The sequence below is a fragment of the Manis pentadactyla genome, chromosome 16 (genome assembly GCF_030020395.1).
Source record: "Manis pentadactyla isolate mManPen7 chromosome 16, mManPen7.hap1, whole genome shotgun sequence".
Lineage (NCBI taxonomy): Eukaryota > Metazoa > Chordata > Mammalia > Pholidota > Manidae > Manis > Manis pentadactyla.
This window is the reverse complement of record NC_080034.1, coordinates 32,236,237-32,308,325: the sequence shown is the minus strand read 5'-3', so window position 1 is coordinate 32,308,325 and position 72,089 is coordinate 32,236,237.

The window sequence follows — 72,089 nt, the reverse complement described above, 5'->3', positions numbered from 1 at the left end:
CCTACGAGGTGAGGGGCAGATCACTACCTCCCTCCCACGAACCATGCTGCCCAGTCCTAGAAGCCTTGATGGAAGGAAGGAAGCAAACAGGGAGTCAGAGTCCTCAGGAAAGGAGAGGCCCAGGTATTTCCACTTGTCTTCTCCACCTCTTTGTCCTGACTTGCTCTAGTGGCTAAATTGTAGTCCAGCACACATGGTCAGGCAGGCCAGCATCAAACCCTCAGCAAGATGAAAGGCATTTCAGGTGCATAATTCAGAGCAGCAGGCCCTGCACAGAGCATGATTAGAATAAATGTGTGTCCCTGAGGCTGCACGCTGCTCTGCAGCACAGTCAGCTCCCGTGCACTCCCCTCAGGATCCTTCTCATCTCTTGTCCCATCCCTCGGTTCCTTCCTCTGACAGCTCAGCAGCCCACCCTGCAGGCCCTCCCTTTCAAACAATACCTTCTTTTCCCTACAGTCAGCATGATGCATAAGAACAAGGATCCAGAGAAGCATGGTGAGAGTCTGGGAGTTTGGAGAACCTAGTGTAGGTCCTGGCTGTGTACCTAACTTGTGGTGTGGTCCTGAGTCCCGTTCCCCATTGCCTCAGTGTGGATAAAGTGAAGGTTCCCATGGTCAGGATCCTCACTTAAACCTAAACTACTTGATGATGTAATTGGCCTGCTGCTAGGCTACTGCTTCCACACCCTAGGCAATAAGCTATTATTGACTGAGTCACTATATAAAGAGCTCTGCCCAGTGCTCTTGGCAGAGGCAGAAACAAAGGATGATTACAGACCGGCAGACTGTTGGATGCAGAAGTAGTTCTAGTGCTCCACCGCTGGGAGAACAGGCCGGGTAATAAACCCTTTCACCCCAAGGACGTTCCATTGTCATTCCTAGGTCTCACTGAATCCACAGTGAACTTGCCCAGGGCTGAAACCCTTTGGCAAGACACTCAGTTTTTCCATTGAGTCAGTGAAGAGGTTGGATTAGATGACTTCCAAAGTCTCTTCCAGGTCTGAAATCCCATGGTTCTTACATTTTTCTAAACTGAGCAGGAACTTAGGGGTCCCCAGGTGAGGCAGGATGTGTTTGACTATAAGTAACAGAACCCCCAGAAACATTTATCCCCCTTAATCAGAAGCAGTGGTTCAACAATGTCACTTTCCCATCTTCACTCATTGCCCACAACAGTGAGAGGCGCCCCCCCTTCAGGGACTCAAGACGGCCGCCGCTCTCAGCATCGTATCTTCCCCAGATAGGGCTCAAACACAGGAGGCAAGCGGTGTGGTGAGCTCTCCTTGGTGTTGCTGCCTCATCAGGAAGAAAGGTCTCCCCAAAGACTCTCCTTCAGTCTTACAATGGGTTCAATTGTGTGCCCCCAAAGATATGCTGAAGTGCCTCTGAATGTGACCTCATGGGGAAATAACGCCATCGCAGATATAATGAATTAAGATGAGATCATACCAGAGTAGGGTGGCTCCTAATCTGATGTAACTAGTGTCCTTATAAGCGGAGAAAGGCACAGAGGAGAGGTGACCATGTGAAAACACACACACGGAGAACACCACGTGGTGCAGAACACCGCGCCGCAGTGACGTAGTGCCCAGCAAGGAGTCCCCAGAACTGCTGTGACACCAGGAACAAAGAGCAAGGCATGGAACAGATTCTCCCCTACAGCCTTCAAGAGTTCAGCCCTGTGGACACCTCACTTTTAGACTTCCTGCCTCCAGATCTGTGAAGCATACATTTCTGTTCTTTTCAGCCACCCAGTTGGTGGTAGTCTGTTATGGCAGCCCCAGAAAACTAAAGCATGCCCGCTGGCCAGAGCCGAGTCACATGCCCTCAACAACTGGCAAGTCACTCGGTGCAGTGAGCTTGGCACTGCCATGGCCACCCATGGCTCATCATGTGAGGCTGAGCTCACTGTTGTGGGGCCGGCCCTGGCCCCTGGAGACTACAAGAAGAGATGGTGACTGTTAGATCATCGAGTCTAACACACACACTTGAAATAGGAGAAAAATGAGGCCTAGAGAGGGGGAACGTCTTGCTCCAGGTTCTTCCATCCCCTGTGATGGCCTGTCTCCTCCCAGCAGGTGCGGGACTGCTCCACATGAGGGTCCTTACACTATTGGTCTCTGCTATGTGTTTCTGGCTTGTATGGATTTGAGCAAATTGCCAAGCAGTGGCTGACAAGAGGCAAAGTGAGAAAAGGATATGTTCAGGTACAATGGGACAGATTAGAAGAAAAGCCTGAATTATAGCTTCCTTAGAGGCCAGGGTCTTAGTAGATGCTATGGTTGGACAGTGGCTAAAAATGGGAAGGAGCAGAAAAAGAACATGACACGTTAGGGTGGAGACACGCTGGTCAGGTCCCTGGGAGGTGGTTCTTAGAGTCCTGAGCTGCAATGGAAGGTTTCCTCTTGGAGGTCCAGGTGAACACAGACACACCAGGAAAACACAATTCTACTGTGGCCACATCTGTTGGAAAGTCTCTAAGCATCTCACACCCAAATCAACTCCTATTTCCCCCAAATGCTCTTCATTCTGTGTTCTGTGTCAGCAAAAAGCATTTCCATTTGTTTAGTTGTCCAACCCACAGTCATGGCATTGCTCTTAACCCCTCGCCTCTCTCCTAATCAGTCACTCGCAAGGTCAGTCAGTCCTTCCCCTTAAAGATGCCCAAAAGCCTTCCATTTCTCCAGATCCCTCTATCCCCACCATCCTTGCTTGCCAAGATCAGCAGTGGTCTCCTTATCCACCTAACTGCCTCCAGTCTCCCCACCTCCTCCCCATTCCCTGCAGCTGGAATGATACTCCAGATGCAATCGTGTCCCTGCTCCAAACCATTCGGGGCACCCCATCACTTTTGCATTGATGTTCAATCTCCCGGACTTGCTCACAAGGCCCTTCAGGACCTTACTTCTAGTTACCCAGAAAACCTTCTCTTTGACCTCATTTCCCTGGGCCCCCAGCCCCCATTCCCCATGTACCACAAAGCCACTCTTCTCAATTCCTCCAGCCAATGCATTCTCTTGAGTCCCCAGAACTTAAGCCCTCAGACCTACAACCGAGTCTCCATATGACACGATCTTTCCCTTTTCTTCCTCTCTGATTAACATCTGCCCCTATTTTAGGCCCCACCTGAGATGATCACTTTTTGTGGGAAAAATTCCTTGCCTCTCCCCACCCCAGAAATCCGGGTTGAGCCCTGGAGCCCCTTTGACCCCATTTCCGTTTCCCACCTCCCCTGGCCTGCTGTGTTTTATAGAGCAGGGATGGGGGAGGGACCTCTGTAGGCCTCCCCTGTCACCTGGCTCCTCTAGCCGGGAAACAGAGGGCAGGAGACAGGGACAGCCTGGGCATTTCTTCCCTTCCTCTCTGCCTCGGGACCATTAGCAGCAGTGTCCCCGCAGGACTCTGGCTCCCACTGGGACACATCCACTGTGGCTTCACTTTCTGCTGGCCACCCTGGAGGGATCTCATTCCCCTGCCTTTTCTGCCTTAGCACCTCTAGCCCAGGAGTGAGAGCTGCTTCCTGCCATTGCTAATTTCCAGGTCAGCTGGCCCCTTCCACCACCTTGTCAACCAACTTTCTGCATTAAATCACTTGACTTAGAAATGCCTGAAGTGATTTTGGTCCTGGCTCTACTCAGCTCACAGGGACCTTCCTGATATTACAGCTGCACTTCCCCTTGCTTGTCCCCATTCATCCTGAACCTTAAGGGCCTGTTGGCTTGTGTCCACCCCCTCGAATGGGAGTGCTTCATGAGTACAGAGACTGTGTCTGCTGGCCTGTCCATCATAGCTCTCAACAGTGCCTGGACGCTGTAAGTACCAGTGAACTCCTGATGAGTGAGTAAACTTCACAGTTGAGTTTCTTCCCCCTTTTTCCAACTGTCCATAAGTGCACTTTCTCTTTCTAAGTCTTTCAAACTTCCTTTCTCCAAGAAAATAATCTTGCTGCTTGGACTTACCCTGTAGGTTTCCTATTTTTCTTTACTTCATTATGTAGCATAACTCCGGGGCTAGGGGGGAAATCTGTCTCCCAGGCTAGGGCAAATTACCTTTGAAACTGAAATCAGTCAAAGGGAGAAATAAAATAGGAGAAACCCACTAACTGCTTACAAGCAGTCGTCCACTTTCTGCTTGCCCTCTCATGACCCAGCTGCAAAAACGGACCCCACTCAACCTCTCAGGTCCAGATATGCCCTTGTTTCCCCTTGTAACCACCTATTGATATGGAGATGGACCACTTCTCTCCATCAAAATACCTATTGCTATGGAGATGCACTAAGGCCAGGTGAGAGATTCTGGAAATATTGCCATTTTACCCACATGTAGGTAGGTATGGGGCAAACCATCCAAAGATTCCTCCTCACCCAGGGGTCCCATTTCAATGGCACATCTCCTGGGAAGTGATAGCATGTCTCCAGGGCTGTTGGCCAGAAGAGACTAAAGAGATACAAAATACAAGGACCCGTACAAAGCCAAGTGATGGGATTCTAGCTGGGGTTCAGGGCTGTGGTTCTGACAGGGCGCTAGGGTGACATCTAGAGAGAGCCTTGTGTGTAGGATGGCCCTTGAGCTAGCTCCCCTCCCAGCAGGCTGGGCCCTGGATGCAGCCCTGCAGTCCAGCTTTGCAGGAGTGAGGTGGGGACACTGAGAGAGGAAGATGCCTGGCTTAGCTCCCAGATGTGGGCTGCATGGAAGGGTCATACCTGGTTTGGCAGCCTGGCGTGGGAGGGGTGTGGACTGCCAGGTGGAGGGAGGGACGCCAAGGCACTGACCCGGACAGCGCCTGTGGTCTAAGCTGCTCTGCTCCCTCTCTCCTTCCTAAGCCCACGCATCACATTTCAGTGGGCTCTGAGGATCTGTGCAGCAGCAGGAGAGCGCTGCCGGGTTGCAGAGCATCCAGACATGCCTTTCCAGCTCCACACACTGATTGGAATAAACACAAGAGTGACGCACAGCAGCGCTTTCTCACCATACGCAGCAGAATCTGTTTCTAGAACCAGCAGGCAAAAGAGGGGAGACCAGTGGAATACTTAGGCAAAGACTCTGGGTAGGAGGTCCTGGGGTCAATTTGTCTATCCCTCTGCCTCCAAGAAGAACTTCAAAGATTCCAACCCAGACAGAGAGCCTTTTGACTCCTCCCAGGTAATGAGACACCCTGAAGGGTAAAGTGCAGGTCACCAACATGTCTTGGGCAGAGGAGAGGGTTAAACAGAAGGGGAATCTGGACCGGTCCAGGGGAGGACAGAAACCTTTCCCCGAGCTGGTGAGAACTTCATCTCAAGCCTGGATCTCCACTAGTGTGGTGGGGAGCAGATCACTGCTGCCAGAGTATGATGGCAATGAACACGTCCTAGGCACAGGAGCATGGCCAGGGGTCCAGCTTCCCCTCTGGCCTCGCAGCCTCGAGGTAGCCAAGTGCTTGGCACCACCCCCCAAACTTGCCCATGATTCCCTGCACTGACTTAGCTCAAACCTTGCCATCTCTCACCTGGCAGCCCCTGCCGCTGACCCATCTGCCACACAGATGCCACCCCAGTCCTCAAAACCAAATCGGGTCATGTCACTCCTCTGTAACTGACTCCTTCAGGACCACTTCTGTCTGGGGAATAAAAGCCAAATTCCTCGATTTGGGATTCCAGCCTTTCCCAAGCTGATGCCTTCCAAGGGCCTCCTTCTCCCACATCCTCCAAGGAGCCTGGAGACCTGGCCATCTTTCCACAGGTACCCCGCCTTCCCACACTTCCCTGCCTTTGCTCCTGCTCCCTTTGCCTGGCTCAGCTTCCCTATGCCTCATTTTTTTCCCTTAGCAGAATGTCACCTTCCCTGCCCAGCTAAAATGTCATATGCTCTCTGAAGCTTTCGCCAGCAGCTTCTCCTTTAATGTAAACGCCACCCCTGCAGACTCCTTCTGAGTTTGGCATGAGGACGATGATAACCAAAATAATGCCAGCTAACACTATGGAAGGCTCGCTCTGTGCCATGCACTGTTTCACAGCTGTTTTCATGCATTAACTCATTTGATCCTTGTGGTGGCTCTAGGAGAAGCGTGCTGCTTTATCCCTGTTTCATAGGTGGAAAATGAAGGCCTAGAGAGGTTAAATGGCTTGCCCAAGGTCACATAGTGGTGAGTGGAGAGGAGTCAAGACCCAACCACAGCCATGTGGTTCCAGGGTCCATGCTTTTTAGCACCCCCTCCACACCAAGAACATCCCTGAAGTGAACATCTGAGGTACCTCTACAGGAGCAATGCTCACCTTATCGTAGACATTGTTACTCACCTGCTTCCCCTGATGGTCTGAGCTCTTTGAGGCTAGGGCCTGTCTTATGAGTCTAAGGATGTCTTGTGTGTATGTATGTGTCCTTGTGCAGAGCACCGCAGACAAGCATTACAAGACATTCATCAGAAGGAACAAATGAATGACATGTAGTCATAATTGTTTAAAGTGCCATTCCATCTGAGTCACCACAGGACAGTGAGAAAGCCCCCAGAATGATGACCCAGTTGTGAGATGACCCACTTCTCCACTGTCTCCCAGGTAGGTGAGAAATGAGGCTCGGAAAGTGTTCTTTGGAAGGGTCCTTAATGAGGCTCTGTCTACATGGTGGGGCGGGGAGGTGGTCACACATCCCTTCACTCTCCTTTGGGCCAGGGCTCCGGGCAGGTGCCAGGCACATCTTTTCTTTTTCCCAAGTACCTCAGTCCCTGGTAACGGGGACCACTTTTTGTGGGCATCCCAGGTTCCGGATGCACCCCCATCTGCCCCTTCTCTGGCCTCAGGGCTGGCTATAGAGAGGGAAGCAGAGCTGGGACATACAGAAGCTGGCAGAAAGAAGGTGATAGGTTCTGTAAGCCACTCAGATTCATCATGTCCCATGCTGAGCCTGTCATCTACACCCCATCCTGATCCCCACAGGGCCCCATCTCAGCCCTACCTATCATCTGGGCATCCATAAGGGCACCCACCCCCGCCCCCCAACAAACACCTTCCTCCCCCGCCTCTCCACACCCGTCTGGGCCTGGGTCCTGTGATTCATTTCCTAAACACCTCAGAACCTGCCCCCTCTCCATGCGCAGGATCCTGGCTCAGGGCACATCACTGCTGGACTAGGTGGGCAAGCCCCTGGCTGGTGCCCTTGCCCCAGTGCACCCCTCCCACCCCTTCCTTCAATTCCTCCAGTGCTACCACAGAGCACCTTATAACATATGAATGGATCGTGCCACTTCTCTGATTGACCTTCCGTGGTGCCCCGCTGCTCACGGGTGATGCTCAAGCCTGTAACTGTTCCTTGTCTCAGGTATCTTCTGCCTCCCCTGTCCCTGCATCATGCTGCTACTGTACCACAGGGGCTTTGCCATTCTATTCAGTCTCCCAGATGCCCCATCCCCACCCTACTGCTTCTCCACCTGGCTCACAGCCCCTCACTTCCAGGGGCTGGTCCCCCTCTTCTCCTCCCCTGCAATCTGGCCAGGTGCCCCAGCAAGCAACCACATACACTTACCAGAAACCTCTCATGGGACTCACTACTTTCACCAAAATCACCCATTGCATTGTTGCCCCACTGAGCTGTTTAAGGACAGGAAGCCTGTCTTATTAATGTTCCATTTCTTATCCCCAGTTGAGCACCTGGGATGAAACTTAGTGGACACTCAGTGAACGTGTCTTGAATTGAACTGAAAACAACTTCGAATCACCCATCTGTAACTAGGCAAACTCCTGAGCCTACCTCTCAGGGCTGCTGTGGAAGTAACACGGGCCTGGTGTGTGCTCAAGAGGCGTCCACTACTCTCATGATCAGTACTATGATCCAAGCAGTGTACTTGCAAATGCACGAGACCAGGCATTAGGAGACGTAGATTCTAGTCCCAGATCCGACATTAACTGTCAGGGTGACCTTGGGCAAGTCAATGATCCTTTCTGAATTAGTTCTCAATAAATGTTATTTTCCTTCCTTGCTCCACTGCCATTGCTGAATGATTCCCTATATTATCCCCTTCTCTCCCTTTCTTCAGCACAGACAACAAAGAATTTGCAGATAACTAGCACATATCTTGACTTATGAACACTGCATTTATGAATATCCCCAATACATAAGCAACCACTTTGAGACCCACTGCAGGGGAGACCTCTTCCCCACTGAGCCCCCACCCATGTCCCTGATGTCCCCACATATTTCTACATCAAAAAGTAGAAAAACTAAAGCCAAAGGACAATCCTTTAAATACCTTTAACTTTATGATGAACAAGTTACATATTTCTTGTTTTCTCTTTCCCTTGTGAGCTGGTAAAACTTCACTGTGAATGAATGAGCGTCAGCCTGGACCAGTATGTGTGCACCGAGCCCTGTGGTGTACCACCGCGGTGTGTCTCCAGGGAAGGAACAGGCAGCTTCTTGATTATCAAATCCCACTCGCCACCCAGTCCCAGCCCCAGCCCCACCTAACGGGGAAGCACAACTTCCACCAGCAGACAGGGGACAGAATCTTATCAGAAACGGCATTGCAGGTCGGTATCAAAGCAACCTGCTCTTTCGGAAAATCACTCAACTGTGCCAGGCTATAAAGAAAAATTGTTCCTATTACTCCAGTGATACTATCATTCTCGTTAGTTCTGAAGAAAAGACTAGGATCCCCCTCACAAAAGCTACTTTGAGGTTTGAAGCCATTTCCTTCTTTGGGGCCAGGGAGCAGCAGGGAACTACATCACCCAGAATCCCTACATTGAACCTGGGCTGACGCACGGCTTCCATTCCAACTTGGCAGTAGCCTGGGCTAGCCGACCAACAGAGCCTGAGAATGAGATGGTATCCCTATCGGTCCTGCCAAGAAATTCAGGGTGGGAAATAGGAAGGGAAGATGAAAACGCTGAATTTTTCTAAGACTGTTTTTAGGAAAGAAGACTTAAGCAAAAAAACAGTCTGCTGGCAACTAATCCCTTAAGCCAGAGCATAATAGAGGCAGTGCAGAGCCCAAACTGACAAGAGCACCCTGCCCACCACAGAGGGTACTGTTCGTCCTTCTCCACACCTAAGGCTGGGAGGGAAAAGGATCTCTGTGCTTCGAGAATCCTTGACCTGATGCAGTGACACAGCCACTGCTGCCAGGGAGCCCTCAGCCTGATGGTGGAGACAGCTCCAAAGGGCTGGGGGAGCTCAGAATCTAGCCCCATTCCCTGCCCCTGCCCAGCTCTCTGCACTCCCTCCAAGGTGTCCTTCCATCGCCAGCTGGAGCTGGCCACGCAGCTGTGACGGACACCGGTGGCCGGCGTCAGTCTTGTCTTGTCCTCGCTCCGCTGAGCGTGAGGTTGAGCTGGCTGTGGAGTCGAAAGGACAGCTCTCACACCAGGGAGAAGAGCTGTGAGGAGACAGGCCCAAAGGTAGCAGAACTTTGCGACCTGAGCAGGTGGCCTGCGGGGGGCAAACTTCTTCATAACTCTTCTCAGGCAGAAATCTATTCTTAGCTGCCCCCTTAATGCCATTCTCTATTTTCTCTCCTCTTTCAAAACCTGGCCTGGCCAGCTTGTTTAGGAAGCCATCAGGGTGACGGTCCCCCCTCTTCCTCCGCACTCTGTTTAGGGCAGGCAGTTGCGTAGGGCTGGCACAGACAAAACTTGTCCCCCACGGGAGAGCCTTTCCTCTCTTGGGGACTTTCTGGTCCCTTTGGTCGTTTTAGAAGTCCCTGGACTCCAATAAAGTAGCGCTTGAGTCTCCCCCTTTCAGATCTTTCCTCTCCCTCCAACCAGGTGCTCCCTAAGTTCTGAACCTCTATCTCCACCATAGCTTAGGTTCTCCAAAAGGGCAAGCCATCACCTCCAGCGGATTTGGAACAGACCTTCATTTGAACACCATCCCTTCCACTTGAAAGCTGTTACTTTGGCTAAGACAGCTCACTTTTATGAGCCTCAGTTTCCTCAAAAATGGGGAGAATAGGCATACTGCCCCCAACTCAAAAGGTAGTGGAATTGCTGGTAACATACAGTTCAGAGCCCTGCAAGTGTTAGTTGCCGTTACTGTTTAGCTGACATTTCCCTGGGTGCAGCCAACATCCGGGAACCTCTTCCTAATGTATAAAAACACGTAAAGGTGGAACAAACCAATGTACAGCCAGAATGGGGTTCCTGAAAGCTTCTCCTTCACAGTTTCCCTCACTTCCCTCCCCACTAAAGACCCCAGAGTCACCAAAGAGCATGTTTATAGGTTAGAACATCAGCACACAATAAAGCCCAGCTCTGAAGCTCTGCTCAGCACCCATGATTTGCCAGCTTGGGTCCAGGTAAGGTCTTCACCCACAGAATGAAATCAATAACCCTTCTTCAGAGATTGGCTGGGAAGATGTGAGTTGCTGGTAAACGTGAGAAATTGTTATTACAGATCATGCACCAATATTCCTCTCTCTTGGGGGTCTTGCTAATTTATTTTGGGTTTTCCTTACACACTATATGGTGGCCTGAGTATGTGTTTAATATTTCCAGGAATGATCTGAAAAGAAGGGATGGGATGCTGAGGAAAGATGGAAAATAATGCAGAGATGTTAAGGGTGGAAACTAGGGGAGTGATCTTTCCTGTCCTTTTCCATCTGGGAAACTCAACCGCTGAGTCTAGGGCAGTGTTAGGGAAGATGGGATTAAAATAGCAAGAATCTAAGAATACTCTGCTTGGACCACCTCCCACCCCACAAAGAGGAATGGACAGGGAAACAAGTCCTGCTTAAACACCATATGTTTGAAGCCACTTCCATCCACTCCAATTACCAAGCAGGTAGAGAACCCCTCAAGATGCGACGGCACTTATAGGCTGATCTTTAGAGACAGCCTGTTTGAGTCACCAAAGGTATCATTATCAATGCACTCTGCTGTAATTAACAGACAATCCAACCACACAGTTTAAATTTAAAGGAGGTTATTTTTCTTAAATACCAAGTAAGCCAAGGATAGGTAGTGCTGCTGTTGATTCAGCTGCCATGTCATGCCATCAGAGACCCACTGCACTCCACCATCCCCAACAAGCTGGCTCTCATCCTTATGCCTAGAATCTAATGGACACCAGATGGCTTCTGTGGCTCCAGGCATTACAGTCTCACTCAAGAAAGGAGGGAAGGGGGCTGGGAAAGGTGAAACCATCAGGTGTCAGGGAAAATGCTGCAGGGGCGTGAGACAACCAGCAGGTTGGTCCCAACACCCACGAGGAGCAGGTAGGACTGTGGAAGTGTATCCAGCCTTTTAGGCCAGTGGCCTCGCCATCTTGCAACTGGCTGCTCACCTAACACAGGTTTCCAGAGGGTCTCCTGTGCAGGTGTGGGCTCATCGTGTGCACAATCCCTATCCTTTGCCAGACGGCGAGGGTGAAGGCAGGTGGAAGGATCCCCTCCTGAAACATCCCTCACCTTGTGGGGACATTCAAGCTGCTCTCAAACACTGGGATCTCTGGGAACAGAATAGTCTCACTGGAGGAGGCCCGCTTAGTTACTTGGCCAATGGTTTCCCTCACTTTCTCACACCGTTCCTGCCCACAGCATGCTAACTGGAGGCACACAGTGGGCTAGCAGGGCAGTTAAACTTAGTAGAGCAACAACAGCAGAAAAGGAGCTATCTCCTCCTCGAGGGCTCCAGTGCACATGTTTTAAACAGCAGCCCTGGGTTCATTAATTAACACTTCAGTTTGATTTGCTGCCTTTATGGCAAGGACAGGAGGTTCCTGGGTGCTGGGTTGAGCACTGTGCTGGGAGTCTAGTCCTGGTCCCCGTGTGGCCTTGGGCAGGACACTCACCCCCTCAGTCCCCTCTTCTATAAAATAGAAATGACAACCACAGGAAATGAGAAGTACAAAGCCACTTAAAACCCATGTCCACAACTTATTTTAAAATTCTTTATTCAGGAAAGTTCTGTAAAGAATGAGAGGGAAACAGATAAATGTTATAGGCTGAATTATGCCCCACTCCAAAAATGCCTAACCCCCAGCATTTCAGACTGTGACCATATTTGGAGATAGGGTGTTATACAAGGCAATTAAAGTAAAATGAAGTTGTTGGGAGGGGTCCTAACCCAAACTGACTGGTGACCTTCTAATAAGAGGCATCTAGGGTACAGACAGACACAGGGGAAGACCGTGTGGAGATGCAGGGAGAAGAAAGCCATCTACACACCAAGGAGAGAGGCCTTGGAGAGAACCCGCCCTGCTGACACCTTGACCTTGCACTTCTAGCCTCCAGAATCATGAAAGGATAAAGGTGTGGTTTAAGCCACCCAGCTCTGTGGTATTTTATTATGACATTTCCAGCAAACTAATACAGTAAATATGATAGGTTTTTTACAAAAAAAGTGTTGAGGTCCCATCAGAAGGCAAAATGTCATTTACCCACCAGCACAACACGGTATCTTACTGGAGAATCCCACATTGGCATGTCCTGGTCAGGGCTGGGAGCCATGCCTGCTATGGGGTGAGAATCCGGACTGACCAGGAAGGGCGCTACTTCAGGCACTCCCATCAAATCAGACCGAGCATGTGCATGGCCCCAGCGAGCCATGCTGGTGCCACCAGAGTGCCCGACAGCCACCAGCTCATCCCAATCACCGAGGGAGGCATGAATGTACTATTGCAACCTGTTAATAAGACATTGGAAATTTTAAAGCTCGTGACTAATGTGCTTATTTAAAAACTTAGACAAGATTCAGAGTGTACCTGAGTACTGTCATTCAGCTCATGCATTCATTCACTCATTTTGCTCATTCACCATATGTTATTTTGAAAGCCTACTATGTGTCAGGCACTGTTTTTGGCTTTGGGACGAGAGCAGAAGACATCAACTTCCCTGACATCATGGAATTTACATTCTCCTAGAGGGCAAATGGCTTTAAGCAATTAAACCTGTACACACACACACACACACACACACAAGAAAAACAAAGCTGGATAAGGGAACACATGTGGGGGATGTTATTTTACAAAGACTCATCAGAAAGCACAGAAGAGCTCTCTGATTGCCATTTGAGATAGACTTGAATGGAGTAAGTGAGCAAACCATGCATATGTGTACAGAAGAGCATTCCAAGCAGAGGAAACAGCAAGTGCAAAGGCCCTGAGGCAGGAGTGGGCTTGGAGTATTCTAGGAGTGGTGAGGAGAATATGTGACTGGAAGAGAGAAAGTGAAGGGGAGAGTGGTAGGAAATGAGGTCAGGGAGGTAATGGGAGCCAGCTCACATAGGCACAATAAAGACTCAGGATTTTAACTGGGGTAGGTATGAAGCCCCTGGAAGATTTTGAACAGGTGAATTATGTGCTTTAAAAGGAGGTCTTTGTTGTGTGGGCAACAGGCCAGAAGGGCAGGAATGGAAGCAGAAGACCAGTTAGGAGGCTCTTGTTCAAAAAGGAGACAATTATAGATCAAACTATGATGGTAACAGTGCATAGAGGGATGGGCCACATTGAGACAGATTTTGAAAGTGGAGTTGGCAACATGGACTAAATGTGAGATGTGCAAAAGGAGAATTAAGATTATGCCAATGTTTTGCCTGAGCTCCTGGGTGAGTGGACGTGCGCATCCCACCCTGATATGCTGCTTTCTGAAGGAAGGGACCCACTGGTGGATATTCAGTCTTCCAATGAGTGCACACAAGCCACAGTGCTTCCTATCTATGCCACAGGCCGGGAGCAGGTGGGACACAGTGAACCACTGCGCCACCCACCACACCCCCCAGAAAGATGGCCCTTTCCTGGGGAGTTAAGGGCCCGAAGACCCGCCGATGTAAGAGCTGGGAGGGACCTTTGGTGGGATCTGTAGAGCATGTGTGTCAGAACCACCCAAGGTGCCTGTTACAGATTGGAGCCCAAGGCATCCCAGCCCTGCTGAATTAGAACATCTGTGTTTGGGCAGGACACCCACTTGAAGCAAGTCCTCTGCATGAGCTTCATGCTCTCCAGTCTCTGAACCATTGTTCTAGTTGAAGCCCTCAATTTGCAAGTGAAGAAACAGGTCTCCTCCCCTCCTTCCACCCCAGGCCAGGACCCTTCCACTATACCAAGCCACCAGCATCACAGTCAGGGGCCCCAGAGGCCCAGTTGACACCACTCCTCATGGCCTCTCCAGCTCTCTGCCTCTTGGTCAGAAGGGGACCCAGGGAGGATGCATGGCACTCCACCCTCACAGCTAGGCGGACAGGTCCTCCCAGGCAGCTGAGGGTCAGGGTGTCATTCCCAGGTACAAAAGACAAAGACATCTAGACCTATGGGAGGAGCCATGGCTGAATCACCAGGAGGGGATGTTGGGCCGGGTGCAGAAGTGCAGAAGTGAACAAGACAGCAACAGGGTCCCCACATTCTCTGGGACAGGGACACTGTCCCTGCTGAGTGATTTGCTGGGACTGGAAGATGCTTTCACCATCTCCTTTCATAAAGCCACCCCACAGCACACTCAGCATTAACCCCAAGGTTAATAAGAAACCCTGAGACTAGAGCTCTGATTAAGTCTTCTCACCAACTAGGACTCCGTTTTCTGATGTACAAAAGGTAGTCTGAGTCCTTTCATGTCAAGGAATTGCCAACTTGCTCATAAAGCCCCCAGGCAGACATAGCAGCCAGGGATGGGCTAAGCACTTGCAGTCCCCGCAGAGTTACACTTGGCTGACTCCCCAACCTTGAAGCCCCCAGCCCTCAAGCAGGATGGATGACAGAGAGCCCTGGTGGCAGTCCTGCAGTACAAGGAATTAGCAGACCTACCCAATTTGCTCATGTGCAAGAATTAGAGTAACTAAAATCAGCCAGAGTTATCCATTGCTCCGTGGCTCTCCATTAAACCATGTAAGCTTAATTATATCAACAGGTAAAACTTTGATTCTCTGCCTCTGAATCCAGATCACCCAGTTACCTGCCCGTCTTCCCCTCCCCAGACCCAGGCAAATCAGCCTCAGCAGCAATGCGAGAGCTGTTTATAGCCTCCTAGGTCCAGGTGGGCTCTTCAGCTGGAAGGTGTGGGTGCCACATTCTGCCTGGGAAGAGCTGAGCCCCCACCTCCAGGCAGTTCATTGTCTTTAATTACACTGCAGTTACATGCATACCCCCCCATGGATGTCCTTATGCACACACACACACACACACAGACCATACAGATACAGATTAGCACAAACTCACACACACACATCCCAAACAAGAGTCCACAAAGGTGTATACACAAAACATAAAGTAAAAGTAGCCATCATTGTAAGAGCTTACACTGTGTCAGGCAACGTTTAAAGTGCTCCAAAGGTGTTACTTCATTTAATTCTCTTGAGAACCCTTTAAGATAGGTGCCACTAGTATTATCATCTCAGTTTCACAGCTGAGAAAACGCACTTGGGGTTCCCAGCTGCAAGTGGGAGAGCCAATATTCCAGCACATCTCTTACCATTGCAAACACCACTTGTCCCACTTGTCCCACAGGCCTGGCGCCACAGTCCACTCTTGGTGACCACACACAGACACACATGTGACTGAATGCACCTGGCTCTTCAGGGCCATGCACCAAGTTGGGGCACCCAGCATTTGTCCCTCCCTGGCAGGGAATGGCAGTACCTTGGAATGTGGCTCCAGGCTCACTGGCCCCTTTCCCATCTTCAGACACCTGGGCCTGCAAAATTGCTCATTTGTCTCATTCAAATGAAGGCAAATTGCTGTGATAGGCTGAGCCTTTGTTCAGGCTTCTTGGCGATAGGCAGATCAGGAACAGAAGTATGAACTTTAAATCATCTTATCTAAGTCCACAACATTTAATAAATCTGTGGTCAGGAGCTTTTTTCTTGCTGCTGGCAGTTAAAGAAAAAGGTAGTTTTATAGCTAAGCCCTAATATGCCAACTCACAAAGAAATCACTCCTTGTTCTGACTTATCAGACTCCATTATCGCTCCCTTAAGCAGGGACGTGCTGTTTTGTTCCGGCACTAATGCCTAATGGTGTTAGCTCAGCGTGCACTGGAAATATTAAAGGATGGAGAGACTTCCAGTCTCTAAGCGAGCTCCCTCCAGATGGGGGGGGAGCCGTGAAGGAAGAAGTGGGCACTGTGGGTGAAGGGCAGCTGCCTGGTACTGCCAAGCAGTTCTCTTGGCATTAGCTGCCCCACCTCTGGGCTGCAGGGAGGACACTCGGGCTCAAGGCTGGGCAGGAGCAGGGGCCAGGTTATCACCCGGGGAGCTGAGCCTGGCACCAGAAGGCATTAGTAACATAGGCTCTGGGTTTGAAATCTGACTCAGCATATATTGAGCCAATAAACTTCTCCAGGCCTCAGTATCCCAGTCTATTAAGTGGGGATGATAAAAATAGCACCTATGTCAAGAATTCTTGAAAGAATTAAATAGAAAATGAGTTTGCTCTTAGGATTCTTGTTCTAGAAAATACCTCATTCCAGAGGGCCAGAAGCATTTGGGGGAACCTTAGGAGGCTTCCTACCTGCACTTTCATTGAAGGGGGAGGTGATGTTGGAGAAAAGGAATGACTGTCCTTGATCATTGGCAAAGAACATCAGAATTTAGAGATGGTGTCTGGGAAGCACGCCCAAATTAGGCTGGACCCGCATGACACAGAGAGTGCAGTGGAGTGTTGATGTATGACTTCCAAAGCCAGGCCGTCAGGGTATGTAGCTTCCATCTTGGTGGCCTGGGTCATTTGTCCTGGGGGATGCCAACCACACACCATGGGGATGTTCATGCAGGCCTGTGGAGAGGCCCAGGTGAAGAGGGACTGAGACCTCTGGCCAGCAGCCAGCACCAGCTTGCCAGCCATGCGTGTGAGCCAGTGTGGAAGCAGACCCTCAGCCCCAGTCAAACCTTCAGAAGAATGCAAATAAAAGGCCTGAGGCAGAACCACTCAGCCAATCCATTCCTGTACTATTGCCCCGTGGAATTCATGGCAGACAATAAATGATTATTCTTTTAGATTTGGAATGATGTTGCACAACATAGTGACTAGAACAGGGTCAAAATATTTAACAGATTAAGCAAGCCCATGGAAAAGTGGCCTGTTCAAAGCTGCTTGGAACCGAGGGACTAGATCCTGTGCTATTCTGTGCTGGCTCTTTCCGTGCACCACCTTGAACCTAGGGCCTGGCCTCTGGAAGCTGGATTCAATGGAGTCAGGGAAGTTTCACTTTCCACTCTCCCTGCACCCACCCACCCCAGCCTCCATCTAACACATTTCAGACTCTCAGTCAGAAACAAGGTTATTTAAAAGCTGTTATTAAATTGTGTCAGTTAGTGCTCATCAAATATCCATATGTTCTTCTATATTTTCCAGCTTTCCTTGAAGTTAAGTTGGAACAGTGTGACTTTTTCTAGACACTGGGATATAAAGAGAAGTAACAAAACTTCCAGGCCAAGATGTTTAAGGGTTGGCGCATGACCTTCAGCAACCTGGAAATCACCTATTCTAGAGACTGTAAGATCATAAGATGCAGCCTGGATCCCCAAGTCACTGCTTGGAAGAGAACTTCTTTGGAGTATCAATGGACCAAGAGAGACTTTGCATGAACCAAAAATAAACCTATATGTATTAACCCACTGAAATTTCAGAGATTTTTTTGTTACTGCAACCTAGCCTAGCTTAATCTGACTAATCCACCATGTGTTTCAGATCTATTAGTTGGGTTGGGGTTTACTGACTCAATTTGGACTATGATGGAGTGAAAAATGAACTACTATTGGCTAAGTCATTGAGATTTCAGGGTTTTGTCTATTATTACATTAGGGCCTCCTATCCTCACTAATCGATCACAAATGTATCTTATAACTGAGGACTCCTTACAAATGAGAAAACAGAATAAAGAGAAAAACAGACACAAATATTATCAGTAGTTTCTGTGTGACTGCAAGTAAGAGAAAAATCAAATGTATGGTAACTAGAACCATGAAGGCATTTATTGTTTGTTTGACAGAAAGTCAGAGGTAAGTAGTTTGAATATTAGTATAGCAATTTATTGGTGTTATCAAGGACCCAGGATCTTTCCCTCCTACTTCTGTGCCTCCTCAGTTTACTGATTTTCATTCCTATCTTGTGGTCAAAAACTGGCTGCCACAACTCCAGCCATCACATCTCCACCTTACCACTTTTTAATCAGGAAGGGAGATGAGAAAAGAGGGTTTATCCTTAAGTGGTTCTACTGCATCAGAAAAGAAAGTCTTTCCTAGAAGCTCCAAGAAAACTTCCCCTTCAGCCTCATTGGCCAGAACTGGTTCCTAAGGCTTCTTCTAGACAAAAAAAAAAAAAAAAAAAGAATGGAGTTCACCCTATCATTGGGCTCAGTGTCACCTGGGAAAGATCAGGATTCTTTTAGCATGAAAGGATGGTAACAGTTATTGGGTCAATTTATCAACGGCATCTGCCCAGAAATAGAAAATTAAGTCATATTTCCTAACACCACATTATTAAATGCAAAAAATATCAAAGTGGTAAGATAATGGTTAGAACACCATTCCCTTTCATGAGAAATCCATATCCTTGCTTTTCTTCAAGTCCCTTTCTTCCAGTGAACTGTGGCTAAAGAAAAGAAGGACTTGTTCATGGTGTCCTGATGGTTAATAACCAATTGGATCTGCAAGCCATGTCTCCTGACTCTTGGACCAGAGTCGGGTTTATGTCAATATTTTTCATTGTGTGTTCCAGGGAACACCTCTCACAAGGTGCTCAACAAATCAAAAAGAGTTGAATAATCAAATAAGTTAGAGAAATGCTTCCTAGTTGATCCCCATCTTGGTGATTCATTATGTCCACCGGCATATTAGAGTGTCTGAGAAGTCCTTATAACACTTAACCTAGCAGTTCCCAAGGTGTCTTTGAATGTGGAATTGTCACCTCACGGCACTGATGAACGTCTCACAGGACTAGCATTCTGAAGAGCATCCTTTGGAAATTCTGCCCTCAACAGGGTTGCTTTCCGTCACCCCACCCCTTAACACAACCACTGCGCTGAACACGTCCTTCTGTGGAGACAGGGCTAATTAGCCCAGCATATGCTCCTCTGCTGCTATTGCATTCTGGTACACGTTCCACTCAGGTGGTACATTTTTTTTCCGTGGTTAATGAAGAGGTTTATTTTTGTGTGCTAATTTAGGAATTGTAATCACTTTCAAGGAAGAATGAGAGCGTGTCACTGGAAAGAATGAGCATGAAGCTGGGAGGCAATGGAGAGAGCAACAGACGTATCTCCGGCCCAGACAAAGCTGGCAAGAGCAGTTCGCACAGCTCTACCATGCCACCATGTACAAAGCACCTCTGTAGACATCACCCCACAGATTCTAACAGCGGATGGCAGGACCTTGGCTACCTCCTTGCATGTGGCCAAGGTAAGGATGGTTCTGCCAGCCAGTGCGTATCAAGCTTGGGCAATCTCCCTCTCCTATTGAATCTGGATTTCCTTGTCATCTGCTGGTCAGGATATTGAGATGCAATGCTTAAGAGGCCTGAGCTCAGGGTCCAGGTCTCAGATTCTGGACTGTCTTTTCCTCCAGAGGGTTTTCCCCTCAATAACAAGAGGAGACATAAGCCACCTGACATTCCATGATCAATTACATTGCTTAACTTTTTGCTGAAATTATTATACAGAGAAGTGCATGCATCAGAAGCATACATCTCAATGAATTGTCACAAACTGAACACATCAGTGTGACTAGCATTCAGATCAGCACTGCCCTACCAGCACCTCAGAAGCCCCCTTGGGCTACCTTCTAGTAACTACTCTCCCCAGGGCAGCTGCCACATTAGTTTTGTCTGTTGCTGAACATTGTATAAATGGAGTCAAACAATACACATGTTATCTCATATCTGGCTTCTTTTGCTTAAGAAAATGTTCATCAGATGCTTTGTGAGTGGAATTGTAGGTAGGTTGAGTGTAACTGCTGTGTGGTATTCTACTGGGTGAATATACTACACTTAATGTATAATATACGACACTTGTCAGACAAGTTTTGCTTGCATAATTTCTGGTTTGGGTCTATTAAAAACACTGCCTCTATGAGCATCTAGTACATGTCTTCCAGAAGAGCATATGGCTATATTTCTTTTGGGGTATATTACACCCAGGAGTGGAAATACTGAATCAGAGAGTACACATTGGCAGAGATATCCAGAGAGTTGTCCAAAGTGGCTTTAGCAACTTATTCTCACACTAGCCACATAAGAGAGTTCAGTTGCTCCACATCTTCCTCAGCACCCAGGATTTTTCAATTTTTCTTACTTTGGCCATTGTGGTGGGCATATAGTGGCACCACATTGTGGTTTTATATGAATTTCCCTACAGACCAATGACTTTGAGCACCTTTTCTTGTTTTATAGCCATTCAGCTATCCTGTTTTGAGGTGTGTCCAACATTTTTATCCATTTTTCTCTTAAAATGGCTTTTTCCTATAGATACATTGCCATATAAATACCAGGGCCTGGTAACACCACCACCACCACCTCCCCCCACACACTCCACACTCTGATCAACTAACAAAAGCAAGGGAATAGGAAAATCAAGCCCTGGGTAGGCAGAGAATGCTCCATGGAGACCGGGAGTTTCCAGTGGGAGCTGAAGGCCATTCCTTGGCCCCCAATATCCCCTCCTCTTCTCAAGGTCGGACTAACTGACAAGACAGTAAGAAAAAATGTGCCACATTCCTCCAGTAGATAACTGCCAGGTCCATGCTTTGTCTCAAGCACTGCTCTCAGGGCTGGAAGTTATGCAATGGACAAAAGAAGACAGCCCAGCCCACAAGGACCCAGGATGCTTCATTGAGCATGAAAATGATGCTCAGCCTTTTCTCCTCTGGAGCTGGGCAAAACTTCTCCACCCAAAACCCTAGGGATTATGAATGTCCTGGCTAATGACTATAAAAATAATAAGCTGCTAACATTTACTGAGCACTTACTTTGTCCCAGGTGTTATTCCAAGGGCTTCCCACGTGTTAAGCCAGTGGTTCCCAAACTTGAATGTACATCAGCATTCTCTACAAGGCAGGTGTAATACAGACCTTTCCTAAGCCTTGCCTGTTTCTGACTCAGTGGACCTGGGAAGGGCCTGAGAATTTTCATTTCTAACCAACTCCCCAGATATGCTAATGCTGCAAACTTTTAAGCCATTACCTCTGAGCAACCCTATAGGGTGAGCACTATCATTATTTCTATTGCTCAGTGAGGACACTGAGTCATGGACTGGCTAAGCAATATCCATGCCTGTGGCCACACAGCTCACAATTGGTAGAACTGGTATTGTAACTAAAACCATGTGACTCTAGAGTTTGCACTCTTGACTACTAACTATACCATACTATGCCCCAAGCAGATCGCTTGTAAAGGCTTTCATAAAAATTACAGTTTAACTGCCAAAACAAGAGGCAGATACAGCATATAGGAGTCCCATTAAATAAATCTGTCCTTCAAGGGCTCTTAGATGGGCTGTTATATCTGCTCTCATCCTGCAGAGAGGTACCAACTTCTGTGACTGGTGGATGAGCATGGGGGACGGAAACACATATTTGGGTCTTGCAGCTTATAGATCTGCATTTGAATCCCAACCCAGGCCTGTTTACCTTTGTAACCTTGGCCAAGCCTGTAAGGTATCTGAGCTTCAGTTCCTTCATTACTGTTAAAATGTAAAGAGAAATACGAAGTTATTTAAAGCCCCAACTGACTAGAGGTGCTCTATCTTAGCAGCTGGAGGAGCATAATTCCCCTGCAGGCAAATGGCTCTTTGTTGAAGAGACTGTCCTGATTGGTCCGAAAGGAGAAGCCCTGAGGGGAGACAACACCCAGTCATAAATTTGAGCTTCTTTGTGAGAAGGCAAAGACAGGAACGGAAGGCAGCGCCAGGGGGAGGGGATCCGGGAGAGGCACAGACAAGTCACTCCAAAAATTGCTGGGGGCTTGGGGCTTTTCATGGGGATGGCAGACAGCGAGGCCAGGCAGAGGCATGGTAAGAAAATGGATATTTAAAATGTAATTTTAAGTGACTTGCTTTTTGATGGCATGATGTCATCACCTCTTCTTCCTTCCTGTTATCTCTAAATTCTGCTACTTGTGTGGTTGCTCAGGTCCTGGTATTTAGAAGAGTGAATGAGGAATGGGATTAAGTGTCAGGACAATATCCCCAGCCCAGGAATGCCGTAGACTCCACATGGTGACCCACCATGGTGCCAAGAATGCACACTACTATTTTTAAAATCCATATTTGTGTCTCAGGCTCGAGAACCCCTGAGAATAGGATCCAAGCCAAAGGCCCCTCCCTGCGCAGGTCCCATCAGACATGTTAGTGTGAAGGAGGAGGGCGATTCCTGCTTGGTGATGGGGCAGACAGGCTAGACGACCTTGAGCCTTTTCCCAGCCACGGGTTCTTTCTTAACCCAGCAGCTGAGCTGGGAGGCTGAGTGTGTGGCCTGAAGAGGGACGTCTGGGAGGTTTCATATATACATCATCCCACTGAGGCCAGAGGGCAGATCTGGGAATGTTTCTCTTTATAGATGCAGTCCGGCTAAGAAATAAACAATCCAGCTACGGAATGAAGAAAGAACAACAAAATTAAAATAGCATCATTTTGCAACCTCTGTGAATGAATGGATCCAGGCATTGCTTATTGGGCCACTAACATCACAAAAAGAGAAACAATCAGACTATTGTGTCTTCCAGTGGATGGCTATGACACCACCTGGGAGGTAGTTTTGTCAGAGAGGACTAAGGAAAGAAGGAAGAAAGGGAGGGAGGGAGGGAGGGAAGGAAGGCATGTAGGAGAGAGAGAGAGAGAGATAAATATACTGAATTTGCTCAAGACTGTGGATCCAGCTTCCAATTTGCAGAACAAACAAAGGACAGAGGAACACGTTAAAAGATACCAGGGGGACATAATCAGTAAAAGTCAGATAGTGGAAAACTATATGAACAAGCAACGCAATGTCATCACTACATTGCAAGGAAAAAAGAAAAAGAGAGAGATGAGAGGACCTATGGATTAATAAAGACCTAAGAGACAAGGACATCCCTGTGGCTGAGCAAGTGGAGGCACCACTGGTTTACGGTGGCCACAGACCTATGAGATGGAGGGTAGGAGCCAAAATACATGCCCAGGCTTGAGAGACAGGAAAACTGAAGTTCATGACTTTCCCCCAGAGATCTGAAGGAACACTCTGAGACACAGACCCTCAGAGGACGCTGCCTCACCTAGATAAAGCTAACAAAAAAAGCCATAAAGTCTCAAAGCTTCTCTAGTCCATTTATAGGCTTTTGTGGGATTAGAAAAGGGTGCCCCCTCCGGGCAGATGTGGCACTGCAGGCATGGCTTTGCCAGGGACGGTCCCGGTGAGGAAAGAAAAGGTGCTCCTTCCTCCAGCTGGACCCAGCGTGGACCCAGGGAAGCCTCACGTATAGCCCCTGCTGGTGCCCCTGAGCACCCCAAACCCACACAGCCACATGTGGCACTCCTGGTAAAGGTGACACGCATCTGCCACGGGGGGAGAGGAGGCTTTGGCAAAAGGGCCCGAGCACCCAGGGGGACAGGGAGCAGGGAAGAGGGGAGTCTGATCCCGTAGGCACTGGGAGACACCTTCTCCTGAGTCCTCTGCCTTCACGCCCTCCTCGCCTCCGCATTCCTTTCTGCAGCCCAGGGTCCGGCATTTGTTTGAGCAGAGATCAAGATGACAAAGCCAAGCAACGGGTACGTGTTTGCTGCCCGGGGAGAAAGGGGATAAACTGGTAGCCAGGATTCCTCAGGAAACCGTGGCTCTTGCTTAGAGCCACTAACCCGAACACCTTCCTGGCCTCTCTCACTGCTCCTCCCTCTTCCCCACCCCTTGACCCCGGGCTGCACAGATAAACCTGACCCTGTCCAGGCTGCAAGCAGGCAACTGACAGGGAACCAGGGGGAAGAGAACGGCACCCGGAAGCCCTGCTGGTGGAGAGCCTGGAGGAGGGAGCCTTGAACGCACTGCGCTGAGGGCTGCAGGACGCTGATGGCTCCGCCCCGCGCCTGCCCCTCCAACTGTGTGCGAGTCATCTCCAGCTGCGAACATTTATTGAGCACCTGCTACGCATGTTCTGGGCACCTGGCCAAACTCTTCACGCACTCTGTCAGGCTGGGCTCTGAGATGCAAGCAACGGAAACCAACTCTGGCTGGTTTAAATAGAAAAAGAATTGACTAAAAACATTTTGGTTGCTCAAAGAATTTCCAAAAGGCCTAAAAACCAGATTTGGGGCTACAGCCGAAGAATAATATCCAAAGTGAAGCATCTAAATTGGTACAAATTTGGATACCACTGCTGGCCCTAGACTTGGAGCTTACACTACAGATGCCAACTGGACAGTGACCGCCAAAGTAGCAGGCCAGCTACTACTGTCTCTTAAAGCTATTGCAGCAGCCAGAGATAATGCTTCAGGGCAGGTGCACCCAACCCCAACCAGCAGAGCCAAGTCTTCTGCAGTAAAAGATGGGCTTTGCCACCACTGAGGCCCCAGGACATACAGGGAAGGTGAAGAGCAGGTCCCCCAAAATGACAAGTGTCTACTTCATAGGCCTAATCTTGTTTAAATTGTGCAATAATGCTGTAAAGTGGATATGTCACCTTTACTTATCAGAACACGTACCTAAGGGTCAGAAAAATTAGGCAGGAGTACAGAGCTGGTTGGTGTCAGGAGGCCCAGAAGCAGGACTTAGGGACGTTTGACTCAAGGAAGCCCATCTCCAAGCCAAACTGTCCCTAAGCCTCCTGTCTGCACGCTGCCAGAAAGGAGCATAGTTAAGATAGCCATCTGCAGGAGGACAAGAGGGAGAATGAGCAAGGGAGAGAGAGAGACTGAGTCTGTGTGTGCATGTGTGTAGTCTATGGGTGTGCGTGTGTGCCTGTGTGTGTGAATGTGTGTGTATGAACATGTGAGCATTTGCAGGGGAGGCGTGTTGAGGATCTCTCCCTGACTTGGTCCGTTTTGGACATCAGAGTCCTGGCTGTAACCGTCTGAGGGCCATGTCCTGTCTACCCAGTGTGTGCACCAGCATCTAAAGGGCTAATGCAAGGCATGACGGCGCTCACCTAGGCTGTGTACAGAGAACTTCATGCAGGGTTTGTTACTGGCCCTGGCACTTACACCCTGGCCCCATGCTGTACTGATGCACTTCCTAAACAGCCCCCCTGACAGCATGCAGCTAAGAGTGGATATCTAGAAACCACAGAGAATGGGAAGGAAACGTGGAGTTTTCTGAAACCGGTCTCACTTCATGTCTGTCTTGCCTCCATAGCTCCATGCTGCTCATGCGTAGCATATAGCAGTGGCTCAAAAGCAGTTTGTTGATTGAATGAATAAATGAATGAGTAAGTGAGCAGGTGAGTGAATGAATGAATCAGCTTCCTCACATGTAAGGTCATAATGCCTATGACCAGTGAGCAGCTGGGTTCCTCCTATGGCACTGGTCTGCCTGGGCCCCTCATTCTTCTGATCCCCACGTGCTCTGACTGAAGCTTTGATGTTCATCTCTTGCTGCTTCTCACTTGTCCCCATATCTTGGTCTTTGCTTATTCCTTTGCTTAAAATACTCTTTCAGAGTCTGAAATCTGTCCCCATTAGTTTCTACAGGAAAGCTTTGATTCCCTCCAACAAGCTCTGGAAGTTCTGAGCAGGTGAGCAGACAGACACTGTTACCCTCCACGTTTGGAGAGGGGGTCCAGGGTTTGTGGGTTGGGAAGCAGGGATCCAGGACAGGAAGAGGCTGGATGGGCACATGGGATGGCACAGCACCCCCACCAACCTGGACTCAAGGGACTGTGAAGCCCAAGAGAGAACGGGGCTGGGTGGTATAGTATACCTGTACACAGGGTATACAGTACACCAGTTTAGCTGTGATTTTCCTGATTGTACAGTATTTATGAACACAGCAGTCAAAGATGTCTAAACAGTTCATATGTTTGATGCTCACGTGATTCACTACAGACCCAGGATCCCCATTCCTGGCCTTGAGGAGAGCCCAGTCTTTCAATAATGGAGGTGCCCAAAGGAGGTTACCTGCTTACTGCATCCCGAAGAGTTGGTAGCATCCTCCTTGGTGCCCAGACATGTTAACCCAGGGTTTTGTGACTTGAGTTTATGTACATCTGAAGCACTGGGACTCAGAGAGTGGCCAACTGGGTCTGCCAACCCCTGCCCTGGAGGATGCCTGCTGAAAGAAAGCGGGCAGTTTCCAGCCTCCATGCTTCCCTGGAGCCCTCCCTCATGCTGGTCTCCCCTCCCCTCCTCCTGGTCCTTCTCCTGTTACTCTGTCACTCTCTCTTCTCTGGCAGGCTGGAGGGGAGAACTGTGTCTCAGGCCAGCTGAAAGTGCAGGCTGACCACTCTGTTGGCGCTCACAGCATCTGAGCAACTCTAGTCTTGCATCTTTCAGCCTCCAAGTCTGTTCACCTCCAGGGGTGGGTGCAGCAGTCAGTGGCAAGAGGGGTGTAGGTCATCTCACTTGCTGGTGGTGAGCATCCCATGTACGCCCAAAGGCTGTGGGGGGAGGAAGGATGCCTCATCCTCCACTATCCAAGGGACAGGCCCTGGATGGGTGACTCCCAAGGGGAGGGATCAGAATGGAGAGCTGGCAACATCCTCCTCAACTGGTATCCAGAAGCCACAGCACTGCTCCTTCAACTCCTAGAGACCTTGGCTCAGCAAGGCTTTCCCTGTGCCATCCTGTTTAAATTTGCAACCCACCCCCCGAGTTCCATGCTCACCAGAGCTAACATCACGGTGAGCAGTTGGCAGTAACAAATGTCATATGAAGAATAAATCGGGGTGGGGGCGGATAAGGGGGGGTAAGGTGGGGAGGGTCTTATTTTACCTCGGGTGGTCAGGGCCCAGGGAGAGGGGGAGTGTGCTGTCGTATTTGACAAAGAGCAAGGGTGCAGCACGGAGTCAAGTCAGGGGACCAGGGTGGGATGAGGAGATGGGACCAGATCAGGGCTGGGGGCTGGATGCAGCTTCTGGAAAAACTCTTTGGGCCATGTTACATGTATCAACTCATGTAATTCTCTTGCCGAAACACTCTAAGTAAGTATGATTATTATCCCCATTTTCCAGATGAGGAAACCAAGAACAGAGAGTTAAATAATCCCGCAGGTCGCAGAGCCAGGTTTCAAGCAGGTCTTGCCGAGTTTGCACACCTAACCGCTTTGTGACGCTGCCCACAAGGGAGACTCATCAGCTTAGAGTCAGACAAATTCCAGTGCTGGGCTGCAATGCAGGAGCCCTGTAGCCCTGGCAGAGGAGTCCCCTCTGTTTCCTGATATCCCCCTCCTCCCAGGGTCTCAGTGACGCCTGAAGCAGAGAATGTGCACACAGGGCCTAACATGTTCTGTGATCACCATGCCAGGCAGACGGGGGCAGATTCTGGAAACCAGGCACAGTCAAGGACAGTGCAAGGAGCAGGCGCTGCTCAGCCATACAGACACTGGGAGGGAGAGCGCCAGGGCCCAGGCGGAGGGCACTACAGGAGCAGGGTCCAGAGGGCACTGGGCCTTGGCTTGGAGAGGCTAGCTCAGAATGGCAGGAAACCAGCAGTGAGGAAGAAGTGACAGGGGGATCAAGCGGAGGATTTTTTAATTAAAGGACTGTTGAACCAGTGGAGAGAGAGTGAGAGAGAGACAGGGAATGTAGGAGGTGACAGGAAGGCGGGTGCTCCCAGAGCCCGGGTCTGCGACAACCAGCTGTGTGCCCCGGCGAGTCGCCCACACCCACACTGGCTGTTCGCAGGGCTGGGTGCCCTGTGTCATTATTTGCAGAGCTTGGAGCTGTTTGCAAAGCTTGTCACTGCCTGTGTCACCATTTGGAGAGTTTGTCATTTGGAGAGTTTGGTTTTGTTTACAAAGTCCCGTGGTGTCGGGAGAGGCTAGCACTATTTGTGTCACTGTTTGCAGCACTTGTCACAGTGTCTGTTGACACGATGGTGTCGACAAGCCCATTCTTCATGGTTCCTTCGTTTGTGGAGCCAATCAGTGCTGATGCCAGTGTCTCTGGGGATATCCAGAGTTTGTCACCGTCACAGCCATTGCGAGCAGCACCCTCATGGCCTGGGTCCCTGCATGCAGAGCCTGCCATGGTTGCAGTTACAGTGTTTGCAGAGCTTGGCACTGTTGGTTCCCTGGTAGGCAGCACCCCTCCCTGTTGGTCCCTGTTGGTAGAATCCATCGAGGCTGGAGTTATGGTGTTTGCACCCAAGGTGCCATGGATGCAGAGCCAGTCACTGGACTACTCTTATCTCTGTTGGTGTTACTGTGTCATGGTTGCAGAACCCATTGCTGTGTGTGCCTCTGTTTGCAGAGCCTCTCACTAACTGTGACACAGTAGCAGAGCCTGGTACCATGGGTGCCTGTTCTCCATAAGTCACTACAACCATTCCAAAAGCTCATTTCTGATTTCTGGAAACCTCCCCCCTAGCCCAGACATGCACATGGCCCCATGTTCCCCCAGCCCTATGCCTTCTGACAATTTTTGAACACTGGCTTCTGGGGTCTCTGAAGCCCAAACATCCTTCCATGTTCCCTGCCCCACCTGATGGCCCTATAACCTGACTCCTGGAGCTTAATTTCACTGCGGAGTCCAGGCCCATGGGACGCCTTCAGACCAGGAGCACAGCAGGCCTGCAGAGAAGCCAAGGCTCGCAGACAGGGGAAAAAGTGATACAGAAAGAGAGGAGCCATCAGGGAAGATGAAAGGGTTTTGCTTCTTCATCTGACGGGGCTTGAAGGCTGTCGTTGGACAGGAGATGGCTTCTTACCGCAGAGGGTGTAATTGATTAAGGGCGAGGTGCCGCAAGCACAGGCAGCTGGTGCAAGTGATCAAGTGGCAGCACGATGCCAGGCCCCAGTGGAGTTAGAGATGAGGGTGTCCATCACACGCACACACTGGGCTGGCTGCACCCGGTGCTGGGGAGGGGGCAGGGCAAGGACTGGACAGAAAGCAGGTGTGGGTGAAGCTCTGCCTCCTTCAGACCCCAGCGCCTTGAAGTTCAACCCTCCCCCAGTGGGAAAGCCAAAAATAGCCATTGTGCCACTGTGCATTTCTTGTAGAAATACAGAAAATGAGAGCATGTGTTAAAGGGGAAAAATAGAAAGGAATGGTTAAAAGAAAGTTTTAAAAAATGTAAAGGCATAAGAAACCCATAGACTATTGGAAAAAAAAGAAAAAGAAAATCCTCATTGAAAGTGAGGAAAAATGTGTGCTGAGGATCAAAAAGACTAGTTTCTGGGAAGGAATTTAAAAAGGTCTGCACGGCTAACTAGCAGAGAAAAGGAGGTCATGTGAAGAGGAAGCCACCAGTTAAATGTGTCTAATCTATTCATATATTTACATGTTATTATTAATTATTTATCACAGGAAAGGTCAGATGCAAACTCAAAGTCAAACACCCAGGAAAAGAATGTGAGAAGCCTCTTGTGAGGAATCCAAAGCTGCTTCAAATACTTCAAAGTCAGGAAAGCAGGTGAAGAATAAGAGCGCTCACAGTGCGAACAGTACAGGTGGGATGAAAGGGGCCGGCAGACAGGCTCGGCGGACTCCGTGCCAGGGAGGATGGCCCAGGGCCTCCACTCCTGGAGGCCTCCTGATGCTGAGCCTGAACGGACAAGAGCAACTCTTCTCATCACTTGACGGTTGGCCTCTCTTTCCCCCTCGCGTCTTCTCATGTGACCCTCACATCTGCCCCAGGGATGGGTAGGAAAGGAATTTTTAGTAGCCCCATTTCAAAGACGGGAGACTAAGATCAAAACCGGTTAAGAGGCAAGATCCCTCATTATGTCAACATTGGAACAAGAGCCCAGGGTCCTGACCCTGTGACTCCAAGTCTTAGCACCACACTGATGCCATCATGGCTTGGTTTTGTGCAGAAGCACCTCCTGAGGCAAGGGTGTGGATGCAAGGGGCTTACTGGGGAAGTGAAGCAAGTGCTGCTGGGACAGAGAAGATGAGGAACCAACCCAGATGTGCCATCAAGCTGGTTAACCCTGCGGAAGCTGCCGCTCCATCCTGCAGGGAACCTCGGGTAACAGTGTGTCACCGAGCCTCAGAATTTTCCTCCCGAGGCTGAAGAAGCTGGGGTGTCTTTCCAGCAGTTTTGGGCAGCCATGCAGGGCTGCTTCCAGGCGCCTTAATTCCCAGTAGCTCTGTCCTGCACTGGCAGACTCCAGGAGGGCCCTTCTGGACGAACTCAAGGGCGAGACCACGAAACTCATGTCCGAGGTACACTCCTCGTAGCCCCAAATGGCCACTGTATTTGTGGCCTGGCAGATCGCCAACCACGCTTGATCCTAATGAGTGGATCCTTGAGGTGTGTGTTACCTATAATACAGATATTAGTAGTAGTATTCTGTGAGATAGGTATGATTAAGCTCACATTTCACACACGAAGAAACTGAGTTCCAAGGTTAAATAATATGCCCGAGGTCAGCAGGGGAATTGAGCGCTGGGCCTCTAACGCTAAAGCCCGTACGGGTGTCTCCTGTACCTCACACAAGTGGTCCTCATGATCATGAAAGGGGGAAATTTTACTTTAGGAAAGTGCCTTCCCCCATCCTCTCCCAGCTAGAGAAGAAACAGCTGGAAGGACTAGAAATGGAGGAAGTCTAGGGTCATTGGCACCTGGGAGACAGATTCCCATGGAGATCAGAGGGAATTTGGAGCTGGTGAGCTGACCCCCCTGAGACCCATCCATGACAGAGCCGTGGCCTGGGGGGCTGTGGGTCTGCGAGGGGGTGGGGTTCTGACGGTCTGCGGTGTGTGGGGGTGGGGGTCCTCCTGGGCAAAGGATCCATGCACAGGGGCCCCGGATGGAAAGGTTTGGATGCTGCAGTCAGGCCAGGAGTGAGGCAGAAACGCCCCGTGGAGGTGCACTTGGGCCACATCCACACCCACTGCGGCCCACCTTCCCTTCCATCCCCCAGCTTCACGAAGGCCCCTGCACCTCTCCTGCCTGGAATCCCTCCTTTTTTAGGGCAGTAAGCCCAGCACCCAGAGGCAGTAATTGGGAATCTTTTGTTCCACACAGTCCCTGCCACACTCCTGGGGCTGCAAGGTTACTTTCTACTGCCAGGCACATGGGGTTTGGCCTTCTTCATTTGAACATTTAGAGTCAGAAAGGGAAGGTGGAATGGGGTGTGGGGAGAGGGAGGGCTGGAGAGAGGCTGAAAGGGAGAGACCTAAAGGGAGACGGGAGAGGAACGGAAAGCAAGGTCAGAACACTAGGAGAGAAGAGGCAGGCGGACACCAGGACAGGAGACAGGAAGTGAGACAGTGAGAGCCTGAGGGGCAGCGGGAGTCCAGAGAGCAGGAAGGAGACAGAGCCTGGGGCCGAGAGGCAGGCGTGGAGCAAGGTAACAGGGAAGATGGCAGACAGACGAAGAGAAGAGAAGAGCACGTGTGTGAATCCATACAGCAGGGTCGGGAGAATGAAAGGGTGCGCAGTGAGGTGATCCCCCACTTCCCAGAGTCCTGCTGTACCTGCACGCAGACCAGCCCAGAATGTTAACTGCACGCTGTCTTTAACAACCCTGTACGCTTGCAGGGACCCTGGGATGGGGAGCGCGGAGGTGTGAAGGGAAAGGCATGCAGTGTGTGGTGCCTCCCTGCCCTCCCCAAGGAACCTTTGGGTGCCATCACAGACAGAAGCCACACACGGTGGTCCCTTGGGAGCCAGAGGAGAGGCTGGCCAGCTGGGCTTCAGAGAGCCTGGATGGAGGAACCAGGGAGAGAAAGGCCCCTGGGGGAAAGAAGCCCAGGAGGGAAGGAGGAGAGGGACAGTAAGAGATGGGAGATCCCCTCAGGGGATCCCACCCTACCTTTTGCAGAGAATAATCCCCTTCTGTCCTGAGATGGGACAGTCCCTGCCCAACCCCACCCAAAGCACCCTTTCAAATTCATCAGCACCTTCCCTGAACCCTTAAGCAAGCCCTGGCTTCCCAGCCAGCTCCAAGTGGGGAAACTTGATTCTTCTTCTCAAGGGCCCTATAAACACTGAGAGTGCAACTCTCTCCTGGGTGATGAGACGGACCTTCAAGGGTGGCCCTTCAGCCCACCTCGTTTCCATACTCTGCTCTCCCACCGCTCCAGCTAAGATCTGTCTTCAGATCAGGCCTCCCAGTTGCTGCGGAATGCCCAGCCTTGTGGATGCAATCCAGGGGCCCCAACCACAGCTAACTGCTCCCCTCTTGGGAAAGATAATGGCCGGGCCCCCATTTCCCTCAGCCTCTCTTCCGCCCAGCTGCCCGGGAGCCCCCCATAGCCATGCCCTCATCCTCCCTCCCCAGCCAGCTGCCACCCCTACTCAAATGGCAAAATGGATTGGAACAGGTTTACAGTGCTCATGATATGGGAACAAGGAGCTACACTGGGAAATCATTTGCCCAGATCAAGGGCAGAGAGAGGCACCTGGTGTCTTCAGTCCCCTAAGATTAGCCAGGCTGGTTCTCCATAGACCTGGGTCTTTCTGCCCCACACACCCTGGGGCCCTCCAACAGCCTCTCTGAGGTTCTGGTGTGGTCTGGGCACTTTACAGGAGGTGTACCAGTGCACGGGCTTTCTGTGGCTCTCTCCTCACTCCTGCTCAGCATCCCTTTTGCATCTTCCCATGGGCACATGCCACCCAGAACCTCCCCGCCAGGCCTGTGCATGAGGTGTGAACACAGACACTGGAGTCCACCAGTTTGGCACATATGCCAAACACATAACACGTGCACGCACACCTGCCTGCAGATGGAAAGACCTGCAAAAGGGAGCATTCAGGCACATGGGTCCCATGTAGGCAGGCAGCCCAGCGCTTCATAAAAAAAAATTAAATTAGATATGCACAAGCATACTGATGGCAAGTCATTAGGCCCCTGCTCTGCCCAAGGCAAGGGTGTTTGGGCTGAGCAGCTTCTGCACAGCTAAGGAGCCTTTGATTCGACAAAAAAATTACACTTCTTTTGCATTAAAGAAAAACCTTTAAAGAAGAAGATTCAAAGCTTCAGGCCAGGAATCAGTGACCACCCTGGGGAAAAGGGCCAGCAGGTCAAGCTCTCCTCTCCCTGCTCCTGTCACTGCAGAACTGTCCATGTCCCTGAGGCCTTGAAGGGCATTGAAAGTCATGACTGCAGGAGGCTGAGACAGGGGCAGGGGGTTAACCCCGCTGCCTGGCAGCGGGAGGGGCTGCCCAGAGGTCTCGGTCTGAGTGCCCTGAGCTGTCCTGCAGTCCCAGGGTGGGGCTCACTCTGAACTGGAGAGACTGGACACTCAGAAGATTCAGGACAAGCCCTTCTTCCACCCAGCTGGCCACCTTCCCCTCCTTACAGGCCGATGTGTCAGAGGAATAAAAAGTACTGCCCAGTCTCGAGCCCACTCTCCCAGCTCAGAGTGTTCCCAGGCAAGGGTGGCCTCAGAACTACCTGCTGGTCTCCAGGACAATTCTCAGCCTGTCCTCCCACTCCAGGACACCTGCCACTTTCTGCTTAAAACCCTCCCACATTGAGTTTAAATACAGTTCAATCTTTTGAAATGGGCAATTTTCTGCAAAGGTCACTACAAAGGTCTGAGCTGCCTGGTGACCCTGGGGAGGCACTGGAGGCAGTCCCAGGTGGGAGGGGAGGGGAGGGGGAAGAGATGAGAAGGAAGGCCTTCTGGCCTGCAGACCCGACCCTCCACCAGCCCCTGGACACACCCACCTGAGTCTCCTTCTCTTCCATTCATCAGATGAGCACTATACACACAAAACCAGGGGTCATCAGAGTGGAGGAGAACCTCAGAAACCACCGAAGCCCAGTATTTTATGGATGAGAAAACTGAAGCCCAGAGAGGTCACATAACTCATCTGAGATTGCACAGCCAATGAGGAACAGAGTTGGAACCTGAACTTCCTCATTCCTATCCCAATAGTCTCTAAATGTTAACTTCCAAAACACAGCAAGCCTGTCCATAGAACCCTGAAAGGTGATTATTTATAAATACTCAGCCCCTGTGTCCAGGCTGTTACCTCTGCTTAGGACACCTTCTCCTCAACACACTCCCAAACATTTCTCTCTGGCGAACTCCTATTAATACTGCAAAGCCCAGTTGAAATGTTACCTGTTCCTTGATTCCTCTCTCTACCCCTTGATATCCTCTCTCTACAGATTGAATCACTCCTTTCTTGGGTCTCCATGTCATTTCATATGACTCTGTTGGGCATGTGACAGTTAGAGTTGACTATTTACATATCTGCTTCTTTCCCTGGCCCATGGGCTCCTTCCATGGGAGGCAAGGGGATTACAGAAGAGGCTGGCACAATGTCTGGCCTAACCGACCTTACTAATTGACTATCAGTTGTCTGTGTCAATGGGTATGTGGAAGGGAGGGATGGTTTAAGAACAGATCTCAGGATTCAAGGCCAACTTTCTGGAAATGGGACTTAAGCCTGGGATGTTAATCCTGTGTACTGACTGGGCTTTCTCCCCAGATATATTTGTCTCTGTGAGAACCCCAAGTATCAGCCACTACAACCAGGGCAGGATCCAGGAAGGGGCATGTTTCAGGGGAGGAAGGTACCAGGTGACTAAGAGGGTCCCTACCTCATCCTCTTCTGCCGGGATGGGGTCAAGGCAGCAGTAGCCCATGGCCTGAGCCTCTGGATGCTGGCCTGGCTTGCCAGCTCTGGGAGATGAGCAAGCGTGTTCTACTCTCCTTCTCCCATATGGGTCATCAAGGGCTTACACACCCTAAGTGGGTGTTGAGATGACCCTCCTCTTGGGCAACAGGTGCAGCCCAGCTCAGACCGGAAGCAAGAAACTTGGGTTGAATATCAGGTTTGGGGTGGGGTTTGAGAAGAAGTTTGAGTATTTAGAGTCTGATGGGAGAGACTGGCTGCCACCTTTCCTAGTAGTTCCCAGCCTCATGGAGGAGAAATGGACCCTGCCCTCGGGCGGCTCCCAGTCTCACCAGTACACAGAAGGAACATACACAAACAAACCATCAGGAGCCACTGGAAATACAGAGCTGAGATAGGGCTGGAGAGAATGGGCAGGGGGAGAAAGCCTGAGGAGGAGATGAGGAGAGGGAGGGAGTTGGCCTGCTTGCTCAAGCTGGTGGTGGGCTCAACAATGTGAATTCTCTCTCTAGAAGTTACTGGTAGCTCTCAGTTATATTACTCTGTGCATGTGTGTGTGTGTGTGTGTATGTCTATGTGTGTGTTTCTGTTTGGCAAAATAAGGAGAGATGGAATGGAAATAGGGCAGCACATTTGGAGATGAGCAACTAATTTCCTGTTAATGGCTGGTTGCTTGGCAACCCAGCTTCTCTCTGCCTGTTGCCCTCAAAATCGGACTGTGGAATTTTTAGTGTTAAAGCGCCTCTCATGGAAACTCAATTCTGTGAGAGGCCAGCCCATCACTGCCCAGCCCTACCTTCGCTCCACCCTGCTGGATGACAGAGCAGCACACGGTACACCAAGAATCAAAGCAACAGAGGATTCCCGGCCTGCCAGAGCCTCCCATTCTGTCTTTCCTGCCACCCAGAGGAAATGAAATCATGATCTCTAAGAGATACCTGCACTCCCATGTTCCCTGCAGCACTATTACAATAGCCAAGATAGGGAAACAGCCTGTCTGCCACCAGATGAATGGATAAAGAAGATGTGACCTGTAAATACATATATATATATATATATATATATATATACACACACACACATACACACACACACACACACAATGGAATATTATTCAGCCTTTAAAAAAAGAAGGAAATGCTGCCATTTGCAACAACATAGATGAAGCTGAAGGGCATTGTGCTAAGTGAAATAATTCAGACAAAGACAAATACTACAAGGTATCATTTATATGTAGAATCTAAAAAAAGAAAAGGATATAGACAAACTCACAGAAATAGAGCAGAATGGAGATTGCCAGAGGCCAGGGGCAGGGAAATAGGGAGAGGTTGGTAAAAGGGAACAAACTTGCAGTTATAAGATGAGTTAAGTCCTGAGAACCCAATGCATACCATGATGGTTGTAGCTAATAATACTCTATTGAACACTTGAAATTTGCTGAGAGGAGATGCTAAGCATTCTTAAGAATGTAACAAAAGAAAATAACAAAATAAACAAAAACAAGAACAGGTAACTATGTGAGGTGACGGATGTGTTAATTAATTTGTGGAAATCTTTTCACAATGCATATGTATACCAAATCATCACCTTGTGCACTTAAAATAGACTACAATTTTTGTCAATTATGCCTCCATAAAGCTGGAAAAATAAGATAAATTTTTAAAGGGGATTCCTTAGCTGATTGGCACTCTTTTGCTTTCCCCAACCCCCCCAGCTTCTGCCTGTAACTTCTATGTGATGGTTGGAATTCTAGTGGCTCTCAGAGGTATGGGGTGACCTTAAGGTACAGAAAGATGAATGGAAGCTGGGACAGTGATGGCACCGATGAGCCCTCTAGAAAGGCCTGTACTGCTGACCCCTGCACTTCTCATACACAGGAAAAAAGCAAACGTGAATTTCTTTAGGCCAGCATCCTTCTTAATATTTGGGTTTTCTGTCATGCAACCAAACCTAATACTAAACACAGCCTCTGTAGGGCTTCCTGGCACTCTGAGACCCCAGGAAGAAGGGCTGAACTGAGGTGAGCCAGGGTCCCCCATGGCACGTGACACCTCCCACCAGGAGCCAGGGCCTGCCCATCACAGCCTTCCAGGAAAATGCTGGCTCCTGCGTCTCAAACCTTCCCATTATAAACTACTGTCATCTCCCCCAGGGTGATTCAGTGGGCCCACCACCTCCCTGCCTGGTGAGACCTGAAGCTTACTTAAGTCTCCTTAGGCAGTTTGCAGACGTGCAAGGGCGGCTAGTGAGCCATGCCACCGTGCTATCCTTAGTCTGCAGAATGCGAGGCTCTTGCCTCTCAGGTTGGCTATTTTCTGGAAGGCCAGAGATTGGGGGACAAGGTGAAGGAAATGCCAAAGGAGACTCTGGTCCTGAGCTGAGCATAGCCAGAGAGTAAGAACCACGATCAGTCGGCAAGCAAACAGGGAGCAGCCTCTTTTGTTTTGTTTCAGTGAAAAATCCCAGTTCTCTCTCTAACTTAACCAGAAAATAAGGGGGCTGGGCAGGGTAAGCTATGGAGTCTGCCCATTCCTTGTAGCTCTGAGTCCACACTGCTTGGTTTAAGGAGTTTATTCTCCATACACGAGGCCCTCTCTCCCTCCTGTTCCCCACACTGACCTCTTTGGCATTCATCAAACTCCCCGGGTAGGTTCCCATGTCCCCACCTTTGCCTGAGCTGGGCCACCCAGGCTGTGGGTCCTCCAGGCCCCACTCCCTCCCCCACGCAGGTCTCTGCTTAGATGCTACTCCCCCAGGGACGCCTTTCACCCCAGTGCAGGTACTACCCCATACCTCTCCACCCCATACCCTGCTGGGTTTTCTGTAGTTCCTAATATTTGTTTTCTTGTCTGCTTGGATACGGTCTTTTTCTCATGAGAACATAAGCTCCATGAAGGCAGGGATTTTGTCTGTTGTGGTGCACTGAGGAATCCTCAGCACCTACAATAGCTCCTAGTAGGCATTTTAATAAATAAATGACTGACCAAGTCAGTGAGTGGATACATGTGCATGGATATCTGTGGATCTTCATCACATGTGTGTATGTACACACACTTCACACATGCACCCATCATAACAATGTTTACACATACATACAGGCATACCTCAGCTTACTGTGCTTCCCAAGTATTGCGTTTGCAGCAGCCCTGCATTAAGCAAGTCTATCAGCACCATTTTTCCAACAGAATTTGCTCACTTAGTGTCTCTGTGTATTTCTAACTTTTTCATCATTACTCTGTATGTTCTGGAGATCTGTGATCAGTGATCTTTGATGTCACTGTTGTGATTGTTTGGAACCCCACAATCCGCGCCTGTATAAGACAGTGAGCTTAATCAATAACTGTGTGTATTCTGACTGCTCCACCAACCTACTGCTCCCTCATCTCTCTCCCTCCTTGGGGACCTCCCTGTTCCCTGAGACACAACAATACGGAAATTAGGCCAATTAATAACCCTACAATGGCCTCCAAGTGCCCAAGTGAAAAGAAAATCACACATTTCTTTAAATCAAAAGCTAGGAAGTAAGCTTAGTGAGGACAGTGTTTTGACAGCCAAGGGAGGCCAAAAGCTAGGCTTCTAGCACCAAACAGTCAAGTTGTGAATGCAGAGTGCTCCTCCGGTGGACACAGGTATGATAAGAAATCAAAGCAGCCTTATTGCTGATATGGAGAAAGTTTCAGCGGTCTGGATAGAAGATCTAACCAGCCACAACATTCGCTTAAGCCAAGCCTCATCTGGAGCAAGGCACTGACCCTCTTCAATTCTATGAAGGCTGAGAAGTGAGAAAGCTGCAGAAGAAAAGTTGGAAGCTAGCAGAGGTTGGTTCGTGAGGTGTGAGGAAAGAAGCCGTCTCCATAACATCAAAGTGCGAGGGAAGCAGCAGGTGCTGATGGAGAAGCTGCAGCAGGTTCTGCAGAAGATCTAGCTCAGATCATCAATGAAGGGGGCTGCACTAAACAACAGATTTTTGATGGAGATGAAACAGCCTTCTGTTGGAAGAAGATGCCACTCAGGACTTTCATAGAAGTCAATGGCTCCAGTTATAGAAGTCAAAGGACAGGATGATTTCCCCTTGTTAGCTGGACTTGAAGTTGAAGTCAGTGTTCATTGACCATTCAGAAAATCCTAGAGTCATGCTAAATCTTAGGAATTATGCTTAATCTACTCTGCCTATGCTCTATAAATGGAACAACAGAGTCTGGATGTTAACATATCTGTTTACAAAATGCTTTATTGAATATTTTAAGCCTACTGTTGAGAGCTACTGCACAGAAAAAAAAATTCATTCTAAAATATTACTGCTCATTGATGATGCACCTGGTCAACCAGGAGCTCTGATGGAGGCGTAGATGAGATGAATGCTGTTTTCATGCCTGCTAACACAGCATCCATTCTGCAGCCCATGGGTGAAGGAGTCATTTCAACTTGCAAGGCTTATTATTAAAGAAATACATTGTGTGAGGATATAGCTGCCATAGATAGTGATTCCTCTGCCGAATCTGGGCAAAGGCAATTGAAAACCTGGTTTCATCATCCTAGATGCCATTAAGAATATTCACAATTCATGGATAGAGGTCAAAATATCAATATTCACAGGAATTTGGAATAAGTTGATTCCCAACCTCATGGATGACTTTCAAGACACCGGTGGAGGAGTCACTGCAGATGTGGGGGAAACAGCAAGAGACCTAGAATATGAAGTGGAGCCTGAAGCTGTGCCTGAATCGCTGCAATTTCATCATCAAACTTAAGCAGATGAGGAGTCGCTTCTTACGGATGAGCAAAGACAGTGGTTTCTTGAGATGGAAACTACTCCTGATGAAGATGCCGTGAAGATTGTTGAAATAACAACAAATGATTTAGAATATGACATAAACTCAATTGATAAAGCAGCATCAGGGTTTGAGAGGACTGACTTCAGTTTAGAAAGAAGTTCTCCTCTAGGTAAAATGCTATCAAGCAGCCTCACACGCTATGGAAAAACTGTTCATGAAAGGAAGAGTGAACCAACATAGGAAATTTCCTTGTTGTCTCATTTTAAGTAATTGCCCCAGCCGCCCCAGCCTTCAGCACCCACCGCCCTGATAGTCAGCAGCCATCGACACTGAGGCAAGACCCTCCACCAGCGAAAAAGAGTATGGCCTGCAGAAAGCTCAGATGAGAGTTAGCATTTTGTAGCAATAAAGTAATTGTTAATTAAGGCATGTACATTGTTTTCTCAAACATAATGTACTGCACAGTTAATAGACTACAGTATAGTGTAAACATAACATTTATATGCACTAGAAACCCAAAAAAATCCACCTGATTCACTTTATTGTGATACTGCTATATTGAGGTGGTCTGGAAGCAAACCCACATCTCTCAGGTGTGCCTCTATTAGTTTGTGGGAGAAGAAGCTCCAAAACACTGTTCCAGAACCTCTCAGAATCACATGAACTGGAAAGGCAATTGCAGAGTCTCATGCTTAGCAGAAACCAGTCTGCATAACAAAGTACATAGGGTATGGCAATGAAATTTAATGTTCAAATTGCAGAATAAAATATTTTTATTTACAAGCCCTTTACCCTCCCTATGTAATAAAAGTCACAGTATTTTCATGGATGCTTTTCTTATTCAGTGTGTGGCTCCCCACTATGTCTTCTGGTTCTACATGAGGCTCTGCTAGCAACACTTCCAGGGAAACACCAGAAAAGAGAGGGATGGACAATTCATTCCTAACCAGTGGATGGAGCCATGCAGCTGATGGCAACCCTCCTAGACTTTTCGACGTCTCCTGCTAGATGTGGGGAGTGGGGCGGGGGAAGTCTGGGGAAGACACAAAGTGTGTCACAGCACATAAGTAAACTCCATGTCCCCCTCCTTTTCTTATTTATGCCATATAATAAGTTAATTGCTGCATATTCGCTAACAGTAGAGAGACCCAGGTCAAAAGAGTAGTTTCTTATAAGGACACTTTCTGGTAAATATTGGTATTGTGTTATGGAATGAACTGACTTATCTAATTTGAATGCTCATTAACAGATGTTAAACTTTATCATTTATTAATAGACCAATAATTCATTTGATTAAAAAGTTAAATATAGAAACCACTAATGAAGTAAATTTAAATAATTAAGTCTAGTTTAAGTGGAGAGGGACTGTAGTAGAGACCTGTGTTCTGCAAAGTATTTTGCATGTGATAAAAGAATAATACTGTGTCTGGGCCAACTCGGAGGTTACGTGCAGGAGAATCAAGGAAGTGCCAGACACAGCAAGCAAAGGTGAGGTTGAGCTCTGATCCCCCTGGAAAGTGACTTCTGATCCTGTTGATTAACCCTTGCATACCGGGCTTCCAAGGAAGGCCAGGCCCATCCACACACAGGTAAGAAGAGGGAGAAGGATGCAAGCAACCTTTGCCATGGGATGGCATTCAGTCCTTCTCGTGAGATCCAACTTCCCCATCCCTGGACACGAACCCTGGGATTTAGTACATAAACTTCTTGGAAATCACCTTTCTGAACTTGACCCTTGTGTTCTAGACCTGTGGAGTCAGTCAACTCCATGGGGAGTTTCCAAGCAGCCTCAACCTTTCTATCTATAGTTCCTGACACCAGTGCTTCTCCCATTTTCATGGGCACACTGAAAGTAATGGAGGGCGCTGATACAGTGCCAATTTGGGTTAGCAAGGCTGGGGTGGGCCTGGGAGTCTGCACTTCTGACAAGCCAGTGCTGTCAGGAATGGCCCGGGCCTCACTTTGAGAGCAGAGGCACTTTCTTTACCCTGGAGGCTCAGCTCTCCCGACCACAGAGCATGTAACCCCAGTCACTCTTTGCAGCTCCGGCCATTGGCTTGGGAGCTCGTTGGGCTGGTGGAGGGTGGGAAGGGTTGGAGCGTTCTAACCTTGCAATTGGTGCTGAGTGCCTGGCTCTCTCCTGGGGGCTGAGCATGGATTAGCACAAGGCAGGTGTCTTCCTGCCCCGGAGCACACAGGCCCTCAGGTAGGAAGCTTCAGACAATCCCCTTGTGATGCCTACTATGTCAGGACATGTGGGGGCCTGGGGCTTACGGAAGGGGTGGTTATCCTGACCCAGGGTTCAATCAAAGCCTCCCCAAGAAAGAAACCCTAGGCAGAGACTGGAGGAGATGAGTTGGTGTTGGAGATGAGTGGAGTGGGGAAGGAGAATTCTAACAGCAGAAACATGTACAAAGGCCTGGAGTGGAGGGATGGCCATTTTCTCTCCAGGTGCACCTGCTCCTGAAGCCACCCCTGAGAAACACCCCTACCTCCACCCAGGGGAGAGCTCACTCCTTGCTTCAAACCCCTTGTGTTTGTCTTTTTCTTTTTTTATGAATTCACCTTCCTTCCCTCTGATGTAATACCCATGTGTGAACTTGTTTAATTATCACTACAGGGCACTGAGGTCCCAAGGGCAGGGGCAACCACGGACTAGCAGTGTGATCTTAGGCTATGCGGACACGCCCCACATATGGGGATGTGAGCATCAACTGAGTCCACTCTTCTAAGGCACCGGTGTCATGCCAGGCATCCATCAGGGGCTCAGTAAATAGTCAAAGAGTACAGAGCGTGATCAAAACACAAATTCTGGAGCCAGACTGCCTGGGTTCAAATGCTCCAGTTCTCAGCTGTGTGACCTTGGGCCATTTAACATCTCCTTGTCTGTAAAACAGGGGAAAAACCTACCTCAGAGCTCTCAAGCTTTGAGTGAGATACTATGTTAAATACATATGAGTTTAGGACACAAATTGAGTGGTAGCTATTATTACTCACTATTGTTTGGTAGCAACATCGGGTGATGGATCAAACAGTGCTCACATCCACCAAAGACCTCTGTGAGCTTCACCCACCTCTGACTCTGAAATCCAATCACCACTTTCCTAAGAATGTAAACAGGCAGCTTTGCATCATCCAGGTCTCCTTTCCAGAAGTCAGAGCTGATCCCTAGCTCTTGTCCACCCTCTGTGCAATCAACACAGCTGTGACGGTCCTGGATTTCGGAATGCTCCCAATACATGTCCTTGAATCTCTAAGACATTAAACGGCATCAGCACAGGTTTGATGTTCTCTAGGTTTGTACCATCTTATTAATTTGAAAACTCATTGTGTGATATTGAGACCCACGAGGGTCACCCCCAGGAGGGTCACACCCGTAGCAGAGCATGAATGCTACATTGCTCTCAGTAGTCAACCTCAGGCTGACTCCTTAACTTTTCTGATCCGGGAAGTTGGGCTAATAATGGCATCTCCTTCTAGGGTTCTTGGGTATGAAAGGAGGTGGTGCAGGTGAAGCACGTGGGGTAGCCAAGTGGCTGACATCCAACCTGTTGGTTTGCTGTATTATCGGTGATGAGGGCTTCCTCTCCCACCGCCCCCTCTCGCTCAGACAGCGCTGGTCCTGACGGAGGCATGGAGGAAAGAGAAGGGAAGGGCAGGGCTGTGGGAAAGGGCAGCTGGCTGGCCTTTACGCTGCCCCTGTTGTTTGGAAGTGTTAGCTGCAGGTATGAAGAAGCTTACAAAGGCAGAAAGTGCCTGCCCTTGAGAGGTGCTAATGGAAGACGACAAGGGCCTTATTAAATGAGCGCCCTGGGGAACAGTCTTGGGGAAACCCTTTGGAAAAGGAAATTCACCACCCCTAGGCCTACTACCTACTAATGGGAAGTTGCCGAGGCTGGCAAGGAGATTTATTCTGGGTAGAAAATGCAACTCTCTCTTTGGTGGTATTTCTTCTGCCTCCCTTGAAATGTAAAAGCTTGATTCAACTTACTCTGGCCTCAAGAACTCAGACATCTAATTTACATATAAATGGAGACCAGGAGCTTCAGAAGGAAAAGGATGTTGGGAAAATTGTCTCTTGAGGATAAAGCCTCAGGTAAAAACCAGAGGAGAAGCATCCTCAGGGAGAAGGCAGAGAAAAGGTCCTGGAGTTGATGGGTGTGTGTCTACTGACTCCAACCACCCCCCAACCCCCAACCCACATCCAAAGGGCTAGAAGCTAAGGGTTCTCCCTTTGTCTATGGTTTCCACAACTCTCCCCAAGGGCCCAGGTGTGGAGCCTGCAATATCCAGGGCAGTAAATGGGATGCTGCCCTCGCCACCCCAATTAGTTCTCAGTCTGGTGGGACCGGAACTACCACTATCTCCATTTTACAGATGAGAAAACTGATGCCAGAGAAGTTAAGCAATGTGCCCAAGGTGTTCCAGCCAGGAGGTGACCAATGCAGCTCTGAAGCACTGAGGAAAGCTGCCTCCTGGGAGTGACCCCACATAGCTGGGCACCCAAGGGGCTCCCAAGTCTGGGCCCGCAGCTGTGGAGCCAGCAGAAGCCCCTCTCAGCACTGCTGGCCCATCTCCTGTAGCTCCTGTAAATCTGTCTGCTTCCTGTGAACCGCAGTTTGTACAAACCCCTCCCATGAAGCTTCGGATTTACCGAATTAATAAATCAGAGAAGAAACATGGCTTTCATCTCACCATTATAGAATCTCAAAAAACAACTTCCAAAACCCTTACAGGGAAAGGGTGTCAGTCAATAGAGCGATTTTCTAATTAGGCAGAAATACAGAGGGAGGTGAGACAGTCCCAATTTTATCAGTCGGATAAATCAAGAGCCTCATCAATTCTTAATGGTTAAGAAGTTGAAGGAAAACCAGGTGCAGAGGCACATGGACCACCGGGCAGGCGGTTGTTTCACTTCTGTTTTTTGAAGGTCATCTGTAGCTTTCCTATTGACACTGTTCCTTTTTTTAATCTAGGCCTGATTGAGACCCTGGGTTTCGCTTTAGCAACTGACAGTTCCCTTGTGCCTCCCTCCCGACAGCACTCTTCAAAACATAAGAAAGGACAAAAATGTGTAATAAATGCCTGCTGGCCTAACGGACAGTTCTGTTTGAAAATGTGTCCAGCTGTGGTCCAGAATCCATCAGGGACACAGGGAACTCGCAAGCACAGGATGTCTGGGCTGGAAGAGATCTTAGAAGCCCTTGGTCGCGCTGCCTGACTTCACGCCAGAGGCGCACAGGGAGTGGTGAGGAGAAACTGCCCAGGAGCGCGTGGCCGGCTGGGTCAACAGGTCTTCCCCCTCCCAGGCCAGGGAGCTTCTCCCTCAGCCCTCTCCTGATGGCGAGAATCAGGAAGCCCATTAAAAACACACTCCATTAGCAAGCCAGGGAAACCTCATCAGTTCTGGAAAGTAGGGGCCATTGAGCACAACCCTGGAGAATATAAGCCCTCCTTACTTTGTTAGCACCTTCAAAACATCTCATTTTTAAACTAAATAATTTTTCTCCACTAGAGGCCTGCAAGGACAGAACAAGGCTTGCTGAAGTCTCTTCAGGGTTAGGACAGTCCTTTGTCCCCAAGGAAGGGAAAGAAAGGAAACTGACCTTAGCTGAGGGCCTATGGTAAGCCCAGGGGTTTTGCCCCTTTAATCTTTACACTAAATCCATGAGGTAGGGCTGTTTTTATTCCCGTTTTGTAGATGAGTAAACTGAGACTCAGAGACATTGGGTGACTTGCCCCAAATCACACAGCAAATAAGTGGCTGAGCTGGGTTTCAAAAATAGGTCATCTGATACCTGGTTTGAGGCCCTTCTTGCTAGCTTGAGGGTTCTGGGGACATATGGAATCCAGAGTTGCCCTCTGAAAGAAAAGGTGGGGACAGGAACAGCGCTGGACTTGGTAGGCAAGAGATCTAGAATACAGCTTTCCACAAGGCAGACCCCATGCTGTGGAGTTCAGTACATTGCCTGGAACATAGTGGTAGCTCAATAAATATTTGTTGAATAAATAACTATTGTTACATCTGACAAAGGACTTGTATTCAGGATATACATAAAGAACTCCTAAAACTCAATAATCAGAACATAATCCACTTCTTTAAAAATAGACAAAAGATTGTCACAGTTTACCAAAAGGCAATGCAAATGGCCCATAATCACATAGAAAGTGTTCAGCACCATTAACCATCTGAGAAATATGAATTAAGGTCATAATGAACATTCACACCCACCAATTAAAAAATTTTAAAGGCTAAACTAACAACACAACATGTGGATAAGGATGTGGAGCAACTGGAACTCTACCTTTTCGATGGGAATGCAAAATGGTACAGCCACTGTGGGAAAGGTCTGTGAGTTTCTTATAAAATGAAACATATACCAGCCCTCTGACCCACAATGCCACTCCTAGGTATTTACCCCCAAGAGAGGTGCAAGCACATATCCTCAAAAAGATGTACAAAAATGGTCGTAGCAGTGTTATCCATAACCACTCAAAACCAGAAACAACCCAAATGCTTATTAACAACAGAATGGATAACCAGATTGTGATATATACATCTTATGGATGCTATTCAACAATAAAAAGGAATTAACTACATCCATGCAACAACATGGATGAATCTCAAAAACATTGCTGAGTGAAAGAAGAATTGCTCAAAAAGGGATATACTGAATGATTCCATTCATATAAAGTTCTAGAAGAGGCAAAACTAATGTATGGTGCAAACTATCAGAACAGTGGTTGCCTGGGAGTTTGAGACAGGGATTAACTCAGAAGGGGAACAAAAGAACTTTCTGGAGTGATGGAATGTTTTGCATCCTGATAAGGATCTGGGCAACAGCTGTCTAGACTCATCAGTGATGTGATGTATTTAAGGGCTGGAGTGCACTGATGTCTGCAACTTGATTTGAAGTGCCTGAAAAACTAAGATGGATTAAAAGGATAGATAGGAAGATATGTGAAAAAACAAATAGAATTAAATGCTAGTTGTAGAATCAAGGCTGTAGGGGTATGGGTGTCCACTGTACATCTTTTCTGTATGTTTAAAATTTTTCATAATACAATTTTAGGTATTAAGAAAAAAAAAATAAGACTTGGAATCCACTCTTGGTTTTAATGCACATGGCCTCCAAGGACCCTTGTGGCCTCTCCCTGCCCACCTTTTCAGCCTCCTCTCACTCCACTCGACGTCTCTGTTTCCACACTGTGGCCACAAGGACCTCCTTTTACTTCCTCAAACCCACCATGCACCACTTCGGGCCGCAGGACCTTTGCATATTCTGTCTTCTGTAGCAGGCTTTCCTTCCTTTCTCTTCCCAGATAATACCCCAGACCTCAGCTCAAGCAGCTTTCCTCTGGGTACTTTCTCTCACCATCTCTTACTATCACTAGTTCCATGGCTTAATTCCTGGAGAAACAACTCTTTTCCATCATAGCACTTAATGCTCAATTATTAGTGCAACTTTTCTGTCCATGCTCCCACCCCATGAGACTGACAGCTCCATGACATAGGAGCATGTCCAGCTGGGCTCACGAAGGCCCACAGACAGGGCCCAAGCCCATGAGGCATCCACAGAATGAATGAATTTTTCTAACCAGCTCCGTGGCCCTGGAAAAAGCACAGCCTTCCATGTCCATTCTCTCAGCTATCCAATGAGATGACTGGTGGGGGGCAGCCTTTCTTTTTGCACAGGGCCATTTCAGAATAAATATTCAGAAACTGCATGTTTTTAATCCAAAATGAAAACAATTTTAATGAATCCTACAGAAAATATAATGTATATTTCTTCCACTAAAATTATTCACTTTGTTGAATAGAAGAATTTCAATGAGAAAATTGATGTTGCTTTTTAGCCACTAAAATGTTCCTAGTTGGGCATTTTGAAAAGCAGCTAAAAGAATTAAGAGGCAGCTTTCTAATCTTTCACCTCTTATAATTCAGAGGGTGTTGGAATCACAGATCCATTCACAGCTGTTGTCTCATTCCTTCTTCTAAGTAGGCAATGTTATCCCCTCATGTAGGTGGTGAAAGTGAGGCTCAGAGAGGTAAAGCAATTTGCCCAGGTTGCAACTTGCAAGTTGATGACAGAGTGCACTTGAGTTAATTCATTCAATCAATGGAATACTTTCTGGGCAAACACCCACCTGCCCTGTGTGTGGTGCTAAGCCAGGTGCTGGGAATATGGTGACAACAGGATGCAACTTCCTATTTTTCCCAGCTTGGGGATCCCCTCTCCTGGCTGTAGAATCTTTTCTACAGGAAGAGCCATTTACCTCAGGTGCCTTAGACTGAGTTCTCCAGAAGTCGACTCAGACAATGACGTCAGGACAAGTAGTTCACTTGGAGGTGACAACAGAAAGTACCCATAAAAAAGAAAGGAAATAAGAAAGGAAAAGAAGACAATACAAGGAGCAAATTTCTGCTGCAGGCAACTGTGAGCCAATCCTGCTGGGAGCTTTGGGAGACTGTAGGGCATGCTTCGGAGATGACTATTTATGCACCAACAGCCATTCATTACTGCTCCTCAAGAAAACTGCCTGGCATTTCTGCCCTGTGGGAGGGCCCGAGAACACTGGTAGAGAGAGCCCTTGGGCAGCATCCACACCTGCTAGCAGAAAGGGGCCATCATTATGTGTGGAAATGGTGTGGAAAGGCACATGCTAGAAGTGGGGGGCACCCACAGCACCTGCTCTGCTGGGGCAGTGCCAGTCGGCTAGACTCCTGGAAGGGTGGCTGTGGGCACTCTGGCTGCTCTGTGTCACCCTGTGGTATGGTGCTCAACTCCTGCTGCTGTACTAGAGGCCCTGGTAGAGAGAGGGCCTCGGCTCTAGCTTCCGAAGGAGCCCCCCCGCCCCCCGCCCCCCATCCCAAGGTAGCACCAAAGCAACTCAAAATCACCTCTTTGACTCTTAGCGGCCAACCCTGGGGGGCTTTTCCCTCTAATCCTACTGTTCTGTAGGAACAGAAAGGCAGTTGAAATGTTTGGTGGAAATAAATTTCTGCTCTGATCCTTCATCTGAGACAGGAACTGTGAATTATGCTCCAGTGTCCATTCTTCTCTTCTTATTTTTAGCATTACTCAAGTTTTAGAGGAGCCTCTAGTGGCCCAACCACAGACTACATTTCCCAGCCACCCTTGCAGCTAGAAGCGGTCCTGTGTTTAAGTTCCGACCAAGCGATATGAGTGAAAGCCCCACCGAGGCAACCTCCAGGGCATTTCCTTTAAAAAGGACGAGGTCTCCTCTCTACCTCTTCCTAGCTCTTCCCCAGGCTGGGATTGCCACCATGGGAGCATCCCTCATGGGCTCAGTAACGGGAGGCTGGTGTTGATGGTGACAGAACGGCACCCACAGACCGGGATGCTGGTCCAGACTGTCCATCAGTTTCTAGTCCATCTCAAGGAAGATATAAACTCCCCTCTTATGTCAGCCATCCTGTTTGAGCCTCTGTCACAGCAGCTTGATCTATATCCAACTCAGCTAACCCTGAGGTCCCTACCAGCTCAAGAGATGGCTGTTTCTATGAGCAATACTACTCTCACACTCCATGTCTCAGACAAGTGACTTCTTCAACCTGACCCCCTCTGAGCAGACCCCTCAGGACCTAAAGCCATTGCTGCAATCCCCAAAGTGTGCAGCTGGCTTAGCATCACCCTCCTTCCACCCCAGCCTGAGTGCCTGACACACCTTTGCCCAGGGAAATGCATTCATCACAAATCTTGATTCTGGATGCCAGGAAATCTATCAACTAGTCATCTTCTTCAGGGCCTTTCAGTGCAGAAGCCATGTTCATGGCTGGGCTGTGTGCAGCAGAGCAAAGACCAGGGAGGCAGAGTAAGTGGGAGAGGGGGGACAACTCTTTCCATGCCCGCATGGAAAGGGGATACTTTTGCAGCAAGAGGGATGGAAGAAAGCTGATTAGATACAAACAGAGATCTCTTGGAGTGGGGATCAAGTAAATATAGGTTTTAGATTGCTTTTCCCAGAAAGTCTGGGTCTCTGCCCAGGCACCTTATACTGGAAGATAAGGACAGGACCACGTGCCCTGCAGGTGCATGTTGCACTAATGCTCTGGAATATACCGAATGAGAATTGTTGAAAAGTCTACAGGCCATGAGATGCTTGAGAGAGCAGAGATGTGGCTCTGGGAGAAAGGAGATTCCCTGCCCAGGGCAAGTTCTCTATAAATTTGTGTTGACCGAAGGAAAACAAGGGTATTCCTCCGGGAGGAACTCCATGGATGGATCCCTGGTGACTGGCAGGCACCTGACCAATTACAAACCAAGAACAGAGGCGAGGAGAGAATGGCTGCAACTCTCCTGCCTTAACCCAGACTGGCAGTTCTGTGACAGACTGGCAGCTTAGCAGTAAACATCACTTTGATGTGCAAACAGTTGCTTATATGCATAACACTATCAGGGCCAGGTGAGAAATTCTGGTTGAAAACTTCAATTTACCCAACAAGAGGAATTATGCCTACACCCCTCTCTATCCTCAAAATTTTGCATAGTACTGGAATCTGGGTCGCCTCCAAAAAGATTTATGGAACAAGTTCATTAATGAGTAGAAACATAGTTACAGAAGTTCAGTTATTTGCCATTCAACCTTGTTTTTTTGCTGGTACTATTTTTTTCTAGGACTCCACAGAAAATGAAGATATTGGGGAGTACGAGCTGGGAGAAGAGGCCTGCCAAGTTTTCCAGAAAAAGGCCTGGCATCTCCCCATAGCTGTGGACTCATCTTGGTTGCAGCATTTATCCTACCCGATCATAAAAACGTATCTGCCTCATAAACAAGACTACAGTCTTTGGGGACAAGGACTGAGTCATTTTCTTTTAGGTGAATCCCCTAGTACTTATCAGTGCTTGGTGTAAGAGTGCAACATGCATTTGATAAATATTGTTGAATTAATGGATGAATGAATGAATGAGCACAAGAACACTGTCTCCCAGATCAGAATAGAATCTCTGATCAGACAAGAAGTCCTCTGGAAGCAAGGATGTACCTCCCAGACTGGGGCCCCCTGAGGGCAGGACTGTGTCTCCCCTCTGACTGGATGTGCACATCAGGCATGTGCATTCTATAGGCCAGTCCATCTCAAAGGTCCTCCTTCCCTTCCCCATCAGCAGGCTCCCTCTGTTGCTGAGTCAGAATGGCCCCATCCATGTCCTGTTGATGAGCATTTTTAATGCTTCAATCTGAATGTGTTGAAGAATCATAATGCAGGGAGGGAAAAAAGAGAGAGAGAAAGGAAGACAGGGAAAGAAAGGCCAAGTTGTGGCGAAGTTCGTTCCAGCAGGCGGCCCTTGGCCTCGAGGGAAAACTCTAATGCATTCACAAAAACCTCATGAATAATCATTTCTGAGTGGATTTTTTTTTTTTCCTTAGAAGCATACCACAACTGTTTATCCCAGTGCAGACGCTGGATGGCAGGTGATAGAGTTTGGTTTCTGGGTTGGGGGATGAGCAGAGCAGAGAGGCAAATAGGGTGGAGGTGGTGAGCAGAGGTAGGTGTAATGGGGAGGGTGAGCAGATGGGCCCCCCTCAGCCAGCACCTCATGGAGGCAGAGAAGAAAGTTCACCCAACAGATAGGCCTGGCACGGATTACAATACCCTCTTCCCCTAAGTAGCTTCAAGTTTGGTGGTCCTGTCCTCACCAGCCATGACATCCAGGGGCTAATAGCTGTGATGGAAGAAAGATACAGATGCCAGCTATCTGCCCCATGGTTAATGTCAAGGCTTTGGGAAATTAAAACTCAAAAAATATAGGAGATCTCTAAGCCTGTGTAGTGACATGGCTGTCCCCTCCCCAAAGCAGGGGTGAAAGTACCCCACACCTTTAGAGAGGCCCAGAGAATTCTCCTCCCTGTGGTTCCATGAACTGGTGGTTAATACACTGGCTAATCCATACAAAGATTGTAGCAGCCTACTCTGCCCTTCCATTTTGGTTTATTTTACCCTGGCTACAACCCTGTGAGGCTGGGAGTATAGGTTCTATTATTTCCATTTTATGTTTAAGGGAACTAAGACTTGGAAAGGCAAGTGAATTTCCCAGTCTTCTGTCTTTTGAAAGATGAAGCAGAGAAAAAGGCCCCAGGTGTCTGGACTGCTGGCAGCCCTCGTCTGTTACATGGCCCCTGGCTTAACTGGTAGGAGCCCACATGGGAAGAAACAATAATGAGATGTGGGCACGGGAAAACTGGAGGGTACACATAAGCACCATTTCCACCCTAATACTCTGCCCCTGCAGCCCCCTGCCTGCTCTCTGCCCCCCTGGCACCTGTGAGCTACACTTCCTTGGGTCCTTGGTTACAGTGGTGTCACTCTTGCCCCTGTGCAGGCCTGAGCAAGGTTGCTTCAGGGCTGCACATCTGGGCTCCTCAGTGAGCTCCTTGAAGCCAGATGTCATGTCTTACACTTCTCCTATATCCTTCACAGGACCTGGAGTGGCACTGGGCATAGGAATGGAATGGAATCTATCTGCACATCGTTGGCATAATAATGGCTGGCATCTATGGAGCACCTGCTTTGTACCAGGTACGACTGGAAGGGATTTATAAGCAATAGCTCATTTAATCCTCCCAGCAACCCCATTTGATGGGCATCATTATCCTCCTTCCCACTGTACACATGAGGGAGCTGAACTCCAGAGAGGTTAAGTAACTTTTCCATAATTAAACAGCAAGTAAGTGACCAAGGCAGGATTTGAACCCCAGGCCATTTAGTTTAAGCCCTCACTGTTAAATGCTACAATATATTGCCTTTTAGCCTAAGATCCATGTGTGTGTGTTTATCTCTGCAAATACTCTATTCATTCATTCATTCATTCATTCTTAAACCTGCTACCATTTATTGAGTATGCCTGGGGCTTGATGCTAGCCCTCTACATACATCTCTATCTCTCATTTCCAAAATGTAAAATTGACATTATTATTATTTCCTTTTTATAGTTCAGAGAGGCCAGGTTGCTTCCCCAGGGTCACACAGCTGGTACATGGCAGGGCTGGCATTTCAACCCAGGTCTGGTCCAGGTGCACTCTAAAACCTGAGCTGTTTCCCCCAAGTTAGGCTGCATCTACCTTCAATGATTCATTCACCAAACTCAACCCAGCCAAGAACCCAGCACAGAGGGAAGAGCTAGCAGGAGGAACCAAAGGCCTCTGGTGCCTCTGGCAGTGGAAATGATAATAAAGGTGATTCTGGGCAAGTCACCATGGCCTCTGTCTTCTCTGACGATACAGTCACTCTAAGCTGACCCCCAATGATGGCCATTTTCCAGCACATATGGGACCAAACAAGATAATATATGTGTGGCAAGGCCACAGCCATACTTACAGGGCACTCAGGTATGTGAGAAACCACTTTTCCTTATTTTCCATCAGCTGATTGGGGCTCCCTCTTGTGCTTTTACTCTGCAGACAATGGGGAGGTTGCAGCTAAGTCCCAGCCCAGTACAGTAATCTAGGTCTGGTCCAGTGCTTTAAGCGGTGTTTTAAAGGACCCATGCAGCTCCCTGTAGACAGAGATCTACAGCTTCCCACTTCTCTTTCCCTCCTGCTCTCTAGGACGGTACCTGGTGGTCGGGCAGCAGCTTGTATGGCTCTGGGAGGGAAGGGCACATTGGCCCCAAGGCAGTCCTTGGGTGTATGTGAGTTGGTGCCCAGTGAGGAGGGGTGGTGGTGTCTACTCTAAGTGCTCAGCAGCCTTCACTGCCGATGGACAAAACTGACAACCTTCTGGTACGTTCTTTCTCCATCAGGGCTGGGCCATCCTGGCACTCCATACAGAACTGGCCCCATTTTGCCTCTTGATGATGCTGGGGTCCTGCCCTGGAGCCTTCTCCAAATATTCTAAAAAACTCCCTGATCAGACACATAACTGCAGGGCAAGCAGAAGTTTCTGGGCTCTACCTTAGACACACAGAAACCAAGGGGTGCTCGAAGACCTGAACTCACGCCCTCCCCTACCAACCATACCACAGCACCTGAATGACCTCAGTGCAGCCACCCCATGCTGGAGCGGGAGCAGCGTGGGCCGTGATGACTTTCTCGGGTCCTACATGAGAAGGGAAAAGGCGTCCCCTTGGGCCTGGCGTCCCCTCATTAATCCAGCTTGCCTTTCCCCTCGGGGGCTTCAGCTCAGACAGAGATGAAATGTGGTTCTTATTGCCTAGCTGCCCGTCTCCAGCTCCCTCCTTCCCCCTACAACTCCTGGGACAGCAGTGAATGGGCTCCCCATTCTGTCTGATGGCCTTCCCCTTTGGGAGGCCCTATGAGCAAGTCCTCCAGGCTTGCTGACATGTAGGAGGCACTTCTCCTCATCAGACACTGTCTATACCTCATGACTCCACAAAGGAGGCACTGGGTGCAGAGGAAAAGGCTACAGCACAGAGAAGTTCTCCGCCAGGGCTCACAGTGAGTGAGCCACAAGATACACCCCCCCGGATTCCCCAGAGCCCTCTAGACCATCTCCTTCCTGGGTTGACAAACCCATGGCTCAGCCTTGGAGGAGGAGGGCTGCATGAGAATGCATTTAGCAGAGAAATTAAAACATACTGACTTCATATTTGTAAAATAGTATCTCCATTACAAATTAGATAGGCATTATAAACTGTAAAGCCCTATGCAAAGGTAAGGGATGATTGTCCATACTGAGACATCCATTTTTACTGGAAAATTGGAGGAGGCTATTCCTGCCCAGTGTGACAAAGAGTGGATCAGGAGATCCAGGTTCTAATTCCAGCTCAGAAACTTTGAGCAAGGCACTCCCCTTCTCTGGGCCTCCGTTTCTCCTCTGAACCACGATGGGAATGGATCCTTAAAGCCCAGGAGCTCTAAATTCTCATGTCTCCACAGGTCATTGAGAGCTGGAGGCCCCTTGCAAACATCCCAGAATAAAGCCTCCAGTGGTTCAGGGTGGTCCATGGATGGTCCAGGGATGCCAGTGCTGAGGAACCAGGTCTAGAGCCACACTGTAACTTTTAGTGAGCCTGACCTGGCCCACACAGGGCCCCGGGCTCCAGGCGGTCCTCTGCCTGGCCCTCCGCCCGCAGGGGCCCTTGTCCTTACAGCTCACGCCAGCTGCACCCCTGATGCTCCAACTCCAAGCGAGCTGAGGCTGGTAGCCATGGTCTGCTCACACAGTTCTCCACGCCCTTCGATTTTACATGTTTGCAAAAGCGCAAGAGGGTTCTGAAGGGGAAAGCTTCAACAAGAGCATTCTGCACTGGTTCTCGGGCCTGGTGTGGGTACCTGCCGATGCATCCTTCCCTACAGGGCCACACAGAGCTGCCTACAGAAATGGACGAGTGTCACAGGCTGGGGCCTGCCTCCACCCTCACCTCCCAGGCACGTCCAGCCTGCCCTGCCCAGGACCCTGGCATGCACGGGGACGTGGGTGGGGCACCGACAACCCTGCTACACTGAGCAGGGCAGGGTGTCCCGTCTAACTGTGCGACTGCAGGGGACTTGGATTCCAGGAGGTGTAGGGGTCAGAGGCTGATGGCAATAGACCTGCCTGGAAAATCTGAAAGAGTTCAAGACAACCCCTCCCTCCTACCCTCTACCCCCACTTAAGAAGTCTGCCATCTCTGGTGACAGCATTTCCTCCCCAACCCGGAAGAAGTCAAGGGTGCTGGAGGGGGTTACAGGGAGGGAGAGATAAAATCCTCCCACATTTTAATAGAAACCAAATTCCCTCTCCTCCCCTCTACCATCCAGCCTAGCCTCTCTGTTCATACCTGGGCTGCTTAGCCCCATACAGACTGTACACGCCCTCCCAGGGATGTCTGAGTTCAAGAGAAGAGAAGGCCCTGGGGTGAAGACCAGAACTCAGCTCGTCTCCTTTCTTTTCTGGACGGAAAAGGGTTTCAGCATGGCGAGGGACCAGGCTCCCACCTTCTCCCTTCCTCTCCCAGCCTCCTCTGCCCACCCCCAGGTTGTTGCTTCAGAGACCTGGTCGTGCTGACTTTTATCTCTACCTCGAGTATTCTGAGTTCTAATTAAGTTCATTTCAGTCCTCTGATTTGAGAAGCCTTATCAGGAATACTTAACCTGTGCAAATAATATGTGGAGCCAGCCAGCACTGGCCCAGCATGCTAATTGAACTCCACATGGGAGCTCAGACGGAGCCAAGCAGCCAGGTCCCCACGAAGCTCCCGGGAGGGGGTCAGCAAGGAAGGCACCCATCTAAGGACAAGAGAGGAAGTGGTCTGGGCCCTTTGTGACCCAAAGCCCTGGGGTACCTGGCAATTGGGTTGCTCGGTAATTGGGGTTTAATGTACTAGGGTAAGTCAGGAAATGCTCTGGAGGTTTGTTCTGGCCCCAGATGTCCAGCATGTCGCACAGGCCTGGCTTCTTGGGGCACATCTGGTGAGAAAGGGAGAGGGCCAGTGAGAATGACTGAGTCAAACAAAACTGGCCCTGGGGTGGATGGCTGGTGAGGATTCAGAGGAAGCCAGGTAAGAAGGAAAGAGCGCTGACCTGGGGGTGCTAGTCCCTCCTTTGCCAGTAACCAGCTCAGGCAAGCCGCCTCCTGTGCAGCCTCAGTGTTCATGCCAAGGTTGGACTAGTTCAGGGCTTTGGCCTTATGATAAACAGAGCCCTTGGTTCTAGGACCTTAGAATCATCAGAAGCCGAGTAGAGCTCCAATCCCGATACCTCTTAATGAAGGCAGCTGCCATTTATCTGTTACCTAATAGAATCTGTGAAAGATTACTGTGGGTAAAATTGCAGTATTTCCAGAATCTCTCACCTGGCCTTAATCCATCTCCATATCAGTAGGTGTTTCCAAGGGGTGGAGAGAAGTAGTCCATCTGCATATCAATAGGTAATTACTATGGAAAGCCAGGGTATATCTGGACAGGAGAGGTTGGGTGGGGTCCCTGTTTTTGCAGCTGGGTTGGGTCACGGAAGACAGGGCGAGCTCAAGTGGGCGACTGCTTGTAAGCAATAAAGGGGTCTCTCCCACTTTATTTTTCCCTTTGACTGATTTTGGTTTCAGAGGTATTTTGCCCTGGGATTTTCTCCCTAGAGTTATAATTACATTTGTGGGAAATAAAAGAATCTATAGCCAAAAATCAGTGCAAACCATCGGGCTGGGTGATGTCTTTGTTTCTTTCCAAGTCTAACAATCTCAGCTTCGAAAATCCTACCAACAGGACCCTGGTTCCACAGTCTCTCTTCTCTGTTCATTGAACCATGGGACCCTCATGCAATTTTTTTTTACGTCTCAGCAATTTTCTCTGGGGTCTGGGTAGATGTTTCTACAGGGCATCCTGTCTTCCCCCAACCACACACATTTCCCAGAGACATTGTCTGGTTTGGTGCAGATGGTGGAGAGCTGAGTGACATTCTAAAAAGCCTCTCCTTGGGGGTGACTACAATCTGAGGGACTTAGAACCCACACTACCAGAGCCATATCCAGAACAATCTGAACCTGTGAATGATGAGGGGCTATGGAGTAGAAGCAAATGACTTGGGTGAGATAATCAGGGAAGGCTTCCTGGAGGAAGGGGCAGGGAAGGACAGGAGTCCACTAAACTGTAAAAGAGTCAAGAGTGAGGGGGTAACGTGTCAGATGCTGCCCCTCTCTGACAGATTCTCAAATCCTGTAAAAGATAAGAGTTAAAAGAAGGTAGCCTGGTGCACCTGGCACAGGTGGACGCTCTCCATTCTCAGAGGAGCTTCATCCAAACTCCTCTGGGGGCCAAAGGAGGTCTAAAAGGCAGAGGGTTCCCTCTTCTCTGCATGAACATGAAGGGCAAACACATCTAAACTGTTATGTTCTATCTGTTAGATGAGTTCCCTTACCTAATAAGCCAAATAAGCCTTGCTGGAAGCATGGAAAGAAGGGAAGGGCATGAAGACGGCAGGGGCCAGGCTCAGATGGCAAAGACAGGGTCCAGAAGCTTGGCCCCTACCCTACTCACCTACTGGCTCCTTCTCCACGGCCCTCAGCCAAAAGCAGAGCCAGAGGCCAAAAGGATAGTGTAGAGAGCTGTGCTGGCATTGTCTGCCTGCCCCTCTGTACCTCCCCCACCATCTTGTCCCACCTGTCTGTGCCTCCGGAGGCTCCCCTATGTGGGTCCCCTCAACAGGTTCCCCATCCCTGGCTTCCATTTGGGTTTGGCCAGTGAAGAACGCCAGCAGGAGGCAAGAGATCAGGGGAGGGAGAAGGGGCTCATTCCCCAGGTCCCACCCTGTGGGGTCCCAGCTGTCAGGAGGTCCTCTCCACACAACTGACCCTGCCTCTGGGTCCCAGTATCTGTGCCCTCCCAGTGGCCCTGAAGATCTAGGAGTGGGAATGGCCCTGTTACTAACCCTGGACACTGCATCCTGCCCTTAGGTTTCTCTGCACCCTGCCCTCCCTTTTAAATGGACCCCTTATTAATTCTCTTCAAGCTGCCCACTTTGAAGGGGACATCTTTTTCCTGCCTGGACCCTGTGATGCGAGCATTCTCTGCTCCACCCTGGTGCTCCCAGGCCTCAGGTGCTTTATCCAGCCACACTCTCTTCCAGGCTCCATTCCCACACTCATGCCCTGTTCCACCTCTCCTGGGTATTATTTCCAAGATTCAGAGTCTGCTCTTTGAGTTCTGTACCTGGCAGATCCCATATTTGTGAGCCTGTCCCTCTCAGTATAGATGCGGGCACAATTTGATCACATTAAAGAATAAACACAAAGCTGGTGCTTAACTCCTGAAAACACAGCTTTTCTCCTGAATATCCTAGGTGCAGGCTGTGTTGAGCTGAACAAGCTTGATCAAGGAATTAAATAAGGATTAAGAAGTTGGAAGGTTCCTGCTAATCCAGGAATCAGACAAACTTGTGCACATCATCTTGCTTCCTTACCTACAGTATGAATTTATAAAAAACCAAGCCACTGGATCTTTTGTTAATTAGAAGATGAGCAAAAAGTGCAGGTAACCACATCTAGGGGGTAAGGGAAGAGGATGCAGGTACATAGCCCACAGAGATCCATGTTAATGGGACCCCCACACCTTGGCATCTGCCAGGATGACATCTCAACCTCCAAATCTGTCCTGAACCCCTACCCCTCTCTGACACCCTGAATGTCAGGCTGTCTCTGAAGACATTCTCTTTGGTTGATTACCCATGATTTGAAAGTCAGGGTCAAAGGCCAATATGACTTCCTCCTCCCAAATTCATTTTGCAGTAAGATTACACATGGAACCTTAATAAAAAATTTTTTTTAATTAAAAAAAAAAAAGATTACACATGGGATGAGAGAACGCAGGGGCTTGGGATCAACCCCCAAATTCCAGGATCAACTCTCAGCTCTGCTGCTGAATACCAGTGGGGTCTTGGACAAGCAGCCCTCTCTCTCTCTTGAACCTGTTTTCTCATTTGTGAAATGAGTCTCCTATCATGGGGCTATCAAGAACACACAGAAAGCGACCCAACTCACAACCTGAAACATACTAACTTCAGAAATCCAAGTCCTTTTCCTTTACCTCCCATCCTCATTCAAAGGTTAAACCATTCTTGAGGCTATCTGTTCCCCATCTAGATTATTCCAATAGTTTCTACATCTATTTTCCCTTTGGTCTGGGCCATCCCTTCTGCCATTTTCTGGCAGCAGGATTCTCTAGTCCTTCACAGCTTTCTTCCTTCACTGAGGCTCTGCCTAGACTCCATCTGACTTTTGTGAGGCTAACAACCCCCAGACTCCCACCCCAGTACACCTCCAAGTCACAGCAATTAGACCCCAGTGCATTCATGTCACCCAATCAGAGATCTTCCCCTGAATTTTCTTTTTACTGGGCAGTGAATATAGGTAAGACGCCAAGTCGCTGTCAGCAATGTCCCCAGCATGTGCGGGGCCCTGAGAATGCGATAGGAAGTGGGGAAAGAGAGGCTGAGCTTAAACCCAAACCAGTCACCAAGGTCCCCAGAGCCTTTCTTCATTCTGTGAGTCTCCTACCTAGTTCCAATCAACCCTTTTGTGCCTGAGATCATCAGGGTTGGTTGCTCATGCTTATTGCCAAAGGCTCTTGACTGACTTCCCAGAATTCTCTTTTGATCCACTCCTCTCCGTTCTTCACATTCCATGCGGAGGAGACTTCTAAAGTCACAAATCCAATCATGTCCCTCCTTCTCAGCTTAAAATGATGCCGTGGCTTCCTACTGCTTTGAGGATAAAGACCAAAATCTTCAATAAGGCCTGCAAGACCCAACCTGCCTTCCCAGCCCCCTTCCACACCAAGAACCCCCAGGCCCTTTCTATCTCTGTGTTCCAACTGCTTCCAAGCCTTTGTTCTCACAACTTGGAATGTCTTCCCTCTCGCTTTTCACCTCAAAAAACTCTATTCAGACTTTGCATCTCAGGGAAAGCCTCAGCTCCTCAGGAAGACCTTCCCTGAGGCACCTCCACCCTCTTCCCGATTTGATCAAGCGCCAGAGCAGACTTCTCACCATTTGTAATCTCATACTTATTTGTATCGCTGTTGTATTGATGTCCATCTCCTTACCAGACTGCAAGCTTGCAGAGGGCAGGAACCACCCCTGTTTCATTCACTCAACATCACCTCTGCTTGGAACAGTGCCTGGCATAGGAGATGATTATAGAAGTTTGTTGAATGAACGACTAACCCATGTACATCCTATGACCTAGGTCTGGTTACTCTTCATTCATGAAATCCCTCTTTCTGGATGCTTTCCCAGACCTTCTGAAATGACTGGCTTAATTAGTCTCTACCTTCCCTTCTCCAACTAATCCACCCAATCACTCTCATCTTTCTAAAAACACCTGCCCGATAACTTCCAATGGCTCCCTGGTGCCCAGCATATACAAAAAACATCCATGTACTGGAGTCCCCAAATGTATCTGTTAAACACCAGCCACAGTAGGGCCTTTCCCACCCCCCCAACACCTCACCACCTTCTTCACGTGGTCGCTCATGCTCTGTCCTCTGCCTGGAGGGCCCTCCTTGTCTCTCTTGCTGTCCAGATCCTACGCCTGCTGCAAATCCCTGCAGAGTTCCCTTAAACCCTCCGTGCAGTACATCCTCCTGGCTCAGCTCTTCTTGCAGCAAGCCAGCCACTGATTATATTTAAGTTCAGAACTGTTTTCCAGATATTCCATAATTGGTGTAGTTCTTTCCAGGTCACTGAGCCCTTTCACGTACATGATCTGATTTGATCCTAAAACTTTGCCGGGAAGTCAGGGCAAGTGCTTTAAGGAAAAATTCATCTGTAAGGATCAGAAGCCCACTGAGTTAGCTTCAGTAGAGGGGATTTGTCATAAAGACCCTGGCCAAGAGCAGGTGCCCTCATTTCAGACAGTGCAGGCTGGGCTCGAGAGACCTAGAAAGGCACCAAGAAACCATCCTTCTCCTCCTGGTCTTTTGGTCTCCCTTCTGTCTGTCATTCTGCGCCTCTCCCATCTCTGCAAACCAGCCTCCTCTGAAAAGCTCCCCATACATCAGAGTCAATATACCTTTGAGAGGCCATGTGCCAACTCTACCCCACCCCCGACCTTATCACCCCAGGACACAAGGCCATCCAAACGGTTCCAGGCTCATCTCCATGTTGTAGTTTAAATCCTCAAGAGAAACTCTCTGACTGTTGTTGGCCAGCCAGTCCACTGGCTAGTTTGAGTCACTTGCCCAGACCTGGGACATGCAGCTGTAGGACAGATCACATTGTCCGCTGCCCATTCAGCAGGATCTGGGGGACAGCATGGCACTGGGCTGAACAAGCAAAGAGCCAATGCAACGTAATGGGTATGAACATCAGCGCAGAAGTCAGGCTGTCCGTGTGCAAGTCCCAGCTGTGGCCGTTGCGGGCTCGTGACCTTGGAAAGCCACTCCATCTCTCTAAGTCTCAGCTTCTCATCCTAAAGTGAGGATAATAACAGCATCATCAGTACAGGATTGTTGTAGTGATTAAATGAGATAGTCACTGGAAAGCATATAGCACAGGGCCTGGGACATGGTAGGTGCTCAATAAATACCAGCTGCTAATGTCTGGGGTGATAGGGATTATTATTATTGTTTCATTGTTGTTGAGTCCTTAGCCCCACACACAACCTGCTGAATCAAAATCCCCAGCACTGGGCCTCAGGAATCCATATGTTGAAAAACCTGCCCACGGTGGTTCTGTGAGCACCAGTGGTTAAACTAACCCAGCTTCCACATTTTACAGATGGTAAACTCAGACCCACACAGGCAGGGGCTTCTCCCAAGTCACACTGGGAGCTTGTGTTTGTTCCCAGAACCCTGACTCCCTGCACACAAATGGACAACACAGTTAGTTTCTAAGGGTGGGGTCTGCACACGCCCCTCTCATCAGGCTAAGAGGTCCTCAAGGAGTGCAGGGCACCCAGTGGGACTCAGCCCCCCACGCCACCCTCAGGTAGTACCATGCTTCAGTGTAAGGGCTCTGTGATTAGCACAACTAGGTTGGCACCAGGTCAGCCTCTCACCATTTGTGTGACTTCTAAGGAGTTAGATTTTGTGCCTCAGTTTCCTCCGTTATAAAATAGGCTGATAGCGCCCATCATATTGGATTGCTGTAAGGATAATAATGAGTTATGGTGTATGAAGTTTTTAGAACGGTACTTGACACAAAGCTGTAACTATCAGCTTTTATTAGTAGTAGTAAACATATAAATTATGGGTCTTCTTTTGGCCATCAGCTGGTAGAGATAGATACAGGAATAAAAGATATTCTTTGACAAAATGTTTATAAAATCACAACTGTATAAGTGAGAGCACACAGGTCCAATTAAAACTCTTTCCACACACTAAAAAGTTTCCAGCGGGACTGAAAATAACCACAATTTCTCAGCTGGCACTTTCACCCAAAATCAACTGATTTCACACAGGTGATACGAAGATACTCACTGGACACCCAGACACTGATGAGAACTTCCCCGAGGGCAGGGCCGTGTCTCCCCTCAGACCGGGGCCCCTTATGGTTAAAGACCATCTCTCCACATCCGGCTTGGAGGGGCGGGGCTCCTGTAACGGCCTCGCCCCCTCACCCCTGCCCACCAATGCCTGGGGCACGGCAGTGTCGATCCAGTAAATCGGCCTTTTCCCAGTCTCAGACACTCAGGGCTGATGAGCTTTCTCTGTGCTACTTCCTGCCACTCTAATTGCTCCATGCCATGTTTTATGTATTTTAATTAGTGCTTTACATTTTACACCTAAATCTCAAGGCAGTCTAGCAAAAGGACCCTCTTTGGAAACTGGAATAAATAAATAAAATCTCTCAGGCAGATGACAGCCAGGGGCTTGAGATAATTCATATTAGCCTGTCACTCTGCCACCACCATTTTGTCATCTGGGGCAGCCTGGCGGGGGTGTGTCTGTCTGGGGTCTCTGCAGTAGCCCTTTCTGCCTTCCACTCATGTCCTGAGGGGCACTGCTTCTTCCAAAGGAGCAGTCCTGATGGTCATAACACTCCCCCAATTCTTTAGTTTAAAACACATGTTCTGTGCTTGCTTCTTTCAGGGGCTCTGGTAGCTGTTGGCCAGTGGTGGTCCTCAACCTGTAGTCAACTGCAATCACCTGAAGAGTTTGTGCCGCGCACCGATGGCTGCCCAGCCTCCTCCCAGTGGTCTGGGTTCCATTGGTCTGGAGTGGGGCTGTGGCATTGCTAGTTTCTTTAGCTCCCCACATGATCCTACCTGGCAGCCTGAGTTCAGAATTGGTGCTGTAGGGAACTCATTACTGGGTAAAACATGCTAGTTTCCCCTGTGTCTCATGGATGGTACATTCACCTGCTCCATTAAACCTCAGGCTCTGTGAGGGCAGGGACCCTGCCTGTCTTGTTCACCTCTGTACCCCTCATTTCCAATGTAGGTCCCACCACTTAATAGTTGGGTGGTCTTGAGCAAGTCAATCTAAGCCTCATTTTCCACATCTTTAAAAGGGGGACGATATGAATAATCTACCCACCTAGTCATCTTGTGGATAGAGAGAGAGAATTCTCTTTTCCCAGTGCCTGGCACCTAATGAGTACTGAACAAGCCTCAGCAATCAGTATGGCCTACATTCACCTGTCACAGTGGGACCCTCTGCTCCTGTCCTGTTCATGGGCTTTCTGGCCTAAAGCCACACCCGAAGAGGAAAAGAGTGGAGCTGAGCAGGAGTTCTGAGGAGCTGAGGCCTGTTGGAAACCTAGAAATGCAGATTTGGGATTCTGCTTCCTCTGGTTTACTCTGACCTTGAGCTTGTCTCCCGAACTCTTTGAGCCTCTGAACTCCACTGGCTTGCCCTCCTTACACCTCCTGTGCATTTTGTGGCTCTCTGGGTCAGGAGGTCACTTTGCTGACTGTGGCAGCTGCCCTTGAGACTTCCATGCAGTGTCTGAGCAGCACCAGCCCACCCCGTAGGCTCTTTGGATGAAAGTGAAACACAAATGCAGCTGTGGAGAGAAAAGTCCCTTGATTTGACAACCCCTGGAGAACTGCTATTCTAGCAGACACAGAGGCTCTGTCCCCCAGACACAGCCTGCAGTGTTGGTCAGACTCCTGGGCCCTCTCTCTATCCCATCAGCTCTGGGAGGGACAGACAGGGCATGGAGGCCATTTCAGTTCAATCACAGCATGACAGGATGGACATCTGTGATGGGCACTCCGCCCAGATGGGAAGATGGCATACTGACTGGTGCTTCCTCCCCAGGGCCTGGGAACTGGCTAGAAGTCCTCCCATCACAGAAGAAATGTGAGTTCCTAGAATGAGCTCAGGGTGGAGAGGGTGAGGAGGGAAGCTGTGCTGACCCTGGAGGTGGGGAACTAAGGAAGCAAGTTCCCATGTTTTTTAATAACCTACCTCAAAGCAGGCGGTGCTTCCTACACAGGCAGCCTGCCTGGCCACCCAAACCTGCTGTGATCTTCCTTCTTAGAACTTCCAAGCATCATATGCTCTCTGCTGTGCAGAAGTACACACTCCCATATATGATTTGAGGCTGTTTGTTTCCATCCCTGGGGCTGTGTCTTTCTTAAAGGGCAGCTAATAGAGGGGGCAGCACAACAGCTCACCATCAAAGAAAACAGGGATCAGAGTCCGGTTTTGCTCATCTCTGGCTGTGGAACCATGGACAATGTGCCTTTACCTCTTTGAGCCTCTAATTCCTCATCCGTAAAACGGGGACAAGAGTACTTACCCCCATAGGATTGCTAACAAGATGAAATGACCTATAATGTGCCTAGTACAGTGCCTTGCCCACAGGACATGCTCAGGAAGTTCATAATATAGTAATAATAATAAATGATAACATAACAACTACAGCAAGTTCCAACTGTGCTCCAGTGCCTGGAGGGAAGGAGTACGTCTTGGAGCTCCTTAGGCCACCGCAGCACCTAGCCGAGCGTCAAAGAAGACGAAGGTTTGAGCTCCGGGGGAGGGGCCTGGCTCGCGGCTGGCAAGAGGAACCAGGCGCCACACAGCTATTTACAACTACCCCTGCAGATCTCTTCTCCAGATTCCCTAATTAATACTCCGCCCACCCCCGGCACCCCAGGGCGGGGAGGGCTGCTGGGCGAGCGACCTGCTGACGTAGGGCTGGGCGGTGGGGGGGGGGGCGTGCCGTCCCCTTGGCGAAAAAGAGCACAATTCCCCCGCAGCGCTCTCCTTGCATTAAGCGTTCACGTTTATACCTGAATTAACTTTTCACAGCCAGTTAAGGCGCGTGGGCGGCTCCATCTGCCGTGGGTGGAAGTGGGGCGGGGACGGCCCACCGCGCAGGAGCGGGAGGAGCCTCCGGGCCGGCGTGGCTGGGGGAGGGTCGGGGTGTCAGCCCCGCCCTGTTCCCGGGCCCCGCAGGAAGCGCGCGTTGGAGGGCGCAGCCTCCCCGCCCAGGATCGCGGTAGCCCTGGGGCGGCGACGGAGTATTGCCTTCCTCCCACCTCTGCGGAGGAAGCTGGATGCGCCGTCCTCCGGGCTCCGGGGTGCCCGCCTGGGGAGGCGGAGGGGCCACACCCGTTCCGACCAGGCAGGCGACATGCCCTCTGGTTGAAGTGTTAGGACCCCGTGCAGGGCAGAAACACACCGGGGGCGCATGCACGGGGCAGCGTTGGTGAAAGCCTCTCCAGGCTCTGGCTTACTCTAAGGAGGACCCTCCTAGCTTTAGCTCCATGGCATTCAACAGCCAGCGTTTCCTTGACACCATTCTGGGTCAACAGTGGCTGCCGGTGCTCTTCACTCCGCGGACAGCAGTGGGGGCATCTTTCCAGACGCCAGGAGCAGGCAGCTGCCTGCTCATCCTGAACAAGCCTCCCTGTGAGAGTCATCTGGGTGAAATAGTTTCTAGGAACTAGACACAATCCCTCAGTGTACCCAGGCCCTCGGTGTTAGGAGAGGGCAAGTTAGCATCCCCACAAACGGTCCTCATATGGTGTGTCCCCCTGACCCCCCTCACCTGCCTCCCAGTACCCAGCTCAAGACATTCAGGTCTCCCCCATCAGCAGCTCTCCCCACTGTGCTAGGCTGGGAGCTAAGTGCTTGACATCCATTATCTCCTTTAATCCTCACGATAACCCCATGATCTGGATATTATAATCATCACCCGATCTCACAGATGAGGAAACAAGCTTGTGGCTGTCGAGGAACTGCCAGGACCACAAAGCTGGTAAGATTTTAAGCTGGGCCTGTTTTGACTCCTAAGCCCTTGCTCTGGATCTTAATACTTTATGGCCTCCTCCAGTCTCAAAAACCTGTAAAATTTCCAGGGAGAGAACTGGGATGGGGGCATTGCTAGAGAGGCAGGGTGCCAAGAAGATGGGAGGGAGTCAGGGGGTCTAACTCTGGCTGAAGTGAATGTTCAGGCCAGATGCAAGGGATTGATTCTGTCCTTCCTAGTAGGTGTGTGCTACTGCTCCCAGCCATAAGAGCTCTTCACTGGAGGGGAGGGGCTTTGGGGTTCTTTGATTTCCCAGGGCTCCCTCTGGGAAACCCAAACCAGCTTTGCGTAAGGACAGGAGGATCTCCTTGTACATCTTGTCTCCAGGGTATTGGTGCTTTTAGAGACTCAGTGACCCAGCTGGGCCAATACCTTCAATTCAGATCAATAAATATTTATGTGCCAGACGCTAAGTGCTAGAAATAATTAAGGGACAGTCCTTGCCTTAGGAAAATTATAGTCTAGCAGGGGTGATAGACACAGAGAAGAATCAGTATAAACGATAAATACAAAGATTGAATGTATGGTCCCCACACTTGGGACATCAGCCCAGGAAGACAGAACACAGGAGCTGAGACTTGAAGGCTGAGCAGGTGATAGGGGAAGAAAGGGGGGAAAGTCACCCTAGGTTAAAGGAAATTGTATAAGCGAGATCATGGAGGTGTGGAACAGCACAATTCGTGTTTGAAATTATAAGCTAATCAGCTTATTATGGTCTTGCAGAAAGGGAGTGGCATGAACTAAGGCTGTCGTGGTGGACAGGGGTGAAGCTACAGTCTGGCTAAGGAGTATGGGCTCCATCCTTCAGAGCACCGAGGGCTTAGCAGAATCTAACATGTCAGTGTGCACTTCATAATCCTAACTGGCTATGAGGAAGGCAATGGCTTTCCCTGGAATAGACTGAAACCTAGGAAGCTTGGAAGGAGTCTGTTCTTTCACTCCCCCATATCATGAGGTCTCCCATCACGAAAAGGGGAGTAGGGTTGGAGAAGAGCAGTATCACCTTTAAGGTCTGAAACACAGGGAGAAGCAAGTTAGTGAGGGGGGGATGATGAATCAGTTTGGGTTTTGCTAGTTGATGATACTCAAGTGAATTCCGGGTGGATACTTCCTGTCAGTCCCTGGACTCAAGCTCAGGAAACAGGCTGGAGACATAGAATTGGGAGACATCAGCACAAGGGTGGGGTTAAAACCTTAAGAGAACTATAGAGATCAGGTCAAGAGGAAAGAGGGAAAATCCCTCAATAGAACCCCAGCAGACAGCCATGCTCAGAGGTAGACAGAAGAGGAGACACCCCTGAATGAGCCCAAGCAGACACAGCCAGAGAGTCGGAAGCCAGGAGAGCAGAGGGTGTGAAGGAAGGAGTCACCCAGTGTCAAATGCAGCCGAGAGGTTGAGGAAGATCAAGAATAAGTGGCTCTGTCAAAGTGGAGGTCACTGTGGCTGTCTTATCTGGGTTCTAGCAGAAGAGAAACAACACTCTTAAACTGCATAATATTGTGGGATCTTAACAGAGAGTCTTGATAACAATTCGACACAGTGCAGGGAAACCTCAGGAGAGTGTCGGGCCTGGGAAGGGGTAACGGAACAGCATGAGCCGTTAGCTCCCTGGGCTGAAGGACCATGAAAAGGGAGAGGTTAACAATGAAGTGGACTGGGAGGGCTGAGTGAGGAGAGCTGTCGACATGAAGCTGGTGAAGGGACACAGCCTGGCAAGACCCCTCAGGTAGGAAATTAGGCAGTTACATTTCCTGGCCTTGCTCTGCCTCCTTTCAGGAGAGGCAACAGGGAGAAGGAGCAGGTCCTCCAGGTTTGCATCTGGTATCAGAGAGCAGGGTGGAGGAGGGTGACAGTGGACATGGAGGGACAAAAAGAAGATGCCCAGCATGGTGGTCTCCCCAGAGCACTGCAGTGGAGCAATGGAAGAGGTGGGGCACAGGGTGAGGGTGTGGTGAATGCTCGTCTCACCTGCCAGCATCCCCTGATTGCCCTTCCTATTGGTGGCAAGTTTCTCATTGCGAGTCACTCTTCCTGGAGGAGGAAGCTTCTCTCCCAGCCTCCCTTGCTGCTGTGGTACAGCCAGCATGACCCAGACCCCACCAAACCATCACACTGGTGAGACTCTGGGCGTCGAAGAGAGGAATCAGGTGCCATGTGGAATCCATTCTCTGGCTAGGGTGGCAGGGAGGTGTTGGCTTGAGGATCAGTAGTTCCAGACTTTTGGCATCCAGAGCCAATGGTCAGTGGTGCCAGCCACCCCTGGGGCTCAGCAGCCAAGGTTGGTAGGGTCTCTGGTGTAGACCAGTGGTGGGCTTTGGGCACCCTCTCTGTGTGCCAGCTCTAGGGCTCCTCTGGCCTTCCTGGAGTTTCTGGAAGATCCCCAGGGTTGCCCCACTTACTTTTTCTCTGCTTTAAGTAGCTACAGTAGGCTCTGTTGCTTGTCATAGCACACTGATGATGAGTGGATGGGAGCAAGGACGTGGATGTAGGACTACGCTTTTGGGACAAAGAGGAAAAGGAAGGAAAGAAAGTAGAGCATAAGGTCAAAGGAGTACTTTTAGGAGAGAAGAGCAGCACGCAGGCTTAGGAGCTGAGGGAACTCAGGACTAAGGGAGCTGGGCAGCTGTAATTAGCCCCTCCTTAGAGCTGAGGAAACCGGGCTTCAGGGAGGCGAATGATCTTCCCAAGATCACACCAACAGTAGGTGGGGGTGCAGGAGCTCCAACCCAGGCCTGCTGGCTTGAGAACCTCATACTACACACGTCTCTGCAACAGCCTGCCCACGCAGCCCCATCAAGAGTAGATTTCATTGGAAATTTCAGAGTCATACTTGATTCGTTATTTGGGAGGATGGAATGGCCCCTAGGGACAGGGTGAAGAATGAGCTGGTCTGCTAGTCAGAGTGAACAAGAGACCAAGTTCATGTCAAGTGAGTCCAGCTGGCTCAAGACATGAGGCCGGGTGGTATAAGGTACCAGCTCATCCCCAGAGACTGTCAGTCCTGGAGGAAAATCACCGTTTCCCAAATAGCTGCCTGAGCTGTATGCAGTGCAACTGCAAGAGAGGCTACTGAAGAGGCAGAAAGGAAAGGCGCTGTGAGCACACCCCCACCAGCCCTGGGGAGTGGGCATTTCGGACCATGGAGGAAACTCCTAAGGGTGCCGGGCCTGCTTCATCAAAACCAGATTTTGTCGTCGTGGCATGTCAGTGTGTTCAAGAAGAAGAAACATAGGAAGGTTTTGATGAATAAATGCATGGAGAGATTCTGAATTTTCACACAGAGGTCTACAGACTTGACAGTTTGTGTGTGTGTGTGTATGTTTGGGGTGTATGTGTACCTACATAAACGGCTTGTTGAGAAGTTGCAGGAGTTGACTCACCCTGGTGCTTTGGGCCTCTGTGAGGCCTGCCCACGTGTGCGTGCAGAGTTGGCCCATGTACAGAAAGCCTCTACTGTATGAGGGTGGTGTCTATGCACCACAGACCTCAGAGAGGCCAACCCTACATGGTAAGGTGGCCCCTCTATCACAGTTAAGGGGCTAGTTTCTGAGGTGCTTTTTCAATTGACCATATCAAAAAAGTCTTGGAGTCTGGTTATTTTAAGGACACATAATGCTTTTTCCTCGTTTAACACATTTGCGTTTAATTTCAGTAATATTTCCATTAACAACCTGTAATTAAAGCATCTAATAAAGATCAGTAATTCACTTAGCTGGATTTGTGTTTAAAAAGAAAAAACAGAAAAGAGAAAAAATGCATTTGTGGAACTCAAATTCTACTCTTCTATTAAATGAACATTATGGTTTTTCTGGGCATCTTAATTGAACCTCATTTTTTAATAGGAATATTAAACAAATTAAATTAAGCAAGTAATTTCCACTTTTAGGATTAAGAAAAAAGCCTCTGAGTGGAAAGCTCCTCCAAAGCACGCATTCGTGAGATGAGGTAGGACCTCCATGCGGGCAGACGTACCGCCCGGCTTCAGCAGCAAGCAAGCTCATGAGCTGCCGTCCTGAGTGGGACCCGGCCCCTCCCGCAAAGAGCTCAGGGGCCTGGTGGAGTCTCCTGGTCCAAGGAGCTGCTTGGCTGGGGTTGCATAGGCTCTGGCCCATGCGGCAGAAATCCAGGGCGTGGAAGAGCTGCGATGGAGGGGAACCCACCCAGATCAGGGGCTAGAATCAGCACAGGCAAGGCAATGAGCGCAAGGGCAGCTCAGCAGCAAGACACATATAATGCTCCCATGCTCTTAGGGTGGGTTGTTCTCATTTACAGATGCAGAAGCTACAGCTGTGGAAGTTGCCATCTGAGCACAGGTCTGCGTCCTCCCAGGAGCAGACTCAAGAGATTTGGGAGGACCAGTGGGAGCTGCCCAAGTGGGGTGCAGATCTGACCTTGGAGTGAAGCAGAGCAGCAAGGAAGGTGGTGTGCGGCACCTTAGGCCACAGTGCAGTCATGAGAGGGTTCAGCAAGGCCAACAGTCCCCAGCCAATGGGGCCCATCAGCGGGGGTCCTGCATTTCAACAGTGGGGTACTCAGACACTGCCTGGGAGCAGGTTTGCTTCAGAGGGCTCGGGCTGGAGCTGCAGAGTGGTCATGCTCCCCCTGGAAGGAAGGGCCTTTCCTCAGCGGCCCCTTGCTCTCCCCCTGCCCCCCAATCAATGGGTTTGATATAAGGGGCTGGCAAGGATGAGGCAGGGGAGGGATATCAATTCTAAAATCAAGTGATTTTCAGGCAGTGTTTGGGACTTGGCTGCAAGAGTCCAGTACCCTTTCAGTGAGCAGAGTGGAAGGAAGTAGGCCGAGCCAGGGTTGAGGAGGAAGTGGGGCAGGGTAGACAGAGATTGGAGTCCCAGTTAATGGCTGGGACAGAGGACTTCCCTGAAAATGTGCTGGATGCTAGTTAGGACTACATAAAACCAGGGAAAGAAACTCAGCAGGGCTTCACCCACAGTTTACAACTGGCCCACCCAGAGGTCAAGAGAGGTCAGGGGGTGGGGGCCGGGGGCAAGCCACACATTAGGTCTATGGCTGGTGGGCAGCATCAAGTCAACAAGGGGAGGCATGCCAGGGACCTGGTGGCACAGCTGGGCTCCACACCCCAGGCCTGCAGGGGGCCTTTCCAACTTCACCCCACTCCCTGGCTATGGTTTGCAAAGCATTAGGTCTAGGGCAGGCCCAAAAGACATAGTGTCATGAAGTAAACAGACCCTTAGTGGGGAAGGCACTGTTCCTGCCTTAGGGGAACTTCCAATGTAATGGGAAAAACATAGTTCTGGCCCTCAGAGTCTCTGATGTGATGGAAAAATACAGCCCTTATTTAGTCATTCCACAAACATTAATTGAGCACCTACTATATACACTTGATATGCATGAATGACAAAAGAGCAATGATCCTTTTTTTCTTGGAGATTACATTCTACTAGGGAGATAGACAATAATTAATATAGATAAATATGTTCTCTAGTGTGTTAGAAGCTGAAAAGTACTATGGGAAAAGAGAATAACGCAGAGCAGTGTAGGGAGGCTGGGGTGGAATGGACAGGGTGTTGTCATTTTTAATAAGGTGGGCGGCGTTGGCCTCACCAAGCACAGGAGGTGAGGAACAGCCATGTGGCAGTCTGGAAGAGCTTGCGTGCAGAGCGAGCAGCCTGTGCCGAGCCCTGGAAGAGCTGGGGTGAGCTCGACGTGTCTGAGGACAGCAAGGAGGCCACCACAACCAGGACACTGAGTGAAGGGGACGAGTTCTGGAAGTTGGGGGCAGGAGAGTGAAAGGGGCCCCACCACGCAGAGCCCTATAGGCCACTGTAAGGACTTCAGCTTTTACAGTGAAGTGGGGAGCCAGGGCATGGTTTTGAGCAGAAGAGAGAATGAACTCTGTACCAAATCAGTATTGCTATTGTGTAGAGAACAGGCTGCAGAGCAGGGGCAGGGGCGGAGTTGGGGGGGACAGACAGGAGGCTCTGCAGTCAGGCAGACAAGTGATGAAGGCGGCTTCCGCCCGAGTGGCAGCAGAGGGGCAGGAGAGCAGGGACCGCCCAGTCTGGGTAGATGTTAAAGGATTTGCTGACAGATGAGATGGGCCTATGAGAGGAAGGTGGCATCCT